Raw genomic sequence first — 72,089 nt, forward strand, 5'->3', positions numbered from 1 at the left:
TGTTTGTGCTAGGTTTTTGCTATGTTTCAGCGTGCTACGGGGCTGGGAGGAAGTTACCCTGCGTAAAACGCACGGACAAGAGGACAGCTAATTTGGCTTCAAATAGCCATTCTATTCCACGAAAAGGAAATATTGCACAAACAAGAACTGGCATTTCAAGTGCAAACATTACAGTACTGTGTGCTGACATGCACATATCAGCCCGTTTAGGGCCATCTTAAAACCTTGTTTATGTGCAAATACACTCTATTGTGGTGAGTGTATTTAGGCATATGTTCGTCTATGGAAGCATTAAATGTAGAATCCTTTTAAAGGGCAAATCCCCAGTCCATATTACATATTGGGGAATATTGACCCCATATATAGCTCCTTCCAGTACCCAGGGTAGAGAGCCCCGAACGTACTGTAAAGAGTAGCTCTCATCTGGAAGACTTGGTGAAACTGGCACAGGAGTAGCTAAGCACCAACGGTTTTACCAAGTGTTAGTAGCTGATCATTGCGGTTTCAAGCAACCTAACCTTAAGTGGTCCTGTCCACGGGCATATGTGTAAAACCCTCCTGGTCTCCCCGCAGTGTTTTACCCATTTTGTAAACATTGAGTCTACTGGCAGAGACCACGTATGACAGAATTACTTTTTTTCCCCATTTCACTCGACTTAGAAAATTTTTAGACGTTTCTAGTACATTACATGGTATATTAAATCATACCATTGAAAAATCTATTTCCTCTGAAAAAAACACAAACTCTCAAACAGCTACGTCAACAGAAAAATAAAAAAGAGTTATGATTTTTTTGAAAGTGGGAGGAGTAATCAAAAACTAAAAAAAGGAAAGGGGCACGTCATTAAGAGGTTAATATAATAGTGTCTGCATTGGGCTCTGTTTATATGACAATATGGGTATATATGGGGACGTTTTCTCCGATGTATAACATAGATTGGCCATTTGCTACAGTGTTAGAAAAAAAAATCAGTGTTCTGTGTTGTATATATCTGTTTTTGCAGCGACCCACTGCACAGGAAAGCGCAACCTCCTAAACTTTCCTATACAGTGAAAAAAAGGTATGATGTTGAATATCGCCTGATAGAGGCCAAAAGTAAACAGTGACGTACATACATGTTTTGTCCATTCAATTGAAATCTAACTAAATCCTTTTTTGTAGGTGATCAGTAACTATTGTATGACATCATGAACAAAACACAAGTTTTAGCCATTTCCCTCATTCTGCTGCTCATCAGTACAGGTAAGTATCACCAAACTGACATACTGTGTAATGACTTCTCTTTAATACTAAACTACTGGATGTGAGAAGTTAGTTCATTCTGTTATGCCGTCACTTCAAGGGGTTCGCTTTACAAAACCCATTTCCAAATAACGTATTAACACATTTATAGAGGAGGTTTCTTGGTCAAGACCGTTAGACCTCCACCCACTTGCATCCTTTGGGCTGTGTGCTGTCCGTGTGAATCCATTGACAGCACATGTGCCCATTTTAGGCTTATGAGGACATTCACACTGATGTTTTTACTTACAGACTAAAAAAAACTCATGGCGCATCCTATTCCTGTCTATTTGATGGACAAAAATTGGACGTGCCAATGCATGCCAATGTGCTGCCTCAGTGTAAATTGGGCAGTACATGGTCTGCTGTGCTATCTGATGTGACTTGCGCTCGAGCCTCCCGATGTGCCCCCAACCTTAGGGCGGATTCAGATGAGCATGGCTTTCTTCACTTATACTGCCGTGATAATCACAGCCGTATACTGGACAAAAGGAAATCAATGATCTCTATGGGATTACAGTGGTTTCGTTTTCACCACCTCTTTTGCCGCCCGTGATTTGAACGGCCAGGAAAAGATAGGACCTGCCCTATCTTCCCTGCATGTAGTTAAACCATATGCAGGGAAAATAGGGCAGCCCCTGTCTTCCCGCTGACAAAAGGGGGAGTGATTGCCCTCATTCAGGTGCAACTATGCTCCGTGCCATGGAGTGTAGTTGCGCCGATTGCAGTCTGAACGAGCCGTTGGTCAGTGCAGAGAGTAGCTGCAAAGAATGTCTCTGACTCTGAATAACTTGGCACATTCGTGCACTGTATGGACAGACCAACAGGCCATTGAGCCATTGATTTCAAATTGGTAGTGTGTAATGCTTTTTTTTCTTCCACTGTGTTGTGGCGTTGCAGAAAAATTGAACACTAAAGGCTTATTCACACTGTCGTAGGTGCAACTATGCTCGCTAGTATGGAGTGTAGTTGCGTCTGAATGGGGGGAATCCATTTCCCTTTGCCCGCAGTTCAAACTCCGCACCAAAATGAAAAAAGGTCCGGGAAGACAGGGGCTGCCTGATCTTTCCCATATGTGGTATTCACTACATGCGGGGTAAATAGGGCAGGTCCTATCTTTTCCCGGCTGTACAAATCACGGGCGGGAAAAGAGGTGGTGAAAGCGAGAACACTGAAATCCCATAGAGATAAATTGTTTTGTTCTGTTACACTGTTAGGGCGCCCACCCACTGGCGCTTGCGTTTTCCGCTGGAAAAAAACGCGGCGTTTTTCGCGGCGTTTTCGCGGCTTTTCCGTGAATTTCCATTGACATTCATGGGTGCATTAGGAGAAAAATAAGGACACATATGCAACTGACAGTTCCTATGTTAAAAACGCAAACGCAACGCAAAAAAAAACGCCAGTGGACAGGAACACATGTTATCTCTATGCCTGTGCAGGAAAAACGTAAAACGCAGGTAAAAAAACGCCAGTGGGTGGGCGCCCTTATACTGCCATAATTATGACGGCAGTATAAGGGGGAAAAAACGTGCTCATCTGAACCCGCCCTTAGAATAACTTCACACGGGCAAGTGTGATATTGGGCTGAATAACGGGTGGGGAGAGAGAGTTTAGCTCTGCTAAACTCCCTCCCCATTTCCTTCCCCTCTTCGCCCCTTGCCGGCTGCCTGCAATGGGAGGGGGCGGGAGCTAGTGTGCTAAGCTTCCGCCCCCTCTTTGCCACTTGCCAGCTGCTTTTAGTGGGAGGGTGCTAAACTGCCTCCCACCTCTGTTTTTACAGCAGCTCCCATAGGCTTCCATAGAAGTCTATAGGACAGGCTATTGTATTCCGGCTGAAAAGATAGGTCCAGATCTGTCTTTTGCGGTCGGCCATTTTTACTCACTGGTAGATCGCCCCCATCTTAACTGATGCATTGGAAACCAATGCATCAGATGGTCACGATTTTCGGCCAGCGTTTTCAGCTGTGGCTATTATATGTGACTCATGAATTGCTGACCTGGGTCACATTATAACACTACTAGCTTAGATTGCTAATATCATTTATTAATAGAATTCTATCTACCACAGTTCTGATAGCATGCTCCATGGGACTACACAGTAGATACTGAACCCTCAGAGTCCCTGGGATTTTATATTCATGCCCTTTAGTTTATTTTATATATTTCTTCAAGGAAAGTCACATTTTAATCCTAGGATGATGTAATCTAGGGCAATTGTTACTTGTTAGGCAAGTTTGATGGGAATGCCTTAAAATAAGTTGGGTTTAAGAAGTTTAGAGAATTTTTTAGGAAGGATGCAGATGGACTAGAACGGGCTATCTAGAAGTGTAACAAAAAAAATCTATAAAGGGACCCTTGAGCTACCACCCATCCTTTACATTACTGGGTGCCTGGTATGTGCCCTTCTCTAAATAACACTTAATCCTCTGCATTCTCTATAGTTATTCCACTCTATGTGTTTAATGTTATAAGGATAATAAGGAGAATTCATTTATTATGTTAGAGATTGCAGTTGTAGCATGAACATCTTGTGGTCCAGTATACAAGCTATACCTAACCACTGATGACATCACATTCTGTCATGTACAGTACTATATACAGAAACTATATACAGTATACTGTATAGCTGAAAGACGCATTTGTCCTGTTAGATACTGAGGTGTCTATATGCAATAACTGCAAATATCCTTCACATCTTTCAATGCTGTATCTCCCTGCAGGAATTGAGAGTTACAGGATACAGAAGCGGGAAGCTACCACATATTTGTCTCAAGCACGGGACCTTCTGCATTCGTCATGGGACCAATTCAGTGGGAAAACTCAAGAACTTATTGACAAGGCAAGAAACACAGGAGTAGAGGATAAAGTGAAGTAAGTATATTAATAAAGAAGAAATAAGCCATCATTGTTATGTGGGCAGATGTGCAACTGATCAGTGAGACTTTATATGCTCGCTGTGGTAACCTGTGGGTTACTTGCTCACCGAGATTGCCATCTTGGCTGGCACCATTCTTATAGAGACTCAGGACCACCAAATCACTTCGAACTCTGGCTTCTGCCAGCTTTATTTTACACAGAGGAAAGGATTACAAGCATCAGCATATTGGAACATAACACATGCATCTTGGGTTCATATTCCACAGTGTTGTTTTTAGCTATACCCCACTCGGGCGACCAACGTAGTCTGTTACATGCCGGATCTCAGGCTTGCAGCTTCTGTTGCTGCCTCTGCAGTCTCTTTTCTTGGCGTTCAGCAGGGAACTCAATGTGTCTGAAAGTTTTAACGCCTCCAGACACACTGTACAGCTGTCCCACTGATTAGCACACAGAAGGCCTGCTTTCACACCCTCTGCAGGCCCTTCAGTGAACTACCGCCTTGCCACATCACATAAACAAGTCGATCATCCAATGAACACACATTTGTTCATTCATTGGCTGACTGTTTACTCTTTTACATGGGCAGATGATTGGGCAAATGATTACTCAGCTAAACATTTGGGCCCAATCATCAGCCAATATAAAAGGGCCTTATTGCTCCACAAATAGACACATTTACCATTGTTGAAAAGTTGGGTGACATTTCACAACGATTTGTAAATTACTTGAGCCACACAAACATATAATCAATTGGGTTAATGGAATGGTGGTATCCTAAGACAATGCCACATTAAAAGACATTGAGCTCTTATGTACAACTCACTCTACGGCTATTGATTGTCTTGACAGCTTAAAGGGGTTGTCGAGCAAGGATAATCCCTTTTCTAAATGTAGACCCCCTGGTAAGCAGTTGACCAACTATGATCTGTTGTAGTCTCAGGGAAAGCTGCTAGTAATTGAACATTTCTCCTGCAGTGACATTGAAGGGGAAATTTATGAGATAGCAAATTAATTTTGTGACAATGTTGAACTAACCCACATGAGTACCAGAACATCCTCCAGCGTATTCAGGGTGGGGCACAATAATAAATTCAAGGGTCTAGCAGAAGACAAGACTATTTTTATCTACTTTTGAGCCTGTCACTTGCTGCTGGGGTTTGTCATTCAATAGCTGAGAGTTGCCTCTGATTGGTCACAAGCAGAACTGAGCTGTCCTTTTGACCCCCGCTTGGCTGAGGGCTTTCCTACCAAATTTGTGTTTACTTCACCTCTTTCCCTGCTCTGGGTGGTTTTGGGAGCAAGCTTGTAACAGCAGCAGAGTGGTTCAGACCCCTGACCAATGGAACCTTGTTGCTCGGACAGATGTTCACTTCTACCCGGCAGCATCTGTCTCATATTACCTTCACTTAAGTTACATGGAATTATAAATCATATTTTAATAAGACATGTAGAGACCGATTTTAAGACATGCACTTTGTACGTTGTTTCCATATTTTTTCCCCCACTGTATATATAAAGTGTTGAAACCTTATATTGACCAAATGAATTGTTTTTCCTAGGGAAATTTATGAACAGGGTACACGTACAGTCTCAACCTACGTCAACATTATATCAGACCAGGTCTACCATTGGTGGAATAAGAAATGAGCTACTTACAGCTCGAGATATGGATGAAAGCTAAATGTTAACTTCAATGAATGGAATAATGAAGATGACTGTAATATTCCAACGTAACGTTTTTCAAAGTGTTTTATCACTTCTCTGGATATCAATTGACATTTGTTAGTTAATCATGATAAAATAAAGTCTGTTTTGCACATATCAATCTTGTTGCTGTTCTTAGGAATCTAGATGTGTATAAATATATAAATCAGTTGCAATAAAATACCTTCAATGACACATGTGATGGGGTATATGGTAATGAATTAAAGAGGTTGCCAAGCTGTAAACTATTGATAGCCTATCCTCAGGACTGGCCATCGATAGGAGATTGGCTAGGGTTTGCTATCTGGGATCTCTAGCGATCAGCAAGGCTAAAGGCCTGTGCGCTGCTGACCAGATGAGAAGCAAGAAGCAGACATCATCAATCCCATTGCAGTGGCCCTGCTTGGTATAACAGACAAAGCTCCCATACACTTTCATGGGCACTTTTATGTGTAATATCAAGTAGGGGCACTGCAATGGGATTGATGCTGTGTGCTTCTTGCAGAAATCATCTCTGGTCAGCAGCACACTGACCTGGCACACAGCTGATTGCCAAGGGTACTGAGCGCAAGACCCCCACCAATCTACCGTTGATGACCTGTACTGAGCCATTGTCAGGCTACGGAATTCCACATTAAAATCCGCAGATGTAACTGCGGATTTTAATGCAGAATTGCAGACAGGTTTTAAGCAATTTTCAGATCCACATAAAAATCCGCAGGGAGCTCTTAGACTTTGATGCAGAATTTTACGTGGATTGCCGTGCGTCATGCGGACAATTCCATTCCATGTAAAACGTCCACCTCACTAGCATACTCTTATACATGGACAGGTTACTGTCTCCTACAAAATCAGAATACTATATTTCTCTTCTGCTGCTTTCATAATTCTCTTGATCTTTTTGGGATACAAGATTTCCTTTTTTCGGCCCGTTTCATGGTCCACATGCTGCAGTTTTTATTTTCATAATATTATTTGCTACATATTGTGCTGGAGGTAAAAGGAAAAACTCTGAAGGAGAATAGCAATGAGGGGTAATGTACTAAACAAGAGGATTTTCCGGATCGCTATAATTTCTGAGTGGCACAAATACCAAATTCTGTCCTAATGGTGTGCTCTATGGCGATACTGTATTGGTGTATTGTTAGACATCCGTATTGAGTGCCTTATTGTGCACCATATGACAGATAGCTGTAAGCATGAGCCCAAAATAGAGTCCAAGTAAACTTTCAAAACCATCATTGGTCATATCTATTATATGCAGGAGATAAAACAATAGGAGATAAAGCAATATACCATACACCTATACACTCACATGCATCCCCGCCTTTTTTTCATTTTAGAATTTCCCTATTTGGGCTTGTTGTATATTGTACACGACTTAACTGATTAATTCTCGCAGCCAATATGACATAAATGAATTGTATTGTAATAAAAACGGTTTATAACTTCACAGAAAGACCACAGAAGGTTATGAGATCAGTGCATCAGAGAGTTTCTCAGTCAAAGTTAAAGGTGAACTATTGAAGAGGTTACCCAAGCAATTTTTATTGATGACCTATCCTCAGCGAAGCCAAATTAGTGAACCCCGATTTTTACTCCCGTTGACTTTAATGACAATCGGGATGGCCCAATCGGGAAAATTGGGAAGATTACTCCAATAATTGCTCATCACTACTAAGCACATCTGAACACTGCTCCTGCCTGTATACAACAGTTGCTAGACACATAGTGATTCATTGAAATTTTCTGTATATGCAATTAACACTGCATATGGACCTGAATTCACTCGTATGTTGCTAGGAGACCAGATAACAAATGCTATAAAGAAAGCAGGAATTTGTGTGCAAACAATGCAGGACAAAGTCTGGGGAGCAACACATCATCCAGACTGCTGTCTGCGACCTCTGTTTGTTCTTCTTGGCTCTTCCTCCAGAAGAAAGTGTTATTTTTTTTATGGTTTATACTACTCCCAAAATAAGTAGTATAAACCAGCCGAGCCAAGAGAGCAGAATCCTGTTGTGAAGACCTTCAGAACATCTCTCACCATGACAGCACAAGAGAATGTCGCCTGGGCGATAGAAGGGTGTTTTAGGGGGTTGGGCTACTTTCTGATGTCATTCCCTGCTTGTGACCTTTCTTCTCCACAGATGATACACTGTCCATACACGTACGTCAGTGCGGAAAACTACTAATTGGTTTTGAGGCACAGCGGATCCACTATCGTGATAAAAAATCTATATACATTTGGTTTCGCCATTATAGAAATGACCCGCACAATAAATTTGACATATTAAAAGTGACTACCATAAAAACGAAGCCTAAAAACAATGGTCAAATTACAGTTTTTGTTCCATGACCTCAGAAAAATGTATAAAAGTTGCTCAATGCAGTATATATCCATTAAAATGATGCCATTAAAAATTAAACATCCTACCTAAAAAAGAAGCCCTGATGTGACTATGTGGATGGAAAAATGGGAACAAGTTTTACCTTTTGGAATACAAAGATAAAACAGCAATAACCAAGTTGGCGAGTGCTTCAGAAGTTAAGACAAAAGCTGTGTTCAGGCATCGCAGGTTATTTTGCATGGTTAGATCACTCATAACACCTTCTATTTACGTTCTTTTCTATATCCTGTTTGATACCAAGTTTCAGAAGTTTTGGAAAATCAGACTTTATACTCTGCATATTTCATTCTCACTCATAGTGTGTGTCATATGATTCACTGTTTCCACACTGAAGACAATACATTTTTGGTGGCACAAGTATTATGTAAGCAGCTACAAGTACTTGTCAGGTTCCTTGATAATTTAGGTTTTTAAGAACATAAACCCTACTGAAACTTGCCTACTCAGCATATTGATCAACTTTCTAAATATAACTCCCTTGTTGTGGTAGAAGATGCCTTTTTGTCATGGCACACTTACGTCATGTCTCACCTGCTCCAGTAGCCATGGTTGGTCGCTGCCATGCTCTTGCCTTCTCCTCTGCTCGCTCCCTGACTTCTGCTTGTAGGGCTTACGCAGTATCTTGCCCATTCTTTTGAAAGGCCAGTGTGTGCTCCCATAACTCGTCTGCTTTCAATCCAGTTTCTGTAACGGGCTGGTGGTATGTGCTCATGCTACACGTTATGACAGAGGCTGTACTTAAAAAAAATGCTTTAGGGCCCATTCACACAGGCGTATTTTGTCGCATAAATATGCAGCATTTTCAGGGGCTGTTTCTAGCATTTTTCTTGCATATTTTATTGCGCATGCATTATTTTTTTGCGCACATGCAATGTGTACTTATCTGCCCAAAAAACGCAAACAGGCCCAACTATTCAAAAGTGTCCCGACCACAGAACACACCCATAAAAAGGTCAAAAGAGTGATTAGACACCATTTTGTGGTGCTTTGTGCGTTTTTATGTGGCAAAGTACCAAACACTTTGGAGAAGTCCAGATACACAAGATCCAATGACTCTCCCCAGTCCAGTCTAGAACTTTGCATTAGGCTGTCAATCATCCAGCCACAACTCAGGTATTGGCTAACCAGTTAGTAAGGTGTTAGCAGGCCTATGCTTAGTAGATCAGTCCTCTGCACTGATTTGCTGCCAATATGTGGTAAAAGCAGGAAGGAAGGGGGGGGGGGTGGCAGAGGGAGTGGCAGGTTAGTTAGAGTTAAACAGAGAGAAAGGAAAAGCTGGAGAGAGACAGTGCAGTGAGGAGCAGAAAGTGTGAGTACACCAAAAAGTGGTTATATCAGAGATAGACACAGAAAAGGAAAGAAGAATCAGTTTGTGTAATAATAGGAGAAGACAGAAAAGTAAAGGAAACAACTTGAGTATGGCCACTCTCACATGATGGTAAGCGCCATGTTCAAGCACAAGGCCCTATTGAAATGCCATGGTAATTGTGGAAAAAATGGATGAGTGAGAGTGACCTAACAGTAACAAAGAAGGAAGAAGATTTCTAATTAAAGTAATAGAGAAAGAGAGAAGCAGAAGGACAAAGCATAGTGTACACAAGATTCCTGTATTTTCAAATTGTCTTAGAGCCCAAGCGTACAGATGAGATTCCTGTACTTATTGCCTGCATGTGTACAGATATGTGTCTCTCTACTAACTTGAAAAGTTGACTTTAAGCAATGAAGTAATGGAAAATTGTATGAAGTTTATTGAAGATCCTTCTCTAAGTAATTGTTCCACTGTTTTAAAGTTTCATCCTGACTCCTGGAGTCCCTTCTCACCACTGAAACTTCTGCACTGATGTACCACACTGACCTCCAGGGAAAAGGACTACAATCCCCATTTTCTTTTATTTTTTTATTTTTATTTTTGCCTATATACGGGTAAGCGTTACAAACTTGACAACATTAATACCACCAAACCCTACCACACTAATAGAAAGCCATAAAACGCTACACTTAGTTTCTTTATTTTTACACTGTCAGCCTTTGCCGCCATTCATGAGGGGAGCCGTAGAGCCACCGTGATCACTGCCATTAGTGTCACCTACCCCTCCGTGGTCTAGCATGCTACACAAGTCTCACATAGTGTTGCAATGACAGTCTGCATTGAAAGGGCATATTTTTGGTCTAGCTTTCTATAAATATTTACAAGTGATTTGCAATATATATCAGCACATTCCTCTTATCTTTTCGCATCGAGGTATTCCAGAACCCCTTCGAATGATGAATTGTCCTTGAGTACATCATACCTGCCCTTTGTGTGTGGAGCTGCTTCAAGATCTTTACTGAGATATGTGCCGGGTACTTGTGCCCTCTTCAGGATCTTCTAGCTGCTGTGAAATTTCCACACTAACCAGTATTGCTGGGGATGCTGTGCCATGAGTTGCCACTGTCTTTCCACATCTTCCTCAGATTTGGGGAGGTGGTCAGCAATCCTAAAAAGAAGGCAAAAAATGTAAAAATATCCTAAAAAAGGATTGGTTTATGACAATTAAACAAAACAAAAAAAAAACAACACAATTACATTGCTACATCGACGACTTTGCACAGAAATGACAGCCATTTCATGAATTTGTAAGGCCTTTTAAGGTTCCCACCAGCTCCACTGCGAGGCTGGGACCCATACTTCCATCAGCAAGTGGCATACAGAATGGGAGGAATTGAGCTAAGCAGCAGCACATGTGAAAAAGACTTGGGTATACTAATAGATCATAGACTGAACATGAGTCAACAATGTGATGCAGCAGCCAAAAAGGCAAACACAATTCTGGGATGTATTAAGGCCAGCTTCACACGAGCGTGACGGGCTCCGCTGCGAAATATTCCGCAGTGAAGCCCGTCACGGTGCCCCCCAGAAACCCCATACTTACCAGCGGAAGATAGCGTGAAGACGCTTCCCCGCCCACTGCCGTCGCGTCATGTGACACGCCCACTGCGTCACATGACGTGGCCGGCCGTGACGCGCCGGCCGCTTCATATGACGCGCCGGCCGTGTCATATGACGCGCGGCGGTAGGCGGGGAAGCGTTTTTTCACGCTATCTTCCGCTGGTTGCAGCGGGAGATAGCGTGAACGGACGGCTTCCATTGACTGCAATGGAAGCCGTCAGCGCGTACACCCGCGGCAAATAGAGCATGCCGCGGGTGAGAACGGGAGATTTCACGGTGTGTAATTCCGCGGTGGAATTACGCATCGTGAGCATTGTGCTATTAGGTTCAATAGAACCTAATAGCAGGGGGCAACGCAGCGGATTTTTGCCGCGGATTTACGCGGCGTAAATCCGTTCGTGGGAAGGAGGCCTAAGAGAAGCATAGAGTCTAGATCACATGAGGTAATTATCCCCCTCTACTCTTCCTCAGTCAGACCTTATCTGGAATACTGTGTCCAGTTCTGGGCACCCCACTTTAAAAAAGACATAGACAAACTGGAGCAAGTTCAGAGAAGAGTTACCAAGATGGTAAGCGGTCTGCAAATCATGTCCTATGAAGAACGGTTAAAGGATCTGGGAATGTTTAGCTTGCAAAAAGGAAGGCTGAGAGGAGACTTAATAGCTGTCTACAAATATCAGAAGGGTTGTCACACTGCAGAGGGATTAGCCCTATTCTCATTTGCACAGGGAAAGACTAGAAGCAATGGGATGAAACTGAAAGGGAGGAGACACAAATTAGATATTAGAAAAAACTTTCTGACAGTGAGGGTGATCAATGAGTGGAACAGGTTACCACGGGAGGTGGTGAGTTCTCCTGCAATGGAAGTGTTCAAACAAAGGCTGGACAAATATCTGTCTGGGATAATTTAGTGAATCCTGCACTGAGCAGGGGGTTGGACCCGATGACCATGGAGGTCCCTTCCAACTCTACCATTCTATGATTCTATGTATCCTAAGACTCCTGGGCCCAGTGTTGTTCAACACTTTTATAAATGATCTAGAGGAGGGAATTAAGGGGAAACTGATAACATTTGCCAATGACACAAAGCTAGGAGGGATGGCTAATACTGGAGAAGAGAGAGGATCTGGACAAGCTTGAAAAGTGGGCGGCGACTAACAGAATGGTATTTAACAAGGAGAAATGCAAAGAACTACATCTGGGCAAGAAAAATGAAAAAAGTATATACAGAATATGAGAGGAAGCATATGAGAGGAATTGAGCAGCACATGTTAAAAAGACTTGGGTATACTAATAGATCACAGACTAAACATGAGTCAACAATGTGATGCAGCAGCAAAAAAGGCAACCACTACATCCTTGTGTAGGGTATGATAGAGTTTCTTTGCAGTCTTTCTTAGTACCTCTAGCTGTGAATTATAAGTCACTACTAGAGGCACGCATCTGTTTTTTTTTTCTTTCTCCTTGTATTGGAGTAGTTGATTTCTGGGTATTTTGGTGGCTCTGCTGATTTGGTCATCAATTGAGGTGGGATGGTAGCCCTGATTTAAAAATGTCTTTTGGAGATTGTGTAAATGTTCCTCATCCATGGATGTGGAGTCCTTATACTGAACATCCCACACAAAGATGGACTAACTACCTGCCAGGCGCACTTTGAGGCCAATAGGGTTGCCTCTGAATCCATATTACAACTCACAAGGTTTATCCTCACACACAATTATTTCTCCTTTGGCAAAAAGATATTCCTGCAACTCACCAGAACCGCCATGGGAAGTAAAGTGGCACCGCAATATGCCAACCTTTTCATGGCAAAACTGGACAGTGACTCTCTGGCCTCCTACCCCAACAAACCATTGGCCTACTTCCGCTACATTGATGACATCATAATCATTTGGACCAACACTGAACAAGAACTAATAAAATTCCATGAGAGATTCAATGCATTCCACCCCACCATAAACCTGACATTAAGCTACTCGTATGCTGAAATCAACCTTCCCCCTCCCCTCCTCTCCCCTCCCCCTCCCCCCTCCTCTCCCCCCCCCCCCCCCCGGAGCATGTATTTTGATAATTGGTACATTTTTCAGTCAATATGATTTAAATAATTAATCAATAAAAAAAACACTTATTTGATCCTCATCGATAGTGATTACTGATTGTGGTATGCCTGATTGGTTTTATTAATGGGTCATTTTTACAAATGGAGTTACCAACAATGTAAACTGTGTATAATAGAGGTGCTAATTGTAATGATATACCTCTCCCTGAGGGGTATATGTATGCATATATACATGTATATGGATATATCCACCAAGCTATCAAGATAGCTAGATGCCATAGATAGTATTACAGTGTAATACGGTGGTACATTTTATGCGCAGGACATCACTTCAATATAGGCAGGCTCCCATTATTGGAGTAGGGAGACAGGGCAGATGATGCGATCGTGCCGACGGTGCCGCGTGACGTCATTACGTTTGTCACGTGATATTTCAGATGTCGCCATATCGGTCCCGACGTCTGACGTCAGCACGTCGATAGAGGGAAGTGTCAGAGGACTCCAGGCAACTAGTGACAGTTGCCAAGGGGAGGAACTAACAGAGGAGAGGACTGTGCCGACGACGCCACATGATAACATCACATGAGCGACGCGCTGATAATGACGTCATTACATCAAAGGGGAAGAGTAATGAATATCACCGAGCAACTGGTTATAGCTACTAAGGGGAGGTGCCATCTAGGCGCGCACTATGATGACACCTATACCGATGTACCAAACCTGATTGTTCACATTACATAGGAAAGTGGATTCAGCTGCTCGGTCCAGGAAGGCTCCAATCAGCTCACAGGTAACAAATTGTTAGGCTTGATTGTAAAGTTTTAGATACTTTTATTGGGTGTTGATGTTGGTGATGGGATATTTAATGGCTGTGGAGGTATCCATTTTTTATCCATTGGCTTGACAAAGGCTGTCAGGTGTACAGCCGAAACGTTGCTGTTATTTTATGCGGGACGAAATAAAGGTGAAGTTTTAAACTCAACAATTCATTCATCTTTCTGAAAACCCCCGATGCTGCTGATGCACTTTATGGTGATTTGGATACTATTTGGACGAAGGGTCTGCGTCCAACTTCAGCTCTGCATCAATAAGCCCATACTGAGGCTCTAGTGAGTATTTTTTCTACTATTTTTCTGGTGTGCTGCAACTATCTTTCTGTTTTGGACTGTGCTGAAATCAACTTTTTGTACACCACCATAAAAATTTCAAACAACTCAATATACAGATCCTTATACCGAAAACCAATTGATCGACCCACATACCTCAGATGGGACGGTTACCATCCTAAGCACATCAAAAAGTCAATTGTCTACAGCCAGGCCATCAGATACAACTGGATCTGTTCCAACCCAACAGACAGAGAGGAACATTTACACAATCTCAAAAAGGCATTTTTAAATCAGGGCTACCATCTAGAGATGAGCGAACGCGTTCGTCCGAGCTTGATATTCGTGCGAATATTAGGGTGTTCGGGATGTTCGTTATTCGTGACGAACACCATGCGGTGTTCTGGTTACTTTCACTTCCTTCCCTGAGATGTTAGCGCGCTTTTCTGGCCAATTGAAAGACAGGGAAGGCATTACAACTTCCCCCTGCAACGTTTAAGCCCTATACCACCCCCCTGCTGTGAGTGGCTGGCGAGATCAGGTGTTCGCCTAATATAAAAGTCGGCCCCTCCCGCGGCTCGCCTCAGATGCGGTGTGAGTTAGATGAGGGACAGTGCTGTTTATACCGGAGCTGCTGTAGGGAAAGAATTGGTAGTTAGTGTAGGCTTCAAGACCCCCCAAAGGTCCTTATTAGGGCCACTGATAGCTGTGTGTTGGCTGCTGTTAGCAGTGGGATTTTTTTTTTTCTCAAAATCGCCTCTGCAGACCGTTGCACCTGGCATTAGGGACAGAAGTGCTGCATAGGCAGGGAGAGTGTTAGGAGTGAGTGTAGCCTTCAAGAACCTCAACGGTCCTTTCTAGGGCCATATTTATCCGTGTGCAGTACTGTCCAGGCTGCTGTTGGCTGTGCTGCATTTTTTTTGGGCTTCTCAAAATCGCCTCTGCAGAGCATTCCACCCTCCATTGATACTGCAGGGAAAGAATTGTATAGGCAGGGCCACAACACAGTTATTATTCATAGAATATACGCAGTGCTGCCTGTTGGTGGGAAAAAACTGAAAACAAATCTATTTGTCCAGCCTGTGTCCGTCCTTACGCCTGTGGAGACGTGTGAGCTGCGTGAAAAACATTGCTAAATCATACGCAGCCAGCTACGCTTTACTGCTGGGTTCGCCATTTGCTTTCCTTAATTGGGAAAAAAAATACCTGCTCTCCAAGAGTTATAATAACTCTGCTACCCTCACGTTCTGTGACACATAAGCAGGGACACAGCACAGTTATTAAACTTCTCAGGTTCATTGAATATACGCAGTGCTGCCTGTTGGTGGGAAAAAACTGAAAACAAATCTATTTGTCCAGCCTGTGTCCGTCCTTACGCCTGTGGAGACGTGTGAGCTGCGTGAAAAACATTGCTAAATCATACGCAGCCAGCTACGCTTTACTGCTGGGTTCGCCATTTGCTTTCCTTAATTGGGAAAAAAAATACCTGCTCTCCAAGAGTTATAATAACTCTGCTACCCTCACGTTCTGTGACACATAAGCAGGGACACAGCACAGTTATTAAACTTCTCAGGTTCATTGAATATACGCAGTGCTGCCTGTTGGTGGGAAAAAACTGAAAACAAATCTATTTGTCCAGCCTGTGTCCGTCCTTACGCCTGTGGAGACGTGTGAGCTGCGTGAAAAACATTGCTAAATCATACGCAGCCAGCTACGCTTTACTGCTGGGTTCGCCATTTGCTTTCCTTAATTGGGAAAAAAAATACCTGCTCTCCAAGAGTTATAATAACTCTGCTACCCTCACGTTCTGTGACACATAAGCAGGGACACAGCACAGTTATTAAACTTCTCAGGTTCATTGAATATACGCAGTGCTGCCTGTTGGTGGGAAAAAACTGAAAACAAATCTATTTGTCCAGCCTGTGTCCGTCCTTACGCCTGTGGAGACGTGTGAGCTGCGTGAAAAACATTGCTAAATCATACGCAGCCAGCTACGCTTTACTGCTGGGTTCGCCATTTGCTTTCCTTAATTGGGAAAAAAAAAACCTGCTCTCCAAGAGTTATAATAACTCTGCTACCCTCACGTTCTGTGACACATAAGCAGGGACACAGCACAGTTATTAAACTTCTCAGGTTCATTGAATATACGCAGTGCTGCCTGTTGGTGGGAAAAAACTGAAAACAAATCTATTTGTCCAGCCTGTGTCCGTCCTTACGCCTGTGGAGACGTGTGAGCTGCGTGAAAAACATTGCTAAATCATACGCAGCCAGCTACGCTTTACTGCTGGGTTCGCCATTTGCTTTCCTTAATTGGGAAAAAAAATACCTGCTCTCCAAGAGTTATAATAACTCTGCTACCCTCACGTTCTGTGACACATAAGCAGGGACACAGCACAGTTATTAAACTTCTCAGGTTCATTGAATATACGCAGTGCTGCCTGTTGGTGGGAAAAAACTGAAAACAAATCTATTTGTCCAGCCTGTGTCCGTCCTTACGCCTGTGGAGACGTGTGAGCTGCGTGAAAAACATTGCTAAATCATACGCAGCCAGCTACGCTTTACTGCTGGGTTCGCCATTTGCTTTCCTTAATTGGGAAAAAAAATACCTGCTCTCCAAGAGTTATAATAACTCTGCTACCCTCACGTTCTGTGACACATAAGCAGGGACACAGCACAGTTATTAAACTTCTCAGGTTCATTGAATATACGCAGTGCTGCCTTTTGGTGGGAAAAAACTGAAAACAAATCTATTTGTCCAGCCTGTGTCCGTCCTTACGCCTGTGGAGACGTGTGAGCTGCGTGAAAAACATTGCTAAATCATACGCAGCCAGCTACGCTTTACTGCTGGGTTCGCCATTTGCTTTCCTTAATTGGGAAAAAAAATACCTGCTCTCCAAGAGTTATAATAACTCTGCTACCCTCACGTTCTGTGACACATAAGCAGGGACACAGCACAGTTATTAAACTTAGATAATTCATTCACTAGAGGCAGTGGGGCCTTTCGTTTTCCAAAAAGGGCAAAAATTATATTTGGCCTGCAGTCTTGCGCCAATTTATTTCCTGCCTGTGAAATCAAATCACTGGTAATACAGCATGCTGAGGGGTAGGGGTAGGCCTAGAGGACGTGGACGCGGCCGAGGACGCGGAGGGCCAAGTCAGGGTGTGGGCACAGGCCAAGCTCCTGATCCAGGTGTGTCGCAGCCGACTGCTGCGCGATTAGGAGAGAGGCACGTTTCTGGCGTCCCCACATTCATCGCCCAATTAATGGGTCCACGCGGGAGACGGTTATTAGAAAATGAGCAGTGTGAGCAGGTCCTGTCCTGGATGGCAGAAAGTGCTTCGAGCAACCTATCGTCTACCCGCAGTTCTGCGCCGTCCACTGCTGCCAATCCGAATCCTCTGTCTGCTGCTCCTCCTTCCTCCCAGCCTCCTCACTCCACTACAATGACACCTGCTCAGGAGCGGGAACACTCCCAGGAACTGTTCTCGGGCCCCTGCTTAGATTGGGCAGCAGCGGTTCCTCTCCCACCAGAGGAGTTTATCGTCACTGATGCCCAACCATTCGAAAGTTCCCGGGGTCCGGGGGAAGAGGCTGGGGACTTCCGCCAACTGTCTCAACAACTTTCTGTGGGTGAGGAGGACGATGACGATCAGACACAGTTGTCTTGCAGTGAGGTAGTAGTAAGGGCAGTAAGTCCCAGGGAGCAGCGCACAGAGGATTCGGAGGAAGAGCAGCAGGACGATGAGGTGACTGACCCCACCTGGTGTGCAACGCTTACTCAGGAGGACAGGTCTTCAGAGGGGGAGTCAAGGGCATCAGCAGGGCAGGTTGCAAGAGGCAGTGCAGTGGCCAGGGGTAGAGGCAGGGCCAGACCGAATAATCCACCAAGTGTTTCCCAAAGCGCCCCCTCGCGCCATGCCACCCTGCGGAGGCCGAGGTGCTCTAAGGTCTGGCAGTTTTTCACAGAGACGCCTGACGACCGACGAACAGTGGTGTGCAACCTTTGTCGCGCAAAGCTCAGCCGGGGAGCCAACACCAACAGCCTCACCACCACCACCATGCGCAGACATATGATGGCCAAGCACCCCGCAAGGTGGGACAAAGGCCGTTCACCGCCTCCGGTTTGCACCCCTGCCTCTCCCCCTGTGCCCCAACCTGCCACTGAGATGCAACCCCCCTCTCAGGACACAGGCACTACCGCCTCATGGCCTGCACCCACACCCTCATCTCCGCTGTCCTCGGCCCCATCCAGCAGTGTAGTTCAGCGCACCGTTCAGCCGTCGCTTGCGCAAGTGTTCGAGCGCAAGCGCAAGTACGCCGCCACGCACCCGCACGCTCAAACGTTAACCGTCCGCATCGCAAAATTCATCAGCCTTGAGATGCTGCCGTATAGGGTTGTGGAAACGGAGTCCTTCAAAAGTATCATGGAGGCGGCGGCCCCGCGCTACTCAGTTCCCAGTCGCCACTACTTTTCCCGATGTGCCGTCCCAGCCCTGCACGACCACGTCTCCCGCAACATTGTGCGCGCCCTCACCAACGCGGTTACTGCCACGGTCCACTTAACTACGGACACGTGGACAAGCACAGGCGGGCAGGGCCACTACATCTCCCTGACGGCACATTGGGTGAATTTAGTGGAGGCTGGGACAGAGTCAGAGCCTGGGACCGCTCACGTCCTACCCACCCCCAGAATTGCGGGCCCCAGCTCGGTGCTGGTATCTGCGGAGGTGTATGCTTCCTCCACTAAAGCACCCTCCTCCTCCTCCTCCTCTGTCTCACAATCAAGATGTGTTAGCAGCAGCATGTCGCCAGCAGTCGGTGTCGCGCGGTGTGGCAGCACAGCGGTGGGCAAGCGTCAGCAGGCCGTGCTGAAACTACTCAGCTTAGGCGATAAGAGGCACACGGCCCACGAACTGCTGCAGGGTCTGACACAGCAGACCGACCGCTGGCTTGCGCCGCTGAGCCTCCAACCGGGCATGGTCGTGTGTGACAACGGCCGTAACCTGGTGGCGGCTCTGCAGCTCGGCAGCCTCACGCACGTGCCATGCCTGGCCCACGTCTTTAATTTGGTGGTTCAGCGGTTTCTGAAAAGCTACCCACGCTTGTCAGACCTGCTCGTAAAGGCGCGCCGGCTCTGCGCACATTTCCGCAAGTCCCACACGGACGCTGCCACCCTGCGCACCCTGCAACATCACTTTAAGCTGCCAGTGCACCGACTGCTGTGCGACGTGCCCACACAGTGGAACTCTACGCTCCACATGTTGGCCAGGCTCTATGAACAGCGTAGAGCTATAGTCGAATACCAACTCCAACATGGGCGGCGCAGTGGGAGTCAGCCTCCTCAATTCCTTTCAGAAGAGTGGGCCTGGTTGGCAGACATCTGCCATGTCCTTGGTAATTTTGAGGAGTCTACCCAGGTGGTGAGCGGCGATGCTACAATCATTAGCGTCACCATTCCTCTGCTATGCATCTTGAGAAATTCCCTGCAAACCATAAAGGCAGCTGCTTTGCGCTCGGAAACGGGGGCGGGGGAAGACAGTATGCCGCTGGATAGTCAGGGCACCCTCCTGTCTATTTCTCAGCGCGTACAGGAGGAGGAGGAGGAGCATGAGGAGGATGAGGAGGAGGGGGAAGAGACAGCTTGGCCCGCTGCTGACGGTACACCGGCTGATTGCCTGTCATCCTTTCAGCGTGTATGGCCTGAGGAGGAGGAGGAGGAGGAGGAGGAGGATCCTGATAGTGATCTTCCTAGTGAAGACAGCCATGTGTTGCGTACAGGTACCCTGGCACACATGGCTGACTTCATGTTAGGATGCCTTTCTCGTGACCCTCGCGTTGCACGCATTCTGGCCACTACGGATTACTGGGTGTACACACTGCTCGATCCACGGTATAAGGAGAACCTGCCCACTCTGATTCCCGAAGAGGAAAGGGGTTCGAGAGTGTTGCTATACCACAGGACCCTTGCGGACAAGCTGATGGTAAAATTCCCAGCCGACAGCGCTAGTGGCAGAAGGCGCAGTACCGAGGGCAAGGTAGCAGGGGATGTGCGTAGATCGAGCAGCATGTACATCCCAGGCAGTGCAACAGTCTTTAAGGGCCTGGCCAGCTTTATGGCTCCCCACCAAGACTGTGTCACCGCTCCCCAGTCACGGCTGAGTCGGCGGGAGCACTGCAAAAGGATGGTGAGGGAGTACGTAGCGGATCGCACGACCATCCTTGGTGACGCCTCTGCCCCCTACAACTACTGGGTGTCGAAGCTGGACACGTGGCCTGAACTAGCCCTGTATGCCCTTGAGGTGCTTGCTTGTCCTGCGGCTAGCGTCTTGTCGGAGAGGGTGTTTAGTGCGGCTGGGGGAATCATCACAGATAAGCGTAGCCGCTTGTCAACCGACAGTGCCGACAGGCTAACACTCATCAAGATGAACAAAGGCTGGATTTCCCCAGACTTCTGTTCTCCACCAGCGGACAGCAGCGATACGTAAGCAATACGTAGGCTGCACCCGCGGATGGAAGCTACGTTCTCTCTCACCATCCAAAACGGGGACATTTCTGCTTCATCAATCTGTGTCTAATATTCCTCCTCCTCCTCCTCCTGCTCCACCTCCTGAAACCTCACGTAATCACGCTGAACGGGCAATTTTTCTTAGGGCCACAAGGCTCACTCAAATAATTTTTCAGAACAATTTTTATAAGTTTCAATGCGCTTAAAAGCATTGGAACTTTAACTTGAACCAATTTTTCGTTACACTGGGCTGCCTCCAGGCCTAGTTACCACTTAAGCCACATTAACCAAAGCGATTAATGGGTTTCACCTGCCCTCTTGGCTGGCCATGGCCAATTTTTGGGATGTACATTAGTACTGTTGATACAGCAATTTTTGTGGGCCCTCGCCTACAGTGTAATCAAATTAATTTTTAGCCCACCTGCATTACAGCTGACGTTACCTCAGCTGTGTTGGGCAATGCAATGGGATATTTCTATGTACCGCCGGTGGCTTCCTGGCACCCACCCAGGCAGTGGGTCCACAGGGAGTTAAACCTACATGTGTCCACTTGTAAAGAATCCCAGTCTGACTGGGGCATGCAGTGTGGGCCGAAGCCCACCTGTATTACGCACGACATTACTACCTCAGCTGTGTTGGGCAATGCAATGGGATATTTTTGTGTACCGCCGGTGGGTTCCAGGGAGCCACCCATGCTGTAGGTGCACACTGAGTTTTTAATACATCTGTACACTTCTAAAGAACCCGTCTGACTGGGGCATGCAGTGTGGGCCGAAGCCCACCTGTATTACGCACGACATTACTACCTCAGCTGTGTTGGGCAATGCAATGGGATATTTCTATGTACCGCCGGTGGCTTCCTGGCACCCACCCAGGCAGTGGGTCCACAGGGAGTTAAACCTACATGTGTCCACTTGTAAAGAACCCCAGTCTGACTGGGGCATGCAGTGTGGGCCGAAGCCCACCTGCATTAAGCACGACATTACTACCTCAGCTGTGTTGGGCAATGCAATGGGATATTTCTGTGTACCGCCGGTGGGTTCCAGGGAGCCACCCATGCTGTGGGTCGACAGGGACTTCACAATAGGGAGTTGTACCTGCCTGTGTCTATGAATTAAAAAGCCCGGTCTGACTGGGGCATGCAGACACCTTGACAGAATGAATAGTGTGTGGCACATAGGTTCCCCATTGCTATGCCCACGTGTGCAGCTCCTGATGGCGGTGGCACAGGATTCTATTTCTCATTGCTTCTGTACAGCATTGTGGGCTATCGCTCCGCCACTTTTAAAGAGGGTCGCTGCCTAGCCGTGCCAACCTCTGCAGTGTATGCCTGCGGTCCCTCGTCATGGCAGACGCAATTCTAAATAGACATGAGCGTGGTGTGGCATGAGGGCAGCTGAAGGCTGCGCAGGGACACTTTGGTGTGCGCTGTGGGGGGGAGGGGGTGCGGTTGGGCAGCATGTAACTCAGGAGAAGTGGCAGTGGAGTGTCATGCAGGCAGTGATTGTGCTTTGTTGGAGGTAGTGTGGTGCTTAGCAAAGGTATGCCATGCTAATGAGCGCTTTTCAGAAGTAAAAGTTGTTGGGAGGGGGGGGGGGGCCCACTCTTGCCGCTATTGTGGCTTAATAGTGGGACCTGTGAACTTAGGATGCAGCCCAACATGTAGCCCCTCGCCTGCCCTATCCGTCACTGTGTCATTCCCATCACTTTCCTGAATTGCCCAGATTTTCACACATGAAAACCTTAGCGAGCATCGGCGAAATACAAAAATGTTCTGGTCGCCCATTGACTTCAATGGGGTTCGTTGTTCGAAACGAACCCTCGAGCATCACGGGAAGTTCGTTACGAATAACGAACACCCGAACATTTTGGTGTTCGCTCATCTCTACTACCATCCCATCTCAATTGATGACCAAATCACCAGAGCCACCAGGATAGTCATTAAAAGGTATCATATCTACAAGATTACCTTGTTTCTCTTATTGAGAACAATCACACATATCACTCTCACTGAGCTCCTTTGTCACGCAGAGGAAAAATTCTTGATATCATCTCCTAGAAGGGTCTTGAATCTGCTGGAATTGGAACAATACCAGGGAGGGCTATTTCTATTCCTCCCTATGCAGAGAAGCAGTCTTGACTCCACTGATGTGCTAATCGCATCACTAGGGGGTGGTGTCTCCTACTTGACTCACATGAGACTTCAACAACATGGTACCCTGCACCTCTCTGCCTCCCCTCCCTGGCTGGGTCTCTCTGCGGATAACAGAGAGGAGCCTCATATAGTGCCTCACAGCTCCCCGCTCCCTGCTGATGCACTCTGGCAGGAGAACGGGGGTTACAGCACTTGTCAGCATTGTGAATCTGTGGCACTGGCTGTTGAACTCTTACCCCCAGCAGGAGTTTCTGCATGGGAGTTGCAGTTTATAGCCGCCATGGCAGCCACTGAGTACAGAGTAGCAGAGCAGCTGTAGGAGAGGAAGGGGCACTCCTTCTACACCTGCACTTCCTTTATTAGGCATTCACACCCTAGGGTGGATGCCTAAGCAGTTGGTCATCTACTGCCATTTGTGGCAAAGCCCCTGGTTGTGTTAGTTCTGGTTCTGATCCTTGCCTGACTTTGACAATTCCAAGTTCTGTGCTCACTGACCTTGGCTCTGTACTCTGGAGTTTGTTATTGCCTGCTTCCTGCTCTGACCTTTAGCTTGGACTTTTTTACTGCAGCAGTTATTGCCTGTTTTTCTACCACACTCCTGTTCAGACCCTCAGGTACCATACCTCAGTGTAGTACATGCTTTCCTGGTCCCTTCCATAATGTCATACATGTATGTCTTATGTAGATGCTCTGTGCAAAACTGTCTTGTCCTTCTGTTTTGTGTATTGCAGAGCTGCAGCAAGTGAGAGGTTAAAGGGGTTGTCCCGCGCCGAAACGGCTTTTTTTTTTTTCAATAGGCCCCCCGTTCGGCGCGAGACAAACACAGGGGATGGGTTAAAAAAAAATAAAGTTTAGTACTTACCCGAATCCCCGCTCTGCGGCGACTTCTTAGTTACCTTACCAAGATGGCCGCCGGGATCTTCACCCACGATGCACCGCGGGTCTTCTCCCATGGTGCACCGTGGGCTCTGTGCGGTCCATTGCCGATTCCAGCCTCCTGATTGGCTGGAATCGGCACACGTGATGGGGCGGAGCTACGTGATGACGCGTAGAAGGGGGCGGAGCCAGAACGCCGCTCGTGCCGAGACCCAAGAGAAGGGAGAAGACCCTTCTGCGCAAGCGTGTCTAATCGGGAGATTAGACGCTGAAATTAGACGGCACCATGGAGACGGGGACGCCAGCAACGGAGCAGGTAAGTGAATAACTTCTGTATGGCTCATATTTAATGCATGATGTATATTACAAAGTGCATTAATATGGCCATACAGAAGTGCTTACCCCCACTTGCTTTCTTGGGACAACCCCTTTAAATCTCTGCAAAGTGTGAGCTGACTGTCTGTAAATGTATCAATTTATGTCCTGTCACAAGGTTTGAGAGAGGTTATAAAAGTGAGTGTTTGAGAGAAGGAAAAGGGAGTCCATGTCTTCTGGACTCGTAGTTAGGAGGTCCAGCTGCATGGGGGCACCTTTAGCCCTCATGTGGTGAAGCATGGAGGAGGAAGAGAGGTTTTCCCAGCTTGGATGTGCATGTGAAGAGGAAGGAGTGAGCCCCACCTAAGCAGAGCAAGAGCAACCATGAGTGAGTGCTTATCAAGGCCCAGTGCAGAGGTGCTGTCCTTGTTATAATTTCCTACGCGGCCATCCAGAGCTAGTGGATTACCGCGTAGAGGTACACCCATTCTGTTTTTCAGACCTGGGTGTTCTGAAGTCTGGATCACCAGGTGAAGGTATTCTTAAGTCTCAAGTCTAGTAATTTCCTGCACTGTCATTGCTTTAAAGTGTGCCTTGTACTGCTGAAGTAAAGATTATTCCAGGCCCTGACCATTTCTGGGGTCCTGAGGTACTCTATAACTGTCTGTGGCTCAATTATTCCCCCGCCAATGTTCACACCGGTGGGTACTGGAACGGTGGCATCACCCGTGAGAACCTAATCGCCTGTTCAAATGTTTATTGGGCATCCACATACCGGGGTTGTCCGGAAGAGGCCTAGCACTGCCCTGTCCTTGGCTGCATGCATCCCTCCGGGAGGGAGCGTGGTGAGTGCGGCCGTGAAAAGCCAGCATCTAGCCCTCCCAGCTCCTCAGCATATGCCATGTGTCCATGGTCACCCTACGGGATGCTGCATCAGCCCCATGCAGTGTTAGCAACTACAGTACTAGGACTATTTGTGCATGTAATGGCTTTGGGGCCCTGTAGCAAAAGGCAAACCCCACTTGGAGGGGTCAAGGATGAAAGCTGAAGTACCCAGGTGCTGCCTCAACAAATAACCCCAAATCAAACTGGCTGTGGCAAGGTGGATCCATATCCGCCTACCTGACACTTTTATTAATGGTCCAAGAACATACAACTAGTGAGTGGATAACACTTCACCTAGGAGGTGAGCCAACTTGCCTGCAGGCTCCGTTGTGTAACCCAGCAAACTGATAAGCCAACTGTAATATCTATAAAATGTGAGTCCTAACTGGTCCTACTTATGCTCATTAGCTGGATTTAGGATTCCTTCAGGACTCATAGCTGTTGTCCCCTGCTGGTCTAGGCACACGTGTGCATTTTCTTGCAGAACCAGTGGACAGGATGTCCTGTTGGAAGGTCAAACTTGCCTATATGTTCTGACTAAGCACATGAAGTTGTTGCCTGAAGAACAGTTTCTAGCTTTCCATGACCTGTTTTGGTTTCTGCTTTCTTTGAGCTTCTGTTATGACCAGGCTTGTATGTCTATTTGTACTTTCACATGTGATAATACACTAACTGCTGTGACTTGTCTCCTACATATATTAGTGATTTTGTACCTCGAGATAGTTTAGGCAGCAGTTACTGTAGGTGACCAATCTTAAGTAACAAAGGTGTAGGAGCTGAGCATATTGATATATAGTTTTATGAGAAAAGAATCAATAAACCTTGTATTTAATTCACTGAAATCTCTGCTTTTTCGTTGTTTAGGAGTCCAATAGGTGGTCCTAGATAGTGATTGACAGTTATCTCTGTGTGCACATTGATTTTTGGAAGACTGTCAATCACTGATAGGACCACCCCATGGACTCCTAACCCCAGAACAAGCATATATTTAAGTGAATAAATTACAATGAATCTTTTTCCCATAAAAATATATGTCATTGCTACTCCAGCTCTACAACATGCTATATTTTCAATGTGATAGTTTCTCTTCAAGGGAAATACGCTGCTGTACCATCCATATCTCCATGAGATGGTTAAAGGGGTATTTCCATCTGAGACTTTCATAGCATATTCGCAGAATATGATGTGAACATTTGATAGGTGCAGGTCCCACTTCTGGGACCCACACCTATCTTTAGTTCTGTGCCCTACTGCCCCCAGCCTGGATGAATGTGGTGGTTAGGAGTTACAGAACTGCCAAGTGGGCAGTCTTACACTCACTCTGCAACTTCAATAGGAGTGAATGGGAATTACGGAAACAGCATAGCGCACTGTGCTATGCTGTTTCTGTACTCCTGGGTGCCGCAAACCACAAAGCTCGCTATAATTTACACATAGAATATGCAGAGAATAGAACTCATTGATGTCAATAGATTTGGTCTCATATCCCAATTTTTTCATGTGCACAAAAAAATAGAATCCGCTCTATCTTTCTGCACATTTGCGCACCAAAGATCACCATGGAAGTCTATGTTAGATGCGAAAATGCACACGCAATACACAAGGGGATGCGTAAAACACTACGCAATTCTGTGAAAAAGAACATATCTGGAGCTCATTAGGAAAAATAATTTTAAATTGGGGAGTGTTCGGCTGCCATGTTCAAATTAACATGCCCTGCTTGTGCAAAAAGTACTGTAAAATATGCCAATATGTGTGCAAAAAAAGGCTCGTATATGCCATGGAAAAAGGTGTGAATTTGCGAATGCAAAATTTGTGTGCGCAATACATAGAGAATAGAACCCATTGACTGTTTTATGCAGTCATAAAAATCATCGTTGGCTCATAAACTAATTGTTCGGTTTAAGTACCAATCGTCCAGTCATTCTTATTTACTGTTTACAAGTCTATTGGAGAGCGCGCACAATCTGAAAAGAGGCAGATTTTAATGCCATGCTCTGACTTCAGGGGAGAACAACGCTGGATCGTGGGGGCAGGTAAGTATAAAAAATTCCTCATCTGGCTTCTTGTCCCATTCCCTATCAGCACCATAACTTAGTTCATGGTCCTGTGGGGACGTGACAGATTCCCTTTAAATCTAGCAATCACTATTTAATGAGCAAAATGAGCAGAGGACAAATAGTTATTGTGCTTAGAGATATGAGTCCTAGTTATTGCATCCTATATGCTATTTTTGTTTAATATGGGAACTTGCAGGTGTCTGAAGATAAGCCATGTGAAGTAGCAAGATGTTGATAGTTAATGGTCCTATATATGGATCACCCAGCCACCCATAGACCTCTCAAACATTCAACATACCAAAGTAGAGTTAACATCAGCTCAACATGCATTCTCTCTGGGTGTTGCTCTTCCTGGGAGTTGCAGGTAACAACCCTTTACATATCTGAATGTCTTTCGTTCTCCCTATAAATCTTTAGCATATTCTTGTATTGCCAGGAGAATCTTTAAAACAAATGATCGGGATCTCTGCTTTAACGAATGGTCATGATCTGTTGAGAAGTCTTCCTATTAAATTTCAGGAGCCTGTTCTAATGAGTCATAGTTCTTAAAAGAGAACTTATCTTTAAAGTAAACACTTATCTTTAAAGTAAAGTAAAGTAAAGTAATTTGGGACTCCAGGTGACCTTATGAATACTGTTTCTACAGAATGTTCAGTTTTATGTTGAGGTCTTCATGTGTTTTAGAGGTGTGATCATGGTTTCTGAGTATTGTCTGTATCAATATAGTTCCTTTTTTCTTTTTACGCACTAATGCACAATGTCAGAGCCCTTAACGACAGTGCTGTATAGGCTCTGCGCACTACCGCATGGATTCTGTATGTTCCAATTTCATTTCTATCCGGTCAGTCGTGTCACTTTTGGATACTCTGTAGGCCAGTCCTCTCCACGCTTCTCTATTCTCCACAGCTGCTTTCAATTGCCGATGTCCTTCTTGATGGTGTCCAGCCAACTTGTCTTTTGTCTTCACTGTTTCCTCTTACCACTGACCATTCCAAGTAGCATCCCTTTTTCCAGCAAATTTGCACTCATCATGTGTCCAATGTAAGTCAGTCTCTGTCTCGTGATCTAGCCTTCCAGCGACACCTCTGGATTGATACGGTCCTGTATAGCTTTGTTGGTGACCAGGGGATTCATAGAAGTTTTCTCTAACACAGCAGCTTAAAAACAGCAACATTTCTTCTGTCTGCTATCCTCAATGTCCTCGTCTCATAGCCAAATGTTACAATCAGGAAGACGATGGCTGTGGTTTGATGGTGACTAAGACATCCTTGCAATTCCATATTGGGTCCATGCTCCCCATGGCTGTACGCCCCAGTGATAATCAACACTTTATCTTATCTATTGAGCTGTCACTATGATCGATGAGGGACCCAAGGAATATGAAACTATTAACCACTTCTATTTCCTCATTATTGACCTTTATGTGGACTTCCTTGTTGGCAGTGGTCATGATTTTTGTCTTCTTGATGTTCAGGTGAAGTCCAATCTTCTTACTTCTTTAGCTTCAGGATCATCATCTTCAGATGCTTTGCTGTCTCTGCTACCAGGGTCATATTGTATGTGCATCTTAGTTTAGTGATGCTTCTTCCACTTATTTCCAACCCAATACTCTAATCGTTTAAGTCCAGTCGCCTCATGATCACTTCTGCATAGAAGTTGAAAAGAAAAGGAGAGAGGATGCATCCTTGTCTTGTGCCCTTTCTGATCTTGAACCATTCTATATCCCCATATCTGGTTTTCACGTCTTGATTACTGTAGAGGGACTTGATCAATGTGGTCTGGTGTACTGGTACTCCTACCTCCCTCGGTGCTTCCCAAAGCTTATCATGCTCAATGCATTTGAAAGCCTTGGTGTAATCAATAAAATACAGGTAGAGCTTCTTCTGATGCTCTCTTGACTTTTCCATGATCCACCTCAGATTTGTGATGTGGTCATGAGATATTGTTCACTACAAACAATGCTTCTAGGGGAGAATACCTCCAAACTGTCTGATGCATGCCACGACCTTCTTTTTCCAAATTGATTTACACAGAATTCAACAGACAAACCTTCGCATGCCTCAATATAAAATTGGAAGCATACAATAGAGACCTCATACACTGCTATAGATACTCTAATATAACTCTGCACACAATGGAGCCATAATGCAGTTGTGTCCTTAAGCCTTTACTATGTATTTAACATGATATTAATTCCTTTTAGTGGCAGCTCCTCTGGATGATGACGATAAGATCATTAATGGCTATGAGTGTGCTTCACATTCCCAGCCGTGGCAAGTTTATTTCACCTACAATGGAAACCGCTGGTGTGGTGGATCCCTAATAACTGCAAGATGGATCATATCAGCAGCTCATTGCTACAAGCAGTAAGTTCTGTAGGTCTAGATTATAGTTAAACATTTATCCTGGTCTTCATCATTTAGTAAAACTAAGAAAGTTGCTTAGCCACTATTTACATTGTTAACTGAAATACAGCTATGATAGATAAGCATTCCAATGGATCCTACTGAATCCTGACAGATCTAATTGATGAATAATAGGGTCCATCAGGTTTTAGTCATTGTTCCTGTGTTTTTAAAGTCTAGAATACTGATGCAGGCTACAGAAGAGTATGAATACAGCCTTACATCTGAAGATCAGGAGATGTGATTTGTAAACATATCATTCTCCTATGGCTAGCCAATAAACCCTTAAAAACATGTAAAATCTTGTTCTGGTTTGATTTTTGTTTTACTACTTTTGTAGACCCAAGACCTTAATTGCTCATCTTGGAGAACATGATACAACTACAGAGGAGGGCACTGAGCAGCACATCCAGGTGGAGAAGGCTTATCAGTACTTCCACTACAACCAGTATAATGTGGATCATGATTTTATGATGGTCAAACTAGCTGAGCCGGCACAGTTTAACCAATATGTCCAACCTATCCCCATTGCCACTAGCTGCCCAACTGCAGGAAGTCAGTGCCTGGTGTCAGGCTGGGGAAATCTGAAGACATCTGGTGGTGAGTTTTTTTATAACTGTCAACTCCTATATGGATTGTATTTCACTGTGGAAAATTGATAACAGTCACCATTGAATCAAGTCAAGTATCTATATGTTGCAAGGTTACAATCAATGCTAACTGGGCAACCCTTGTACATATGGCCTAATAGGTCTTCTAAATGGACTCTTATTCAAGATTCTTCTCTACTAGTCAGAACATACCCTGGCCAAGCAGACTCAGCATGGCTGTGTATTAAGGTACCTTTACACAGGACGAATGTTGGGTGCATAAGTGCCCAACAGCCATCCCACAGAGTATTGCACCTGTTCTTTCACACCGGAGCAATGGTCATTCAGAGACTGGAGGTGGAGCAGGCCGGAGATCACTCTGGTCACCCGCCTCTATTCACTTTAAACAGGCAGTTATTCATAGATAAACAACTGCCTGTTTACATTGGTCGATAGTCAGCTCATTTTTAGGTGAGCTAAAAAGCAAGTAACTCTTACAAGTGAGCAATTTCTCAGTCAGTGCCCTGTCGGTGCCCATGTGTACACGGGAAAACTATGGCCCAACTTAGTTTCTAGTGAGGAGTCGGTCGATAATCTCCATGTTTAAAGGTACCTTTGTATAGCTACCAATCCATTTGAATGGATGCCATGTAGTGCCTGAGGCAGAAGAAATGTACAAATCTTCTTTAGTGATATCACCTAATCACTAGGGGTTTCAGTAGCCAGTTCTGTGATAATCATTTGATTGCCAGGGTGGCTTGCTCTAGAGAAGGTGTTGTCTATCTGTGGACAATCACTTTAAAGGGGTTATCCAGGGAAAGCATTTTTTTCTTTAGGTCAGAGTAGTTGAAAAAAAACCAAAAAAAGCCTAATTCACCTCACCTGCCAGTGCCCGGTCCCTTGATGGTCTTCACTTTTGGCTGCAGCAAATCAGTGATAATGTTACCAACACCAAGGACATAGGATGGCTAAAGGCAATCACTGACTTACTTTGATCAGTAATTAACTGCAGTGGTAACATGGTTGAAACATCATCACTTGTCTTGTTGTGCTGCTGGGATTTGCTGTTTTATGGGTTTCCAGCAGCACAGCTTTACAGGTGTGGCATGTTTGTGATGGCTGGGCGTGGTGTTCTCCAATCAGCCAAGCACCACAGATTTGTTGCATATATATACCAGCCCCTCTGCTAGAGGAAGCTGGTTTTCCCAAAGCTCTGGTGTTTGCTCCGTGCTTGGTGTCTGTGTGTATTTGTGTGAACAGTGTCGTGTTCTGTATGTCTGTGCAGGTGGCCGGACATGAGGTGTAGATAGTCCTGCTCTATTTTCTGTGAGTGTGAACAGTGATGTGTTCATTGGTTCTGTGCAGGTGGCCAGATAAGGTGTATGAACAGTCCTGTTCTGTCTTGCATGAAAATTCCTGGTGTGTTGGTGTGAACTATATAATGTCCTGCTTTGGATCATTTTCTATCCTGCGCGAGTTAGGTCCGTAGGTTCCAGCATGGGACTGTCCCGATTAGGATGATTGCCCTGCATGCATGCAGGCAGGTTTTATGTGGAAATTGTCTTGTTAGAGTAAGGACCCACAAGACAATGAAGACCCTTGAAGTGGGGTCGCAGGCTTAAGTGTCTTGGACAATTCACAAACTAATTCCATCTGTTACGTGTGCAGGTATATATGGTGAATGTCTTGAGCATTTGTCAGTAATTGGTTTATGTCTGTCCATGAGTATTGTTAGCGGTTCTGCAGTTCACGTATGAAATAGACGTGACATCACTGTTGAGGCAGAAAGTGAAGAACAGCAGGGGACTGGGCATTGGTGTAATCGGGTGAGGTGAGTATGTTTTTTTTTAATGTTTTTCTACTGCTCTAATCTGGTTGGAATTTTTTCTCTCCCCAGATGAATCTTTAACATTCTTGTAGTATAAGGGCGCCCATCCACTGGCGATTTTTTTTCCTTTGCGTTTTGCGTTTTTTCTCAAGAGCAATTAGAATTGAATGTGTTCCTGTCCACTTGCGGTTTTTTTTTCAGTCCGGTGCAATTTTTAACATAGGAACTGTCAGTTGCATATGTGTCCTTATTTTTCTCTTAATGCACCCATAAATGTCAATGGAAATGAACGGAAAAGGCGCGAAAAAGCCGAGAAAATGCAGCGAAAAACGCACCAAAAACGCGCGGAAAACGCTGCTTTTTCCACGCGTTTTTGGCGGCGTTTTTTGCTGCATTTTCGCGGCTTTTTCGCGCCTTTTCCGTTCATTTCCATTGACATTCATGGGTGCATTAAGAGAAAAATAAGGACACATATGCAACTGACAGTTCCTATGTTAAAAATTGCAACGGACTGAAAAAAAAACCGCAAGTGGACAGGAACACATTCAATTCTAATTGCTCTTGAGAAAAAACGCAAAACGCAAAGGAAAAAAAATCGCCAGTGGGTGGGCGCCCTTATACTCAATCTCCAGGTTATGGATATTTCTAACTGTATTTTGAGTAGCTTTTGTCCATCATACAAGACCTATAACCAGTAGTAGGAAGAGCAGGGTCATAGCTGAGGCAGTATTGTTCAACAGGGGCATTAGAAGTAATGGGCACAGTGTTCGGATTTCCATTACTGTGGTACTCAAACGACTCTAAGAGCAATTACTATGCACGTTCAGTATGTTTTCCAAGGTCTGTAGGGTTTGTTAACCAAAAGAAAAACACATACATAACACAAGCTGACACGTCATGTCTTCAGTTGTTGGTTTTATTTCTCATAAAAAACAAGATCAATATATAAGACGTTCAAGTAGAAGATGGTTTAGGGTTTATGGTTTGTCACTTGTTGTTGAATAATAGTAAATACTGGTTTGTAAGATATGACCACAGGATATGGTGCACCCATAAACTATGAAAAAACAAGTGCAGATGACCTGAATTCCTAAAATTCGTCATGGTTTTAGCCTATTGGTTGTCTTATTAAATGCATATTTTACTTACCTGAAATAGGTTCCTAATAAGGATGAGCGAGTATACTCGCTAAGGCACTACTCGTCCGAGTAATGTGCTTTAGCCGAGTATCTCCCTGCTCGTCCTTAAAGGAGATGTCCCGCGCCGAAACGGGTTTTTTTTTTTTTAAACCCCCCCCCCGTTCGGCGCGAGACAACCCCGATGCAGGGGTTAAAAAAACCACCCGCACAGCGCTTACCTGAATCCCGGCGGTCCGGCGTCTTCATACTCACCTGCTGAAGATGGCCGCCGGGATCCTCTGTCTTCATGGACCGCAGGGCTTCTGTGCGGTCCATTGCCGATTCCAGCCTCCTGATTGGCTGGAATCGGCACGTGACGGGGCGGAGCTACACGGAGCTACACGGAGCCCCATAGAGAAGAGGAGAAGACCCGGACTGCGCAAGCGCGGCTAATTTGGCCATCGGAGGGCGAAAATTAGTCGGCACCATGGAGACGAGGACGCCAGCAACGGAGCAGGTAAGTATAAAACTTTTTATAACTTCTGTATGGCTCATAATTAATGCACAATGTACATTACAAAGTGCATTATTATGGCCATGCAGAAGTGTATAGACCCACTTGCTGCCTCGGGACAACCCCTTTAAAGATTTGGGGCCGCCACGGAGCGGGGAGCTGCGGGGGAGAGCGGGGAGGAACGGAGGGGAGATCTCTCTCTCCCTCTCTCCCGCCCGCTCTCCCCTGCTCCTCGCCGCGACTCACCTGTCAGCCGCAGCGGTTCCCGAATGTTTATGGACGAGCGGGGAGATACTCGTGTAAAGCACATTACTCGGACGAGTAGTGCTTTAGCGAGTATACTCGCTCATCCTTAGTTCCTAACCATTGACTATCTACTGCTGCAAAATTCTTTGCATCTATACTGTGAGGAGGTTTAGATACGGCTGTCCACTTTAGTTAAAGAGGTTGTCTGAATTCCTATTAGGAAATTCTGAATCAATGGCAGAGCATCCCTTGTTTAGGTCTCTCATCAATAAGACAGAGTGGAGAGACACTACAAAGGGCATTTTTGCTCGAAGACCAGATTTGTCTATAGTCTGTCTCATGAAGAGAATGCAGCCAATAGCGGCAGCATTGAATATATCACTCTACCCAGGTGCGTAACTAAAGGCTCAGGGGCCCTGATGCAAAACGTGAGCTGGGGCCCCCCCTCTATCTTTATCTGTACCCGTACCCATACCTAAACCATGCTGCACAGAGACATAACTTGAACCTTCTGGGCCCCAATGCAAAACCTGTAACAGGGCCCCCAACTATAATGTTTTATTCATAGTACTGGGCTCCCTATATGAAGAAGAGAGGCCTTAGGGGCCCTCTAAGGCTCCAGGGCCCGGGGGCAACCGCATCCCCTGCACCCTCTATAGTTACGCCCCTGACTCTACCATTTGTCGTTGTTTATTGGAATGAGTAGATAGCCAACGCCTCTCCTCCACTCAACAGAGATGGTCACATAATCAGCACTAGTGACATTTCTCACAGGTGTCCACTCTTCCAACCATAAACGATAGAGTGATACACTCAATGTAGCTGCTATCGGCTGCATTCTCTTTGTGAGATAGACATTATACTGATATATACTGTATATGGACAAACAATTTCAGTAACAATTGTTCAATACTTCTTTTCTCCTGTGGTGGCGTTGCAGAGGAACAGAACACCCTGCTATAAGCTACTTTTTGGAGGACAGAAATCCTTTCAATTAGTTCACCCCATAATTGAGGATAGGCAAAATATTATTATACTAAGGATTTCTCTAAATGGGTAAACCTCATAAATGACTTTACATTCTATTTATTGCTATAAACTCAAGGGGAGATGTTGTTCAGGCATTCAATAACTATGGTTTTGCTGTAAAAATTGTTATTTATCAGATTTTGCTAGCTTTTCATTGCCATAGATTGTGCACAGATTTTAAGGAGGAGCCTCGGAGATATAAGAGGTGTAGTGGGCGAGAGGGGCAGCCTAAATGACTTTATGACTCAGTAATAGATCTATGGTTGCTAAAATAGCTGTTGTCTTCTGTATTCCAAGTACAGATCCACAAGATGAAGAGAGGAAGAGCCCAATTTACTAAATTAGGGAGATAGTACAGAAAACAGCAACAAAAGGGTCTCAACACAAGTAAATGTTTTTCAAAGACTAATACATTGATCACTTATCCTCATAGTGGGTCAACTGGTAAGGGTTCCGACAGCTGACAACCCTACTAGTTTTCAGGAGTAGGAGTTTCTGCCGGTACTAGCACAGCTTTGTACATTGTACAGTGGCCTAGAATAGTACTGCAAGCTCAGCCCCATTCCGGTGACATAACAAGACACAACACAGTTGGCGTGTCCCTTTAAAGTACCTGAATAAAAAGGGTATAACTATGACAAATGTTTTATATTTTGCAGTTCAGTATCCAGAAAAGCTACAATGTTTGGATGTTCCTGTTCTTTCGGACTCAAGCTGTAAATCCTCTTATCCAAACAAAATCACCAATAATATGTTCTGTGCCGGCTACATAGAGGGAGGAAAGGACTCCTGTCAGGCAAGTACAGAATGTGTAGTCACACCCATTGTGAGAGTTCTTCAGAATCTTGCTAAGTCAACAATACTCTTTGTTCCGATTTTATGTAAAATGCATTTTGTTGTATGCGGAGGGGGAGTAAAGAGTTACTACTACTCATTGCATCTAACTTACCTACAAATAGAAAAGAAGTCGCAATCCCCCCATATGCAGTGGTAGATGTATATTGGTTGTAGAAGAGATAGAAATGTTGTATTTCCTTTCTTTTCCTTCTATCTAGTGGTTTTCATAATTGCACATTTTATCTCCCTACACTTACTGCGGGGGCGGGCTCTTCTAGGTGTGATGTCAGAGGTGTGCTGTGTGCTCTGAGCCAATCCCATGTTTGATTCTGCTGCTCCCTCAGGGGCAGACACGGACAGAAAGAGACCCTGTTCAGAAAATTTGCCTGGGACCCCATGCCTTTGGTGGCAACAAGGCAAACAGAGCTGCACACAAGTCGCACTATTGGGAGATCCTGTACACAAACCACTCAAACATTGCACACATTTGCACACGATACTTACACCTGGGACACGGGCTGTATGCATGTCGTTCACACATAGGGCACATTGTGCACATGTGACAATTGTAGATAGACCAGATGCCACTACAGCGTCACTAAGGATGGCTTCACATGGGCATATGTGCTTTTGCGGGTACTTCAGCATAACTTATTTATGCCTTGAACAAGGCTTTTTTACGTGCGTATCCGTGTATTTTACTGCACTTTTTCTGCACACAACGTGTCTTTTTTGGGTGCAAGACACAACTACACCTGATTTTAATGACTAATTCATTTAATATGTTATTTTCCAGCAGAATTACACAGTGTTTCATGCATCTCATTGCATATTGCACGTGCATTTGTGCACCCCCAATTGACTTCTATGGGGACCCTTGGTCAAAAATACAGCATGCTATGTTTTTTTTTGTGCATGTGAAATGAGGAATACGCAATTGTAAACAAGCACATTGACATCAATGGGTTCTATTCTCTTCATATTGCGTGCTCAAAAACGCATGCAAATACACGCTGGTGAAGTCATCTTAATACCGCAGACACCAATCATACATAAGACACATACAACATACATACACCACAAACAAATCCAATAAAACTTTGCATGTCTTACATGTGGATCTTGGTATGAAACACGGTATGGATTTGCTGGAAAGATGGTGCAGAAATACAATAGATTTTGTTCTTTACAATACAAAAGGCATAATCCTCACAAAATCAGCATGTAAGACAAATTTGTTGTAGAGTACTGGATGTGCATTCAGCCTTAGGAATCAGTTCAGCAGCGCAGAGAAGTTCCTCCGCTGACCAGCAGCTTCTCCTGGTCATAAAGAGGGATGGAGTAATATTAAACAGTTCTCTTCCTGCGGACTGCGACTCCCATGGTGTTTCGGACCAGCAGGAGCTAGTGATGTTGCCCCATACTGGACACAATAGCTATATCTCCTCTAAAGCAAGAGCAGGCGTACTTCTTACAGCCTCCGCACTGCTGGCATGGTGGATCCCCTTCCTCCAGACCACTGCAGCTCAACCAACTGCACTGACCGTTAGTTCGCCCAGCTTCCACTTATGCTGTTTCACTGAGTAAGAAACTGCAGCTGCATTCCCCTCCTTATAATTCAAACTAGGTGGATTTTTTTCTAACCGAGGAAGTTTCCGAATATTTATAGAGAGCCTGAAGACAAAAGAAATGGGGAACTACAGGCTGCTGGAAGTCCCTAACAAGATTTATTACAGTTTCATATATTCACATGTACTACTGCTTTATGCAAAACAAATGATCCCAATAGCACACTTTAAAGTATAGAAGCCAAGGAATGGCAGTTCACATTCCTCCATGTGATTGGCTAGAAGCTAGCACTTGTCTTAGGGCGCCTACCCACTGGCGATTTTTTTTCCTGTGATGCTAAATTGCGTTTTGCGTTTTTTCTGAAGAGCAATTAGCATAGAATGTGTTCTTGTCCATTTGGGTTTTTTTTTTCGTTGCGTTGCAATTTTTCACATAGGAACTGTCAGTTGCATATGTCTCCTTATTTTTCTCTTAATGCACCCATGATTGTCAATGGAAATTAACGAAAAAGGCGCGAAAAACGCCACGAAAAAGGCACGGAAAACGCGCGTTTTTCACGCACGAAAATCGGCAACGCCAGTGGGTAGGCGCCCTTATAGAACTGACAATCATTTCTCTTCAGGATTGTTGAATGCATCATCTGCACAGGAGCCAGGAGAGCTGATCAGCCTATAACTGAATACAGTACATGTAGTAGCATATCCATCATTAGGCTGACTAATCAATATGTGTGTTTACATGTTCATATAATTATTCTATGGATGAGCGTAATACATTAAAGGATACATACATCTACCTTCATACATAATTTATATAGTGTTATAATCTATATAAGAATTGAGTCACTTTCTAAACATATTACATTACTTATCCTGTTCTGATCCTGAGTTCCATCCTGTATTATACTCCAGAGCTGCACTCACTATTCTGCTGGTGGAGTCACTGTGTACATACATTACTTATCCTGTACTGATCTTAAGTTACAGCCTGTATTATACTCTAAAGCTGCATTTACAATCCTCTTGGTTATTGGAAACAGTCTGCATGCATGTTGCCATACCTACCACCCACAGTGCAGGGGTCTCCAACCTATCGGTCTGCACCAAATGCAATACTTAGTTGTAGTTTCCCAACAGCTGGAGACTGCTGCCGTAGAGGGATGACTAATGTTAGCTGACGTGACAACTCTATCATATAGTGGCTGCTCTCCTAGTTCATATAAAGAACAATGATGACACAATCTGACACGTCCTCCACCAAACTGCAACTTGATATCAGTCATCAATTGGGTCAAACCGTGGGAATGTTCAATCCACATTTGTGAATTTGACACATTACTTTTTCTCATTGTATCAATATATGAAGTTCTGTGGTAAGGTTACTCTACTGTACAGAGTTCATGACCCTGCAAAGTCATAATGAAAGCCCACATATTCTCAACCTGCAGTAATATACTCTATACACTGAGCGCTTCCAATAACATATGGTTCTCCTTTCTGGTACTAACACAACCATATCCCTAACTACCTGACATTTTAGGACTTGGTACCTGTTTTCCCCCCATCTCCTTTCAATGATTCTTGGATTATTTGCTCACAATCTTGTCTGTGGAGGAAGGGGGTGTGTGGTGGTGGTGGTGGGGAGGGTACCTGCATCGGTTCTTAGCACCCAAAATGGCATAAGTCAACCTGAACAGGGCATCCTGTCTCTCCAGAGGCCCCAAGTAGACATTGGGATGCCTTTAAAATGACCCTCTGGTTTTGGGACAAAATTCTGTTCTGGAACTGGAGGGGGGTTGGGGTATATATTAGTAGATGATCTTCTCAGTGGTCTCTCCTGGCTGCCATGGTGGCTGCTGCTATTTTTATTATACCTAATCACACATAGCGCATTGGTATTGTTAGGACGACCAATGCACTGTACCTGCTTTATAATTTGCTGCACACGTAATCAATGCTGCCCAATCACAGTGCAGTCCATAGTGTAATTAGTAAATGGAGGTGGTCATCTTGGCCACCCAAAAATAGCACCCAAAACCAGCAGAACAGAAGAACAGCCAAGAAGATCATCTACAGGTACAATGTTGTAATATATGCCCTCCACCCTTTGGTCCTAGGACAGAATTTTGTCCTGAAACAGGAGCGTCACTTTAAGGTAACTACATACTTGATTAGCATTAAACCTGCTGTTATAACTTGATTCCCTCTGCTCCATCCTCTACTTTTAGATTAGTGAATTTCCACATTGTATCCTGTTCTGGCAAATTGAATGAATCTCCTTGTATTATATATCCATGTGTATTATATGGCATCTTACAATGATGTGCTACATGCTATTTGCAGGGAGACTCTGGTGGACCACTGATCTGCAATGGAGAACTATATGGAGTGGTATCTTGGGGGCAAGGTTGTGCACAAACGGGATATCCTGGCGTTTACACCAAAGTCTGCATCTATAACGACTGGATCCAGAACGTTGTTGATAACTATTAACCATGATTGCATGTCACTCTACATTAAAGCCTTTGACATTAGAATTTTCCGGAATGTGAGTCTTCTTGTGAACTGTATGTGGTTATTGACACTGCTGAACAAATACTGAAACACAAGCAGTCCTGAGCCACAAATGCTTTCAGCAAAGGATTTTGTTACATTTTTACCACAACCCATTGGGTTGTGACGCATCAAAAAACCAAGATACTATGAACACCTGTTGGAAGGACAGAAGGATCTTAGAGGTGGGAGTAAGATAAATGACAGAAAGATAACCATTTCACAATACAGATAAACTTAATGGGGTTTTCCAATATAAAAGTCATTTTTGGGGACAAAATATTCCTATAAAAATATATATACACTTATCTCTCCATTGCTGTGCTGCTTCCCGGCCACCGCTCTTATCCTCCAGCCACTTTATTTATAACCCCTGCAGTGGTCATGTGGTTAATTACCCATGTGACCGCTACTGCCAACAGGAGCCCCACAACAGGACGTCGTCAGTGATGTCCTATAAACCTCCTGGGGCTTTTACATTAGAAGCCCACAGGACATGTTTATGGAACGTCACGGGTTACATACTGCGGTGCCAGAGGCTAGCCTTCACTCCTCTTCTAACTTCTTATTGACTTTTATGGAAAACTATAATTATCACTTTTTAGCCTATACCACAACACACACACACACTCCAAATTTTTTTTTTTTAAAAGATGACAAAATAGCAAATTTTTTGCAAATGTCTCTTTATTATTTACATTTTTCCAGCTAAGCACATGCATTTACATGACAAATTATAAAAATGTCTTACATATAGTACATATATAGCAAAGTTGGGTTTGTCAAAAGCAACTGAGTTGATATCACAATGGGTTATGTAGTTTTACATAGGACTACAAATACATCTACTGCTATGTAGTATACTATCTTATCTTATACACTGATCACTGTTATGGCTCATGCAAACAGGCATATTACAACTTAAAACCTCTGAGCTGTACGGAGCTGAACTGCGCCACACCTGCAACAGTCGTGCAGAAGCATATGGTATGCAACAGAAAACAATTGTGGCGCGTTCCATCAGAAAGTGTACAGATTAGAGATGAGCGAGCGTACTCGGCCACGGCCCTTTTTCGCCCGAGTACCGCGATTTTCGAGTACTTCCGTACTCGGGCGAAAAGATTTGGGGGGCGCCGTAGGTGAGTGGGGGGTTGCAGCGGGGAGTGGGGGGGGAAGAGGGAGAGAGAGAGGGCTCCACCCTGTTCCCCGCTGCTACCCCCCGTGCCGCCACGCCGCCCCCCGGCGCCCCCTGAATCTTTTCACCCAAGTACTGAAGTACTCGAAAATAGCGGTACTCGATCGAGTAATTACTCAAAACGAGTACGTTCGCTCATCTCTAGTACAGATGTATTTTCCCCTACAAGCATTGCTTCTATCACCTCTATAATACCATTTTCTTTTTTATACAAGTAAATTTAACATCACATATCCTTCCAGGGGAAAATAAGTCTGTAAATTGTGCTCTGCAGAGTAACATGGAGTACATACAGTGTTGGCCAAAAATATGGAAACGTTTCTTTAAACACTGCTGATCATTAAAGGGTTGTTGTCTGCTAACTAAAATGATGGCATAATATTTTAGTGAGCATTATGCAATAGACAATAGACTTACCAACACTTTATTTTTCCTTCGGCCTCTGATCCTTATTGTACCTTACAATCATGTGACCCAAGAGTGCAGTTTTTTATCATTGTGGCAAGACATCCTGCAATCTGCTCTCCAGCTCTGCCCACCTCTTAGATGGATCATGATAATGTCAGAGTCATACAGTGTACATGTGCTGTAGAAGGGTGAAGGCAGTAGGTGTACATATCAGGCACCATCATGTTCCATCTAAGGGGCAGGGCGAGCTGGAGAGATTACACGATCAGTATGTGGGACATCTTGCTACAAAGATAAAGTGTATTTGATAAGTTAATTATATAATACCCTCAAAAACATAGCCCCATATTTTCAGTTGATCAGACAACCCCTTTAAGCTGTGCATGAACTACGTCAAGACTATTAGGCACGTAGCGAGCTGTAGAAAATGAACTCAAGATTCTACTTTGCTCGACTGACAGTAGAAGACAATAAGCACTATAAAATTAATTCAATTAATATACCTAGATTGGGTTATATGGCTTTTTATATTCTTTGATAGAAAAAGAGAATTAAAGTGGTTCTCTGGTTTAGAAAACTAATTTTCAAATGTCATTATAGGGAATTCTGAGATAATTTGGGGTTGAGGGGAATAGGATTCTCATCTACTAGCCAGAGCTCAGTGAAGATCCAGAGATTTTCTCTCATTGTGGAAGAACTGGCACATCTGAGCATTACATGGGCAGCTCACTTTTTTCAATTAGACTTATATAATAATGCTTTATTTCGACTGGAATGATACTGCATGGAAATTGAATACTTTCTCCCAGGTTCCCCCACAGATCACAACTCATGATGGGGAGATTGCATCAGCAGGATAGACTGTAATCAGTTTATGATCAGGGAGACACTAAAATTGATTATCCAAAGGGGATAACTTCTTTAAGAAATCTTTATAATTATAGCGGTTCTATTCAAGTGAAGGGGTCTGAGCTTCAATACTACATACTGTAGAGCCTTTAAGCAAGTCTAGAAAGATTAAACTCTCTTTTTTATAATCCCACAAAGCCCCTTGAAGGGTAAGTATTAGAGACGAGCTGGTATACTCGCTAAGGCACATTATTCAAGCTCGTCTCTAAAGATTCGGGGGCCGTCGGGGGGCGGGGAGCGGCGGGGGAGAGCGGGGAGGAACGGAGGGGAGATCTCTCTCTCCCTCTCCCCCCCCGCTCCCCCCTGCTTCCCGCCGCAACTCACCTGTCACCGGCGCCGGCCCCCGAATTTTTAGAGACGAGCGGGAAGATACTCGGCTAAGGCACTACTCGCTCGAGTAATGTGCCTTAGCGAGTATACTCGCTCATCTCTAGTAAGTATCATCCAAAAAGATCTATCACTAGGGATGAGCGAACGTGTCCGTTACGGACACATCCGCACCCGGACACCGGCTTTGCCGAACACTGCAGTGTTCGCGCGTAAGTGTCCGGGTGCCGCCGGGGGGCGGGGAGATGCGCGGCGGCGCGGGCGGCAGTAGCGGGGAACAGGGGGGAGCCCTCTCTCTCTCCCTCTCCCCCCCACTCCCCGCCGCACCCCCCCGCGCTGCCACGGCGGCCCCCGAACTTTTTCGCCCGAACACTGAAGTGTTCGCAAAGTTCGGTGTTCGGGCGAAAAAGGGGCGGAGCCGAACGTGTTCGCTCATCTCTATCTATCACCTATTGAATATACATGTTCAATCTAATAGACACCATAGAGATTTCAGACATTCTATTATTTCAGATTACATAATTTTGGAGTATGAACAATTAGAGTCAGTAAAGATTGCCCCTTCCTTAGATGAAACCACACTGGAGTTAACAACTTGACCAGACAACCTTTTGAAAAGCCTAAAAATTTCTTTCCTAAATTTAACCCCAACAAAAGCATATATTATTGGGTTTATGCAGACATGAAAAAGGCCTAGTGTCTCAGTAACCGCTAGGCCAATGTCCAGCATCTCTTCAAACCGGCAGTTGCGGGCAATGTATCCCATTCTTTGAAGAGTATCAATGAGCTGCAAGGATTTATATGGTGCCCAGCAGAAGAAGAAGACGAGCAGCAGAGCAACAATTACTAATTGAGATCTTCTGGAGTGGTTTAACCTGGAACCTTGAAGAGTACAAAATATTCGAGAGTAGAAGGACAACATAAAAATCAATGGGACAATGAAAGCAATAGTAAATTCTGTAAGTTGCAATGCAATCCTCAATGAGTTTGAATTTTCTGGGTCAAACTTATAGAAGCAGATTGTTTTATCGGATAGTAGGCTACCGACCTCCCGGAAATAAAGCTCATGCCAAGACAAAAAACAAGACAACCCCCAGACAAAAACACAGATCATGACCGCATGGATCGGACGTTGCTTTTTATTAAACTTCACGGCATGGACAATAGAGATATAGCGACTTAAACTAATACAAACTAGGAGTAAAATACTACTGTACATGTTTATTGTGAAAAGAGCTCCCACTACCTTACAAGAAACTTGACCAAACGACCAACCATATCCATACTGAACAGCCCAAAATGGTAGTGTGAGACCAAGAAGAAGGTCCGACAAGGCCAGCTGGAACAGATAGTGATCTGCTAGATGCCAGGTGGTTCGCCTGCTTATTAATATTGTCAGCACAAATCCATTTCCTATGAGATCCAACAGAAATACAATGGTCAAGGCTGCTGGAAGGAAATATCCCAAAAACGTCCCTGCTGGCTCACAAGGCACAGTGTCCAAAGTAGGTGTATAATCCTAGAAACAGAATTGATGAGTTATTAATACTTTACATATAACGTCTTCTTAATACCACATTAAACTTAGAATTTGCAAGGGATCAGTCATGCATTGTAAAGACAATTTCTACATTCTTATTTCTAGATGCTTTTAACATTTAACTGGTTGCCCAGATTAGTATTACTCTACTGTCACCTATACAGCTCTTACTATGTAACTGTCACCCGAGTGCCAATAATACATTGCACTGTGACAACAGGGATACAATAGCATTCTGAATCTAATGCTAGATGCTGGGTTCTCATTTTACCGACCTCAGAAGGATGGAAGGCTGAGTCAACCTTGAGCCGGCTACCTGAATCATGCAGGGATCGAACTTGCAACATTCAGGTTGTAGGTGAAAGCTTACACTCTGCGACACAAGGCATGCTATATGATTAAATGGAGTCTCCCATTCAGGGCCATCATCTATTAGCTATAATAGAGAGTGGCTACAAAGTGCACCTTTTGCTTTGGATGATCCAGTACATTCATGCATTACATAGGCAATCCATTGAGATTTCAATAGGTACTGTATAATATTCACTTTCCCACATGGGAGGATTGAACCTTTGCTCCCAAGTTCTACAGAATGCAATTGATTGTTGGGGGTCCAAGCACTCTGTGAACAACTTATATTGGTTCTAATAAAAAGGCACTGTCCACCGTGGATAACCCCATCCTTAAAATTTGGAACATTTTTGTAAATAAATTTGGGTCTGACAGTCTTACAGAAAAACTGCCTATAAATAAAGCTAAGCTCTAATTGATATTGGCAACAAGGCCCAATTTAAAATACATCTGTCCCTTTCACGATGCCTATTTTTTAATCATGTAGAGTGTGCTTTTAAATACCTATTTTCACTTTTACTTTAATCATAATGACCATAAATTACTTTTAATTGCCAACTATGCTCATTTTGGCTGGAGTGATTTGAAAAAGGCTGGGTGTTTTAGCCAAAACGTTGTTTTCTATGTGGACTTGATTAAAGGAGCATCCTCTGGACATGAGGATGTGAATATTGCACCTGCTTGCTGCTCATGTCTCATTTACGGACTTATCTGGCTTATTGATCCATGGTCAGGATATATACATTGAGCGATCATCTACACCCTGCTTCCCACAGGAATTATGGTATGTGTGTGTGCTGCAGTATATACCTGCTATTAGAACAACAATGGCAACATAGGTCCCGGTTCACTATATGGCTTGAGAAAGAACACCCTCTACCCGAAATGTTGCCTTTTATTTTTGTTGGAACCACCAGTAAAGATTATTGCATGATTTTCAGCAAATAAACCCTGTGTGTGGTCCTTAATCACAATTTGGTCTATCTTGAGTTCTCGGCAGTGGAACTAGTGGATCCAGCAGCACAACTCTCACTTTCTGAGTTCCCTGGGGGTGTACTGGCACACTTTTATTTCTTTTTAGCCATGCATGATCAAAGGCATTTTCCCATCATTTGATTACAGCTGGTTTGCCTTGGTGAAATCACAATCGCACCATGACTTCAAGTTGCCTTGCCACAATTGTAAAATTTCCAACATAGTCTGCTATTTTTTAAGTGCCATCTCACTGTTTTTTCTTTCTAATGGCATAAAATTTAAGTTGGCTTGTCCTGCAATATATGGGTAACTTCTCATCTCCATGTTGCATTAGCCTACAGGGTTGTTTTCCCAACTGGTGGAGGAACACTGAGGCCACTCTCACATGTGCGTTCAGTTAAACGCCGCTTGAAACCGCATAGTTTTACCGTGATTTTGAGCTGCATTTTTGAGCACATAGTACAGTGTTTGACAGCGCTTTTTTAAAACACCCCATCATTATGGGTGATGGGAAGCGTTAAAAAATGCAAAAAAAACACTGCAAAATAGAACAGACAGAGCTTGAAGATCGCGGTGTTACAAATGTCGCGTTCAAGCACTGCTCTGCGAAGCCCCATTGAAATCAATGGTGGCATTGTACCGTGATCAGTGCGGCACTCGAGGCGCATATTAATCACGTTAAAAAGCGGTAAGTGTAACAGCTGCCTAAACACCTTTGATTTTTTTTCTCTTTTGCATTTTTAGTTTGCATTAGCAATAATGTTCACTGCACATTTTTCACCTTTTGTCACTTTTATCTCTTTGCACAAAAAAGTTGGCAATAATTTGATTTCATTTAAAAATGTAAAACAAAATGTGCACAAAATTGATATAATATAAATGCACAAAAATGACAAAGGGCATGCAAAAACAAATTTACATAATGTAAATCTATAATTGTTTTAACTAATAAAGTTATTTAAATGACAAAAAATTATAAAAAATAGCTATAATATAAATAAGTAAAAAATCGGAAGTTGAAATGATAGTAGTAATAATAAAAGAAATGATAACAAATAATAAAAATACAAAACAATGCTGTATTATTCTCCTCTTTCCTAGATTATTGCTGGCAGCTAGGGGATTAGGTAGCCGTGGATGAAAATTGTTGCCGATTGTAGGTTTGACATAAAAAAAGAAATCTGTATCTTATTACAACTGGAGAAACATGCAGTTTTTGTAGTTTGGCAGCTGTCATAGAAACTGAAGGATCCATTGGGTGGTATTCAAGTTCCTACAGTTTTCATAATATTTTCATGTGGCTGTCAAGTATATCAATAATAAAGAAAAAGAAAAAGTTTCAGCGATATACAAAAACTTCTACTGAATTTGTCACATTACAAAAGCCCCTGTCAAATGTTTGTTTTGCAGCATTCTTCTAGTACTTTTCATACCTATATTATAGCTGCAACATTTGGAAATAATCTTGCGTGTAGAGTATGTAGACATACTTACAGAATAGTCATCTGTGCTGGTCGTAGTATCAAACTCCGGAATGTTCATGATAATTTCCTTTGAAAATCACTTCAGAGTAAGAAACCTTCACATGCAGATGCATCTGTTTCTTAAAGGATGACTGTGAGATACCTCAACATCAGGAATGCCTTGTCTAGAAAAAGGAAGTGGTCAGAAAACAAATTCATAGAATATAATTTAAATGAGATTCTAGTTACTGAACTGAAAATAATGAAAAAAAGTATTTCACTCGTAACCTGCGTTATATGGGGCTCCACATGTAAACAGAACATTTTACTAAAAAAATACATAAACAAATGCAAGACACATAAATGGGGTCAGATTGAATGAAATTATCGTCTGTTACCATATGGTGGTTGATGGTCCTCCCGGGGCGGCGGTGTATGGGGTCCCGTGTTCAGGGCACATCCCCCTGGCTTGCTGTTCGGCTACAGGGGGCGTGGGTGCCTGGCCGGCATGATGCTGGTGGCACACGCGCACCTGTGAGTGCAGCTGCCGTGCACGAGCTCCCTTTTATTATCTTCTGTTGGAAGTTGGCTAAGAGTAGCATTAGAGATGAGCAAAGTTTTGAAAATCTGACAACACGGTGGCTGGCTGGTTAGCACTGTTGCCTTACAGCACTAGGGTCCCAGGTTCAAATCTGACCAAGAACAACATCTGCATGGAGTTTGAATGTTCTCCAAAGTGATGTAAAGCAATAATATATGTGCTATATAAATAAATGTGATTGTTATGAAGCACATGGAGAAGCTCCAACCTCAATGCAGATGTTGTCAGAATTAAACCTAGGACCACAGGACTGGCGCCACCTTCTTTTTTCAGTATGTTCAAGTTCGCACATTTAGCACAATTCAATCCAAAACAGGGTTTAACTGGTTCAGCTCACTCAACACGAATTAGCATCCCATGTCTGGGTTTAATGCATTGCTCCAAGACATACTTTGAAAGATGTCCAAAGGCTGAATTTGCAGGACTCCGTCATAATGAATACTGCAATAGATTATATGATATTAGGCAAAAAAGATCAGTAAGAATGGTGACACTCTTGTCTTTGGGTTCTGTCGGGTATTCCAGAGTGAACTGAATGAGCAAACAAATCCAATCTGGTTAACAGACATTAGTGGCGCTGTTCTAAAAAAAATGCTGACTTTTTAAAATATCATAAACCACCTTTACTAATTAGCTATGTACCTTACTCTGTTAGAGATATCTGAGAGCCTATATTGGGTCTAACTTTAAAGGGTTTATCCAGAATTAGAAAAACATTCTTCCAAAAACAGCACCACATCTGCTCACAGGTTGTGTGTGGTATTGCAGATCAGCTCCATTCACTTCAGTGGAGCTGATGTAGAACACCAGTCACAACTAGTGGACATGTGTAGCACTGTTTCTGGAAGAAAGCAGACATGTTTTTCTAATCCTAGGCAACCCCTTTAAGGAGTATAGTCCCATTTCTGGGCTAATAATTATTGTACCTTGAAAATGTGTAATAATTTCAGTTATTAAAGCACCCATTGAAGCCATGTTGTTGTGATGGGTCTGTGGACTGAGGTTTTACATACTAGCTGTACAATCTTCATTCACATCTGTTAAAGCCACAGAAACCAACATACTCTACTAATCTTGTGTAGTTTTGTTTGTGTGGCTTCAAAACTGTAGTTAAAATGCTTGTGGTAGTGAAACGGCTATGAACTAGAAGCAGGTTATGTGACCTTCAACTCTTAAAGGTCATCTGTTGTATGATTGTAACCGCAATGTGTGTGTTTTATGGTATTGCAGAATTGTATCAGCAAGAAGTCACACACAGATGGATATGGGTAAAATTTCCACCATACTTCTCCTACTCCCTCCTGCTTAGGCTGCTTTTGAAAATCGCACGAGATTTGTGTGTTGCAAGACGCACGAATATGAACTCCATTCCTTTGATAGGGGTTATACACATCAGCATCACATAGCGTTGCAGGAAAAAGTCACAACATGTCTTACCTTTGGGCTTCCCTCAGAATGCCTTGCCTATTGTTGCAAGGTGCATGCGAGTTTTTCCATTTAAAACAATGGGAGACACTCCGCGACCCTCCGCCACAGCTGTCAGCCGCGCCAGAGGATCGCTACTTCCCTGAAGTGATGCGAGGCGTTTTCAACATAAAAACGCCTTGCATCCATGGAGAAATCGCATGTTGCTGAGTGCGATGTCGGGCTGAGTTTCACGGTCCAGTATCACACTCGCCCATGTGAAATTAGCCTTAGGGCTTGTTCACATGCGCATTTTTATTTTCCATTTAGCTGTGCCATCTGAGGAGCGGCCAAATGGAAAGCAACAGTTCCCTTTAAGTTCCCATTGATTTCCGAGGGAACTAAAGTGCTCGAATTCAGCTCAGTGTGCCTCCGCTCCATTTATGGGCTCCATGCAGACAACCATAGACGTAGATACGCTCGTGATAGCGTGACGTATATGCACTATGAAGGGAGCGGTATCGCACATTTTACTGTACTTTTCTACAGAGACCATTTACATCGGCGCGGGACACACCAGCGCTATGATTTAACAGGCTCTGCAGCCTAATTAGTCTCTGGTGTTACCGATTTCCCCGCAAAATCATGTAGTATTGTGAACGATTTCATGGAGATTGGGTGCGCACCCCCATAGATTCCTATGAGGCCTCTGCTGCACACAAAAATAGAGCATGTTGCGTATTATTTTCCATAATTTGCGTTTTGCGCATGCAGATTATGAGCACGCAAAAACACCAGTGTGAAGGAACCCTTCATTTCAGTTTTTTAAATGGAGAACCGCTGCTGCAAAACCCGCGGTGGCTTTGAAGCGGCTCGGCCGCTTGCTCTTCCGCTGCGGCCGGCGCTCCTATAGAGGAGACCGTGCCCGAGCAGAAAAAAAAATGGACATGCTGCAGTCGGCAAATCCGCGCCGCTGCGACGGCTTCTGCTGGCTGAGCCACAGCGGATTTGTCATCCCGTGTGGATGAGATTTCTGAGAAATCTTGTCCACATGGCTGGCTAATCCCGGGATTTCCACAGGGCAAATCCGCCTTGTGTGAACCCAGCCTTAGGGTTCTTCCTCAGGCTTAATGAAATAGATCCGAAGAAGCATGTATATATATATATATATATATATATATATATATACACATATATATATATATATTCACATACTTATGACAAAGCACAGACATGGAAGTGATTAATTTGCACTTAAAAGAATACCACAACAGGATGAGTAGAGAAATAAATAAATAGTCCACTTATAAAGAGGTTAAGGTTTTATGGTCCCTGAATTAGTGTTAGGGGGTCACCAGGCCTGTGTGTTAACTCTGCTACAGATTTCTAATCTGTGTATAGAGAAAACAGTGAAGTAACACCAACGGAATGACAAAGAGAACCTGGAAAGTATAGAATAACTGCTCTAGGAACTCTGTGGATCCCATGTACACTACCGTTCAAAAGTTTGGGGTCACATTGAAATGTCCTTATTTTTGAAGGAAAAGCACTGTACTTTTCAATGAAGATAACTTTAAACTAGTCCTAACTTTAAACAAATGCACTCTATACATTGCTAATGTGGTAAATGACTATTCTAGCTGCAAATGTCTGGTTTTTTGTGCAATATCTACAAAGGTGTATAGAGGCCCATTTCCAGCAACTATCACTCCAGTGTTCTAATGGTACAATGTGTTTGCTCATTGGCTCAGAAGGCTAATTGATGATTAGAAAACCCTTGTGCAATCATGTTCACACATCTGAAAACAGTCTAGCTCGTTACAGAAGCTACAAAACTGACCTTCCTGTGAGCAGATTGAGTTTCTGGAGCATCACATTTGTGGGGTCAATTAAACGCTCAAAATGGCCAGAAAAAGAGAACTTTCATCTGAAACTCGACAGTCTATTCTTGTTCTTAGAAATGAAGGCTATTCCATGCGAGAAATTGCTAAGAAATTGAAGATTTCCTACAACGGTGTGTACTACTCCCTTCAGAGGACAGCACAAACAGGCTCTAACCAGAGTAGAAAAAGAAGTGGGAGGCCGCGTTGCACAACTAAGCAAGAAGATAAGCACATTAGAGTCTCTAGTTTGAGAAACAGACGCCTCACAGGTACCCAACTGGCATCTTCATTAAATAGTACCCGCAAAACACCAGTGTCAACATCTACAGTGAAGAGGCGGCTGCGGGATTTTGGGCTTCAGGGCAGAGTGGCAAAGAAAAAGCCATATCTGAGACGGGCCAATAAAAGAAAAAGATTAAGATGGGCAAAAGAACACAGACATTGGACAGAGGAAGACTGGAAAAAAGTGTTGTGGACGGATGAATCCAAGTTTGAGGTGTTTGGATCACAAAGAAGAACGTTTGTGAGACGCAGAACAAATGAAAAGATGCTGGAAGAATGCCTGACGCCATCTGTTAAGCATGGTGGAGGTAATGTGATGGTCTGGGGTTGCTTTGGTGCTGGTAAGGTGGGAGATTTGTACAGGGTAAAAGGGATTCTGAATAAGGAAGGCTATCACTCCATTTTGCAACGCCATGCCATACCCAGTGGACAGCGCTTGATTGGAACCAATTTCATCCTACAACAGGACAATGACCCTAAACACACCTCCAAATTGTGCAAGAACTATTTACAGCAGAAGCAGGCAGCTGGTATTCTATCGGTAATGGAGTGGCCAGCGCAGTCACCAGATCTGAACCCCATTGAGCTGTTGTGGGAGCAGCTTGACCGTATGGTACGCCAGAAGTGCCCATCCAACCAATCCAACTTGTGGGAGATGCTTCTAGAAGCGTGGGGTGCAATTTCTCAAGCTTACCTCAACAAATTAACAGCTAGAATGTCAAAGGTGTGCAATGCTGGAATTGCTGCAAAAGGAGGATTCTTTGACGAAAGCAAAGTTTGATGTAAAAACAATGTTATTTCAAATACAAATCATTATTTCTAACCTTGTCAATGTCTTGACTCTATTTATTATTCATTTCACAACGCATGGTGGTGAATAAGTGTGACTTTTCATGGAAAACACAAAATTGTTTGGGTGACCCCAAACTTTTGAACGGTAGTGTATGTCCTAGTGTAAAAAGCTTAAAGGTAATCTGTCACCTCGGAAAACAGCACGGTGAACTTAAAATTATGGTGCTATTCCGGGAGGTGTTGGGGATGTAGTTTTTATACTTGTGTGCTCTCCCGTTCCCACAGTGTTTTCTGCTGAAGATTGCACCTTGCGCGCACCTCCCATAGACTTCTATGGGAGAGCGCAGATGGCTCTTTGAAAAGAGTCAGATATTCATGCGGAGCGCAATCTTCAGAGGGGGAAAGAGGGGTGTGAGTGAGTATAAGGTCTCCTTCACATGGGCGTATACGCAAATACGCTCGCCTCAGAGTAGTGTATTTGCGCAGTGAACAAGGTTGATTTGTACACATGTCTGCTCGTAGTACTGTACATTTTGCGCACGCTGGGCCAGTTTATATACGCGCGCCACACATTTCTCCCCTAACTTAAAAGGCTATTAAACATAATTAGGTCCCCATGCGTTCTCTTCTTCACCGAATCCTGCAGCACATTGCACATTCGCGCACCTCCCTTCCACTTCTTTGGTGTGTAAATATGCAGGAAAATAGAACAGGTCTTATTTTTTGTGCAGATGAGAAATGTGCGTGCAAAAAAAGGAAATGAGAAGAAACCCATTGAAATCAATGCAAGCAAATATGTCCATGTGAAACCACCCTACAGCCAACAGCTATTGAAGACGAACAATCACTTTTATCGAAATCAGTGGGCATCATATCACCCTCTATTGGCTTTCCATGCCCTGACAGGTAACATAAACACCCCTTTATAGTAGTCGCAGACCTTGTTGAAATTATTAGTGTAACTTCATAGTATAAGATACGATAAAATACTCCACCCTGCTGACCTTTCATCTACTGACAGCTCTTTAATATGCATTTGTTCACCACTTCCTCATCTCTTTAAAAAAAAAAATCTCCCCAAAATATTCACTATTTCCTGATCTGCATCTGTAGCAAATGACAAAGGCGAAGCGGGATTACGGACAGACCCCATCAAAAAGGGATTCAATGTGCATAAATAGCAACACATGCAGAGAGAATCTGGACTTAAAGAAGTAATAGCATCAGCTTTTGCCAAGTTTCCACGCTGTAGCACTGCCGAGTTTGTTGGTGTAGTAGAGTTGAGTTAGTCATTTTGAACAATTCACAGATAATCTAAATATATTCTAACTTATTTTACAATTTATATTTAGAAAGTTCTCGCTTATCTCTTTAAAAATAAATGTGCAACTACAATATAGACCATTGTAATTCTTTAAGCTGGTCACCATCTGATGAGGGAATAATATAAAGGAACTTTGTAACTGCTCATTAGAGCTTCGCAGTCCCTGATTGAAACATTTTTCCAATTATATGATTTCTATATAGCAAGTATTTATGGACAGCACACTGAGCCATTACTGGTCCAAATTACTGGGCAACTGTTACCCATTCAAGTCAATGGGTTCCTCCAAAAAATGGAGCGCACACGGAGGACATTTTTGTGGCCGCCTTTTTTAATGGATCATTACTAGAGATGAGTGAGCACCAAAATGCTCGGGTGCTCGTTACTCGGGACGAAATTTTCGCGATGCTTGAGGGTTCGTTTCGAGTAACGAACCCTATTGAAGTCAATGGGCGACCCGAGCATTTTTGTATATCGCCGATGCTCACTAAGGTTTCCATTTGTGAAAATCTGGGCAATTCAAGAAAGTGATGGGAACGACACAGAAACGGATAGGGCAGGCGAGGGGCTACATGTTGGGCTGCATCTCAAGTTCCCAGGTCTGACTATTAAGCCACAATAGCGGCAAGAGTGCCCCCCCCCTTCCCAACAATTTTTACTTCTGAAAAACCCTCATTAGCAATGCATACCTTAACTAAGCACCACACTAGCTTCAACAAAGCACAATCACTGCCTGCATGACACTCCGCTGCCACTTCTCCTGGGTTACATGCTGCCCAACCCCCCCTGCACGACTCAGTGTCCACAGCGCACACCAAAGTGTCCCTGCGCAGCCTTCAGCTGCCCCCATGCCACACCACCCTCATATCTATTTATAAGTGCGTCTGCCATGAGGAGGAACTGCAGAGGGTTGGCACGGCTAGGCAGCGACCCTCTTTAAAAGGGGCGGGGCGATAGCCCACAATGCTGTACAGAAGCAATGAGAAATCCAATCCTGTGCCACCTCCATCTGGAGCTGCACACGTGGGCATAGCAATGGGGAACCTATGTGCCACACACTATTCATTCTGTCAAGGTGTCTGCATGTCCCAGTCAGACCGCAGTTTTTTATAAATAGTCACAGGCAGGTACAACTCCGCAATGGGAATTCCGTGTGCACCCACAGCATGGGTGGCTCCCTGGAACCCACCGGCTGTACATAAATGTATCCCATTGCAGTGCCCTGGACAGCAGAGCTAACGTCAGATTAAATGCAGGTGGGCTTCGGCCCACACTGCATGCCCCAGTCAGACTGGGGTTCTTTATAAGTAGACACATGCAGTTACAACTCCGTGTGGACCGACAGCATGGGTGGGTGCCAGGAAGCCACCGGCGGTACATAAATATATCCCATTGCATTGCCCAGCACAGCTGAGGTAATGTCATGTTTAAGGCAGGTGGGCTTCAGCCCACACTGCATGCCCCAGTCAGACTGGGGTTCTTTAGAAGTGGACACATGCAGTTACAACTCCGTGTGGACCGACAGCATGGGTGGCTCCCTGGAACCCACCGGCGGTGCATAAATATATCCCATTGCATTGCCCATCACAGCTGAGGTAATGTCATGTTAAATGCAGGTGGGCTTCGGCCCACACTGCATGCCCCAGTCAGACTGGGGTTCTTTAGAAGTGGACACATGCAGTTACAACTCAGTGTGGACCGACAGCATGGGTGGGTGCCAGGAAGCCACCGGCGGTACATAAATATATCCCATTGCATTGCCCATCGCAGCTGAGGTAATGTCATGTTAAATGCAGGTGGGCTTCGGCCCACACTGCATGCCCCAGTCAGACTGGGGTTCTTTAGAAGTGGACACATGCAGTTACAACTCCGTGTGGACCGGCAGCATGGGTGGGTGCCAGGAAGCCACCGGCGGTACATAAATATATCCCATTGCATTGCCCATCACAGCTGAAGTAATGTCATGTTTAATGCAGGTGGGCTTCGGTCCACACTGCATGCCCCAGTCAGACTGGGGTTCTTTAGAAGTGGACACATGCAGTTACAACTCCGTGTGGACCGACAGCATGGGTGGCTCGCTCCCTGGAACCCACCGGCGGTACATAAATATATCCCATTGCAGTGCACAGCACAGCTGAGGTAATGTCAGCTTTAATGCAGGTGGGCAAAAAATTAATTGGATTACACTGTAGGCGATTGCCCCAAAAAATTGGTGTACCAACAGTACTAATGTGCCTCAGAAAAATTGCCCATGCCCAACCAAGAGGGCAGGTGAAACCCATTTATCGCTTTGGTTAATGTGGCTTAATTTGTAACTAGGCCTGGAGGCAGCCCAGTTAAAATAAAAATTGGTTCAGGTGCAAGTTTCAACGCTTTAATGAGCATTGAAACGTATAAAAATTGTTTACAAAAATTATATGACTGAGCCTTGTGGGCCTAAGAAAAATTGCCCATTCGGCGTGATTACGTGAGGTTTCAGGAGGAGGAGCAGCAGGAGGAGGATGAATATAATACACAGATTGATGAAGCTAAAAGGTCCCCGTTTTTGATGGTGATAGAGAACGATGCTTCCATCCGCGGGTGCAGCCTACGTATTGTTTAGGTATCGCTGCTGTCCGCTGGTGGAGAAGAAAAGTCTGGGGAAATCGAGGCTTTGTTCATCTTTATGAGTGTAAGCCTGTCGGCACTGTCGGTTGACAGGCGGGTACGCTTATCCGTGATGATTCCCCCAGCCGCACTAAACACCCTCTCTGACAAGACGCTAGCCGCAGGACAAGCAAGCACCTCCATGGCATAGAACGCGAGTTCAGGCCACGTGTCCAGCTTCGACACCCAGTAGTTGTAGGGGGCAGAGGCGTCACGGAGGATGGTCGTGCGATCGGCTACGTACTCCCTCACCATCCTTTTACAGTGCTCCCGCCGACTCAGCCTTGACTGGGGAGCGGTGACACAGTCTTGCTGGGGAGCCATAAAGCTGTCAAAGGCCTTAGAGAGTGTTCCCCTGCCTGTGCTGTACATGCTACCTGATCTCCGTGCCTCCCCTGCTACCTGGCGCTCGGAACTGCGCCTTCTGCCACTAGCGCTGTCAGATGGGAATTTTACCATCAGCTTGTCCGCCAGGGTCCTGTGGTATAGCATCACTCTCGAACCCCTTTCCTCTTCGGGTATGAGAGTGGAAAGGTTCTCCTTATACCGTGGGTCGAGCAGTGTGTACACCCAGTAATCCGTAGTGGCCAGAATGCGTGTAACGCGAGGGTCACGAGAAAGGCATCCTAACATGAAGTCAGCCATGTGTGCCAGGGTACCTGTATGCAACACATGGCTGTCCTCACTAGGAAGATCACTTTCAGGATCCTCCTCCTCCTCCTCAAGCCATACACGCTGAAAGGATGACAGGCAAGCAGCATGGGTACCCTCAGCAGTGGGCCAAGCTGTCTCTTCCCCCTCCTCCTCATGCTCCTCCACCTCCTCCTCCTCAATGCGCTGAGATATAGACAGGAGGGTGCTCTGACTATCCAGCAACATACTGTCTTCCCTCGCCTCCGTTTCCGAGCACAAAGCGTCTGCCTTTATGCTTTGCAGGGAACTTCTCAAGAGGCATAGCAGAGGAATGGTGACGCTAATGATTGCAGCATCGCCGGTCACCATCTGGGTAGACTCCTCAAAGTTTCCAAGGACCTGGCATATGTCTGCCAACCAGGCCCACTCTTCTGTAAAGAATTGAGGAGGCTGACTCCCACTGCGCCGCCCATGTTGGAGTTGGTATTCCACTATAGCTCTACGCTGCTCATAGAGCCTGGCCAACATGTGGAGGGTAGAGTTCCACCGTGTGGGCACGTCGCACAGCAGTCGGTGCACTGGCAGATTAAACCGATGTTGCAGGGTGCGCAGGGTGGCAGCATCCGTGTGGGACTTGCGGAAATGTGCGCAGAGCCGGCGCACCTTTCCGAGCAGGTCTGACAAGCGGGGGGAGCTTTTCAGAAAGCGCTGAACCACCAAATTGAAGACGTGGGCCAGTCATGGCACGTGCGTGAGGCTGCCGAGCTGCAGAGCCGCCACCAGGTTACGGCCGTTGTCACACACGACCATGCCCGGTTGGAGGCTCAGCGGCGCAAGCCAGCGGTCAGTCTGCTCTGTCAGACCCTGAAGCAGTTCGTGGGCCGTGTGCCTCTTCTCTCCTAAGCTGAGTAGTTTCAGCACGGCCTGCTGACGCTTGCCCACCGCTGTGCTGCCACACCGCGCGACACCGACTGCTGGCGACGTGCTGCTTCTGACACATCTTGATTGCGAGACAGAGGTTGCGTAGGAGGAGGAGGAGGGTGGTTTAGTGGAGGAAGCATACACCGCCGCAGATACCACCACCGAGTTGGGGCCCGCAATTCTGGGGGTGGGTAGGACGTGAGCGGTCCCAGGCTCTGACTCTGTCCCAGCCTCCACTAAATTCACCCAATGTGCTGTCAGGGAGATACAGTGGCCCTGCCCACCTGTGCTTGTCCACGTGTCCGTTGCTAAGTGGACCTTGGCAGTAACCGCGTTGGTGAGGGCGCGTACAATGTTGCGGGAGACGTGTTCGTGCAGGGCTGGGACGGCACATCGGGAAAAGTAGTGGCGACTGGGAACCGAGTAGCGCGGGGCCGCCGCCGCCATCATGCTTTTGAAAGCGTCCGTTTCCACAAGCCTATACGGCAGCATCTCCAGGCTGATCAATTTGGCTATGTGCACGTTTAACGCTTGAGCGTGCGGGTGCGTGGCGGCGTACTTGCGCTTGCGCTCAAACACTTGCGCTAGCGATGGCTGGACGGTGCACTGAGAGACATTGGTGGATGGGGCCGAGGACAGCGGAGGTGAGGGTGTGGGTGCAGGCCAGGAGACGGTAGTGCCTGTGTCCTGAGAGGGGGGTTGGATCTCAGTGGCAGGTTGGGGCACAGGGGGAGAGGCAGTGGTGCAAACCGGAGGCGGTGAACGGCCTTCGTCCCACCTTGTGGAGTGCTTGGCCATCATATGTCTGTGCATGCTGGTGGTGGTGAGGCTAGTGGTGGTGGCTCCCCGGCTGATCTTGGCACAACAAAGGTTGCACACCACTGTTCGTCGGTCGTCTGCAGTCTCAGTGAAAAACTGCCAGACCTTTGAGCACCTAGGCCTCTGCAGGGTGGCATGGCGCGAGGGGGCGCTTTGGGAAACAGTTGGTGGATTATTCGGTCTGGCCCTGCCTCTACCCCTGGCCACCGCCCTGGCTCTTCCAACCTGCCCTGCTGCTGCACTTGCCTCCCCCTCTGAAGACCTGTCCTCAGTAGGCTTAGCAAACCAGGTGGGGTCAGTCACCTCATCGTCCTGCTGCTCTTCCTCCGAGTCCTCTGTGCGCTCTTCCCTCGGACTTACTCCAATTACTACTACCTGAGTGATAGACAACTGTGTCTCATCGTCATCGTCCTCCTCACCCACTGAAAACTCTTGAGACAGTTGCCGGATGTCCCCAGCCTCAACCCCCGGACCCCGGGAACTTTCCAAAGGTTGGGCATCGGTCACGACAAACTCCTCCGGTGGGAGAGGAACCATTGCTGCCCATTCTGGGCAGGGGCCCGGGAACAGTTCTTGGGAGTCTGCCTGCTCCTCAGAATGTGTCATTGTAATGGAGTGAGGAGGCTGGGAGGAAGGAGGAGCAGCAGCCAGAGGATTCAGAGTTGCAGCAGTGGACGGCGCAGAACTCTGGGTGGTCGATAGATTGCTGGATGCACTTTCTGCCATCCACGACAGGACCTGCTCACGCTGCTCATTTTCTAATAAAGGTCTACCGCGTGGACCCATTAATTGTGAGATGAATATGGGGGCGCCAGAAACGTGCCTTTCTCCTAATCCCGCAGCAGTCGGCTGCGATACACCTGGATCAGGAGCTCGGCCTGTGCCCACACCCTGACTTGGGCCTCCGCGTCCTCGCCCGCGTCCACGTCCTACAGGCCTACCCCTACCCCTCAGCATGGTGTATTACCAGTAGTGCAGAAACAGAACGCTGTAATTAAATGTGCCGCTTATTGGCCTGTGGTTGGAGGCTGACTTCGCTTACGGAATGCACAGCAGAGCCAGGAAAGAATTTTGCGCAAGCCCGCTGTAACACTTAGCTGGCTGCGTATTAATTAGGACTACTACCCCCAGCAGAGATGCAGTACAGTCAGGACGGTCACAGGCAGCCCAAATATATCTTTTTTTCCCAAATTTTTTTGGAAAAGCCCACTGCCTATATAGACAGTATATGTCTTTCACGTTTTTCACTGTCCCTGCCTCAGCACTACTGGCCCTATACTAGGTAAAATTACTGCAGTGCAGACTGTTTCCCTCTGGACAGGATGACAGCAATGATGTAACGGGCAACGCAGAGCCAGGAAAGAATTTTGCGCAAGCCCGCTGTAACACTTAGCTGGCTGCGTATTAATTAGGACTACTACCCCCAGCAGAGACGCAGTACAGTCAGGACGGTCACAGGCAGCCCAAATATATTTTTTTGTCCCAAATTCTTTTGGAAAAGCCCACTGCCTATATAGACAGTATATGTCTTTCACGTTTTTCACTGTCCCTGCCTCAGCACTACTGACCCTATACTATGTAAAATTATTGCAGATTAAGGACGCAATGCTCTGCACGGCCGATATACAGAAGAAAAAAAAAAGGTGCAACACTGCAAAAAGCAGCCTAAACAGTACTGCACACGGTCAGATGTGGCCCTAAGAAGGACCGTTGGGGTTCTTGAAGCCTAAAATCACTCCAAACACTCTCCCTATAGCAGCTCCAGCATCAGCAGCACTTTCCCTGAGCTATGTCAGAATGCATCTGTGGCGAGCCGCGGGTGGGGACGATTTATATACTTGGGTGACACCTGATCTCGCCAGCCACTCACTGCAGGGGGGGTGGTATAGGGCTTGAACATCGCAGGGGGAAGTTGTAATGCCTTCCCTGTCTTTCTATTGGCCAGAAAAGCGCGCAAACGTCTCAGAGATGAAAGTGAAAGTAACTCGAACATCGCGTGGTACTCGTCTCGAGTAACGAGCATCTCGAACACGCTAATACTCGAACGAGTATCAAGCTCGGACGAGTACGTTCGCTCATCTCTAATCATTACAATATTAGAAAAAAATGGGCCTGTTGCTGTTTTTTTTGTGTGCCAGAAGAATAGTGGATGAAAGAAAGAAGTAAAAACAAAGTGAAAGAGAGTTCAAGAATTCTGATCCTGCGCCATCCAGCAGCGGGAGCCGGCTGCTACTGATAGCCCGCCTCCCGCTGCAACATCGGGGGTGCATGAGGACAGCTACCCGTGCTGTTAAGCCCCTGCGTGCCACAATCTATGTAGATCGCGGCATGTAAATTGTTCACAGAGGAAGGGCACTCCCTCTTTGATGTCATCGGACCCCTACGATGTAATCACGGATGGCCGACGGGTTGCCATGGCAAGAGGACACCAGATACAGGCATCCTGCTTTGCCATTGCCTATGATCGCTATTATAAGCGATAAGGCATTACAGTACATAAGTCCTGCGATGCCTTACCATAGTGATAATAGCAGCTATGGTTCAGGTCCCCTTCAGGGAGATACAGAGTGTAAAGGACTAAAAGAAATAGTGTTATAAAAAACATTTAAAAAAATAATTTGAAAAAATCCTATTTGTATGAAAAAAAATAAAAATGTAAGAAAAAACCCACATATGTGGTATCATCGTGTCCATAACGACCTGTATTATAATTTGAGCACACTAATTATCCTGCGCAGTGAAAAATGAAAAAAGAACGGAGGCAAAATGTTTATTTTATTCGTTTTACCTCCCAAAAAGCACAATAAAAGCAATTAAAATAGCCATATGTACCCCAAATGGTACAAATAAAAACTACAGCTCGTGATGCAAAAAAAAACAAGCCCCCACAGAGCTCCATCCATGAAAAAATAAAAGTTATGCGACCTTGAATGCAACAATGCAAAAATAATTATAAATTCCAAACAAAAATTGGTTTTAGGGCGCCTACCCACTGGCGATTTGCGTTTCTCTGCGTTTTGCGTTTTTTCTCAAGAGCAATTAGAATTGAATGTACTCCCACCCACTGACGTTTTGCGTTGTGTTGCGTGGCGTTTTTTAACATAGGAACTGTCAGTTGCATATGTGTCCTTATTTTTCTTCTAATGCACCCATGAAAGTCAATGGAAATTAATGGAAACGCCGCGAAAACGCCGCGAAAAACGCCGCGAAAACGCGGCGTTTTTCACTCACGGAAATCGCAAACGCCAGTGGGTGGGCGCCCTTATTGTGCAAAAGTGGAAAAATTTTAAAAAATTATAATGTTTTTGGTATTGTTTTAATCGTACCAACCCGCAGAAAAAATGTATTGTGTCTTTAAGGGCTTTTTCATACGTGTGTATATACACTGTCCCTCCCACTCACCAGCTCTCATCTTCTCTCCTCCCCTCCAAGCGGTTTGCAATTGGAGTGGGTGGGATTGCGCGTGGCTAAGCTTCCCCTGGGCCCTTCTCTTTAGCCAGCAATGGGAGTGGGCAGGACAGAACGGAGCTTAGCTCCGCCCCCATCCCCGCCCCTCCCATTGCAAACAAGGAGTGGAGGAGAGAGACAGAGAGCTGCTGAGTGGGAGGAAAGGGGGGGCTGTTTAGATGGAAGCGTATATCAGCCGGCCGTGAAAACACCGGCCGATATACGCTCATGGGAATAAGCCCTAATGCTGTATGATTGACGGTGTAAAAAAAAAAAAAACAATGGCAGAATTGATGTGTTTTCTCTCCCTGCTCTCAAAATAAAAATACTAAAAGTTTTATAATACATTATATGCACCCAAAAATGGTACCAATAAAAACAACAGTTTGCCACGCAATAAACAAGTCCTCATACAGCCGTGTCGACAGAAAAATAAAAAAGTTATGGCTCTTGAAAAGTGGAAATGAAAATCCCCCCAAAATCATTGCGTCCTTAAGCCCAAAATAGGCCATGTCCTTAAGGGGTTAAAAGGGTTGTTCAGGACTATGGGTGTTCTTTCATGGGCGTCCACTGCTCAAGATCCCCACCAATCAACTGATTCCCAATGCTGCTGTTAACACGGACAGCACAGGAAGCAGACTGCACTTTCTGTAGTGCCGCAAACCAGGTTGGCATTGCAGGCACAGCTTCCATTGACTTTAACCAAACTGGGCCACTGCAATGTTGTCAGCACTATCTTCTTCCAACGCTGACTACATTGACAGTGACACCAGGAATCTGCTGACTGGCAGGGATTCCGAGTGCCTAACCACCGCTAATCAGCTATTAATGGCCCATAGTCCCATACAATGCCTTTAAAGCTTTAGACTGGTGGGGAGCAAGCTTCATACAGGGTTCATGGTAGCCTTAATCTGCCTCTAGTCAGGACGCATGTGACGTGGACGTCATATTAGGGGTCTGAAAAGGACACTGTTCAGCAGTGTTAGAGTGGTGTAAAGGACTTGGGATTTGATAATTTTTTTTAAGATTAAGTCTGGTTTGGCCTTAGGTCGGAGAACTGGGGTAAAACATAATGATATTGTTTTATATGTACTCAGTTGAGTGAACGTGACTATGTTGGTAATTATTTCCGAATTTGGGGCCCCTCTTTTAATTTCACCCAGGATCACACTTTGTTTACAACTGGCCCTGGCGGTGAGAGCTGTAATGTATCATCAGACTGAGTGGTTAGCTCAGTGGAGTCTGTTGGGGCCGTGAGAATACCAAGTTTGGGAACTAGTGGTGGGGCAATTTGTACTGAGCTCAAACTCACAGAATGCTGTAGTTTGGTTCTGTTGGGGGTACTACCCCATCCCTGTGCCCAGTGAGATAGTTGCATTGAGGACTAATTGCCCTGCTTGCATGAGATATGGACTGGCAGTACAGTCCTGAACTAGACTAGATTGGGTCAAGTAGACAGTGTGAGGGGTAGCATAGAGAGAAGCCGTCAGAGTGAGGGCTGCCCTGCAGAGTGGTCTGAGCAGTGAGGTTGCATGCCAAACAGAGAAAGTGAGAGAGGCAGAACCCTGGGCACTGTGCAATGCTTTATCTTCCCTTTGGTGGGGTGATGCTGAAGACAAATTGTACATTTACAGCCAGAAGGCCAAACAAATTATAGCTGGTTGTAGGAGTCCAAGCAAATGGATACTTTGTGATCAGAATATTCCCAAGTAGTCCTTTTTACAAGTAGGAATTATCCATAGGGGAGAAAGTCGTTCCTTGGTGCATGAGGGGGTCAAAAGGCTTTTTGCCACATACTAAGACCGCAATACTATAAATGGCACATACAGTAGTACGTGGAGCCCTAGAATACATCCAGGAGCTTCAAAATATGTCTCTGGTGTGCAAAACCCACATGAAGCTTATACCCAGTTAAAAGACATGCCAAGAATAACTATCACCGAAGAAGACTACTTTTGCATTTGTTCAGTTCCTTGTGGCTGCCACTAACACATGGACTTCCCTATTCAAGCCGAGTGATGTTTATATGAGGAAGGAAAATGGTTAACAACTCTCTTTGTGGAATAGCACGCCATCCTCTTGTGGTTCATTCGCCCCATTTTCACACTACATACATGGCCTTTCACTTATCTATACTTCAACATCTGGTCAGGAACACCACTATGTCTCACAAGTCATTTGTCTTCAAGAAAAAAGTTCAGTACGGTGTTAGCCAGTAGAGCAAAATGTGATTGTTCTCAGGAAGAGAAACCAAGTAATCTTGTAGATATGATACCTTTTAATGGCCAACAAAAAGACATGATGTTGAAGCGAGCTTTCGAACATACTTATGGTTCATCCTCAGGCAAGGTGGAATAAATCCGAAGAGGCATATATACCCTGTTTCCCCCAAAATAAGCTCTAATTTAATTTTCAGGAGGCTCAAAATATAAGCTGTACCCCGAAAATAAGCCTTAATTATACTACATTAATAAAAAAGAATACATTACCTAACAGGCTCGGTACAGGTCCCTCCCGCTGCTCTCTAGAGGTTCAGCACGCTTCGGGGTGGTACCCGCAGTCATCAGCCGCTTGTACATCAGTTCATGGTTACAGAATTCATAAATCGCACCTTCAGGAATCGATGGCTGTATTTGGTTCTTTGACCGCTGCTCAGCCAATCGATACAGCGGTGGATGAACCAATCACATGGCTGTAATTGACTGAAGCTCAGCCAATTCATAAATCCTGCCTCTACAATGCAATGGCTGTTGATTGGTTATTCCACCGCTGCTCAGCCAATCAATGCAGCTCTGGATAAACCAATCACAGCCATCACATTGGTTCATCCAGTGCTGCATTGATTGACTGAGCAGCAGTCGAAGAAACAATCACAGCCATCACTTCCTGGAGTCGGAATTTATGAATCCAATAACCAAGAAGTGATGTTGTATGAGCAGCCGAGGACTACGGAAAGCACGTCGGAACTGTGGAGAGCATCGGGAGGGATCACCCCCGAAAATAAGACCTAGTGCCTCTTTCGGGCAAAAATTACCATAAGACAGGGTCTCATTTTCGGGGAAACACGGTATGTGTATATATATATATATATATATATATATATATATATGCATAAGTATGAAAAGGCACAGACATGTTGTGATTGATTTGCACTTGCAAATATGGAAGATGCACGTAAAAATACCTCTGCAGTGCTACCTATTGGATTGCAGCCTTCCTGCCCATCAATGTCCGATCCTTTGTATAGGTCTTTATAACAATGATTGGGAGTTGAGAATCAAGCCAAAAACCAAACACAGATAGCTGTTTCGGGATGTTTGCCCCTCATCACAATGCAGTAGGTTTCTGGCTTGACTACTGAGAGGCCTATGAGAGGCCTATGACGTGGGTCAGGAGGGGTATTATCTCTCCTTCAGGAGAGCACAAGGAAGGTGTGTGAAGAGCAGGGGCGTAACTATAGAGGATGCAGGGGATGCGGTTGCACTCGGGCCCAGGAGCCTCAGGGGGCCCATAAGGCCTCTCGTCTCCATATAGGGAGCCCAGTACTATGAATAAAGCATTATAGTTGGGGGCCCTGTTACAGGTTTTGCATTGGGGCCCGGGAGCTTCAAGTTACGCCTCTGGTGAGGAGATCATGTGAATGTCCCCCGGTTCTTATAGTCCTGCTGTGTGTTGGGGATCCGTATCCTGTCGGCGGTCCATACATGTGAGCAGGCCTTACAGCTCCTTCCTAAAAAGGAATAAGTTCCTTTTTGTGTGTCAGTGGGAGAATGTACTCCTGATTATAAAACAGCATAATCCGGTCCTGGAACCGCATCCAGGTACTCCAATTTGGGGACCGGAATCTCCTGGTCTCCTAACTCAGAAGTATCATGCAGCTGCTTCCGCGATTTCTGGGCATGTGCACCCGATCACGGGGCCGCCCCTTGCACCCCCGCATGGCACACCTTTCACGTTGGGGTTCATCACATGACGGTGTCACATATGACGTTTCTAAGATGGGTGTTAATCGCATCCTGTTGTTACCAGGGCTACATACACCATCCCCACAACAAGGTGTACACGCCTAATGGAAGATCTTACAAAATAGTCTTGGAAAAACATAAAGAAAATAATATGCTTGAATTGAAGGTGCGTTTTGGCATGGGAATTGTACCATTGCATATTTCAAATAGCAGTACCTCTGTGAATAATATACAATGTAAGATAGACCTGGAGGTAGGGTTTCTCAGACGAACCGCGCAATTGAAAAGCACTTCATAGTAATCAAAATAACCATAGCTGAGGATGTTTTAGAGGGACTGGGTAATGGGAACTAGGGAATTCGAACTAGAAAGACTTGAAAAAAGTTTTTCTGTGAAATTCACACCCGTAAATTGTGATGAAGCGTAGCTATTGATTTCAATGGGTTCATTCTCACAAGTGTGTTTCTCGCACGCAAATCCTGCGTGCGAGAACATTTAGGTCCTGTCCTATATTTCTGCATGTTAGGCAGAAAGCTGCCATAGAAGTCTATGGCAGGTTAAAAAAAGCAAGGGGACAGGTGACCCTGTGGACAATGCAGGATAGAAGACAGCCGACCCTTATTAGGCTTTAAATAGCTGTTCTATTCCACGGAAAGGGAGTATTATGCACGCGTGTGGACTGGTATTGGGAGCGCAAAAATTACAATACTATGTGCTGACACGCATGTATCAGTCTGAGTATTGCCATCTCCAAGCCTTGTTCATGTGCCAATATGTTGCGGTGAGCATATTTACGCATTCGTTCGTCTGTGAAAGCGGCCTAAGGATCCTGTTATATGGAACAATTTGCTCCCATAGATGAGCGCCGATCAATGAGCTAAGCACTCGTCTACCCGTCCTTTTCCTAGAGGGATTCAGACTATTTGGATCACTCATGGAAGTTTTCATCCCACATAGAGAATCATCGCTGTTGGCAGCACTGCCCTCATTCACAAGGGGAGACGTGCAGCTGACAGTGATGATTTGATTCAATTGCACAAAATATAAGATCAGTCGACAATGGAGCGCATGCAGAAGGGGCAGGTTTACATGGGCTTACATTGGAGGAAACGAGCATTTACATAAATGTTCATCAGTTTAAAGGGGTTGTCCCGCGGCAGCAAGTGGGTCTATACACTTCTGTATGGCCATATTAATGCACTTTGTAATGTACATTGTGCATTAATTATGAGCCATACAGAAGTTATAAAAAGTTATTCACTTACCTGCTCCGTTGCTAGCGTCCTCGTCTCCATGGTTGCCGTCTAATTTTCGCCGTCTAATGGCCAAATTAGACGCACTTGCGCAGTCCGGGTCTTCTTCTCTTCTCAATGGGGCTCCGTGTAGCTCCGTGTAGCTCCGCCCCGTCACGTGCCGATTCCAGCCAATCAGGAGGCTGGAATCGGCAATGGACCGCACAGAAGAGCTGCGGTCCACGGAGGAAGAAGATCCCGGCGGCCATCTTCAACCGGTAAGTAAGAAGTCACCGGAGCGCGGGGATTCAGGTAAGCGCTGTGCTGTTTTTTTTTTAAGTCCCTGCATCGGGGTTGTCTCGCGCCGAACGGGGGGTGGGGGGGGGGGGGTTGAAAAAAAAAAAACCCGTTTCGGCGCGGGACAACCCCTTTAATCCTTTGCAATCCAATTTTGGATTCAGGGTTTCCTAGGGGGTTTTCTCTTTCTACCATTATGCAATGGCGCCATCAGCTGGCTAGAGCCAGTATTATGGTATAGAACATGCTGGAGAGGCCCCCGACAACAGAGCGGCAAGTAATGTATAGTAAGAATACCCTGCCGGACCTCTTCCAACATCGGAGCTGTACAGCCTTCAATCAGAATGTCTGAAGATGTCAGACAGTGGATTGGAAAGGGTTAAGAAGGCCAGACGTAGAAAAAACTTCTCCCCTGTCTTATAAAGTAATGGCATGTTGCTAGGCAAGGTGACCAGATGTCCTGATTTAGGCAGGACAGTCCTGCTTTGGGACCCTGTGCCCCACTTTCCACCGGGACCCCAGAGGGGCAGCCATTTATCCTACTATTATCTGGTTACAAGTCAAGTGATCGCAGCTGCGGTGCCGCAGCTCCCCGAGTGGGAATCTCTTTGCACTGTCATGGCCGGATGCACACACTGGCTGCAGTGCGTGCATCCTGGAGAAGAGGTCAGGGGAGGAGAAGAGGTCAGGGGAGAAGGCGCTGCTGCAGGTGCACACACTCCCGCCTGCAGCAGTGCTGTGAAGAGGACCGGTGGCGCTCTGAAGACCAGGAGGAGAGTAAGTATGGGGGTTTCAGGGGGGTTCTATTAGTACTGGAGCTACTCTGGGAGTAATTGTTACTATTTGGGTCGATATAGGGGACACTATTAGTACTAGGGGACACTATTAGTCTGACCGGAAATCATCCGCGTATCCACAGCTGATTTTATACTATGAGGCCCTCCCCTCCCCTCCTGTAAAGGCTTCCCGCTGTCAGTGCTCCCCAGCTTCCAATTCCCAGCGGCCTGGTGAGGTGCGGTGCCACTGGTCAGATGATGCTGGTCAGGTGAGGTTACTACAGGCCGCTGGGAACCGTTAGCTGGGGAGTGCTGACAGTGGGAAGCCTGCAGAGAGGGTGAGGGGGAGCGCTGCATAGTATTAAATCAGTTGCGGATACGTGGCTGATTTCCAGTCAAAATCTGTATCAATGGTACAGATTTTGAATTTGCTCACCGTCTTTTTTTAAACAGCCCTGTACATTTTATAATGACAGAGGTAAAATCATATGCCCTCATAAGCCCCGCCCCTGGCCCCACCCCTCTGTCCCGCTTTGACTCTGGGAAAATCAGTCCACCTTATGCTGGGATATGCTATCATGTTATATTTGGTGGGGGTTCTGTCCTTTGGGACCCCCAAAAAAAGAGAATGCAGAATGACAGCACTATGGCACTGCTTTAGCCCTGCTTGCCCTTCTAAGTTTTCCATGCCACCTGGCTGCAACGAGAGCTGCAGCGCAACCCCATTTATATCAGTGGGACCGCACTGTAGTTCCCTGCCGAGCCGGTAGCCTGGGAACCACTGTGTAAGGGAAAACCATGGAGAAGAGAGCAGCTCTGCAATGCTTTCATTCTCAGGATCACTTGAGGTTGCAGAATACTGATCCCTACCAAACATAAAGTGATGGTATGTCCTAGCGATATGCCATTATTTTACAAGATTTGAAATCACCTTTAACTCCTGCATCAACCTCCATCCTGCACCAAACACCTCTCTCAACTACTTCCTGTGTCTTCTTCCTTTTCAGCTCTGTTCCTCCTTTCCTGCTCCTTCTTAGGCTGGGCTCATACAGACGGATTCCAATTGCGTAATCTGCGATCGGCTTCCACATGGAGGATCTGCAGCAAAACACAGCCATTTAAAGGCATGTAGTTTCGCTTTTTAGCTCACACTCGCGGATACAAATTGCGTATTCTATGAGCAGAGAAAAATCCCAGCATGCTCTATTTTGCTGTGGACTCTGCACGGATAGCCTCCTTTGAAGTTAATAGAGGCCCTCTGATCCACAGCCCATACGCAATTAATATTGCGTATGGGCTGTGGGTACGCGCGTCATCGCTACACAACGGCACAGAAAGTACATACATTAAAAAAAAATGTACTGCATATGACCAACGGAAAGCCACCGTGGTCATCCGCAATACAGCTTATTTAGGTACGCAGGGTTGATGGCCGGGCTCACAGCCGGAATCCACTGCGGGTCTCCCGCATGTGAAATCTGGTTTGCCTATGTGAGCCCAGCCTTAATAAGACAGTACCATTACAAAGCAACACCATACTATCATTAAACAACGACAAACAGTATCACCATTCCTATAGCAGCTGTGAGTTCCTGCTCCTATGGCTCGTGTGACAATAGTAAGTGGGAAATCTAAAGAAAATGATCTGATGCTCTTGTGGGTGAGTCCGACCCTGTCTGTAGGATCGCTGCTTTATAATATGCTGTATGTACAATATTTTTGTTTTGTGCGTTATAGATGCAGCATGCAGAGCAGTTTGATAACATCAATAACAAAACATAAAAGCAATGACTTAATTAAACAGCTTTTGTTCTATATTGGCTATATCAATAGGCAGGGCCGGCCTTAGGTTAGATTGGCACCCTGTGTGGAGTTCTTGTCATAAGTAAAAAATTATATATGCATATATAATATTGCACCAATGAGCAGTCTATACTCTGCTTGTGGAGAAAACAGCAAGATAGTAGCATACCAATACCATAACAGCTCAGTGAATAAATACTGTACCAGTACCAGAACCAAGCTCATAATATAACATAAATAAAGCACCAAAACCAGTCTTTCTATGGACTAGCATAGGGTACTGGTATATCTTGTCTCCACCAGAAGTATGGGTGGAAACATAGTGAATGAGTGTATTCGCCCTGTTAATGCCTCCAAACATCTGATTGGTTATGATGGCAATTTGCCGTGGCTGCAGGACTGAGGTTTGACGTAGCTGGAGGGTTAGGGTTATTGTTAGCTTCAGGGGCTGGCCAAGGAGCAGCATGAGCAGCTGCAGCGGGACAGAGGGAGGTGGATGCTGGAGTTGCCCCACCTGTAGCCAATTCTCACAGTGCAGTATCCGGAAGAGGACAATGGAGAGCGTCGCAAAAGGGAGAGCGGTGCAGGAGGAGGACTGGAGCAAACACAGTCCAGTGCTGATGGGACGGCAGTGAGGAGACTGAGAGCGCAGTAGCCAGGAGGGGACAAGGGTCAGCGGCGGGATGAGTCACAAAAGGAGGGAGGGGAGCACACACAGAGCACAGGAAGCGGGATGGGACAAGACTGAGTTCTGTGGTGAGTCACATGAGATGGGAGGGAAAATTATGGAATTATGCAAGGGGACATTGTGGCAGAGTGGTGTGCAAAGTCACAGTGGCTTCGGGAGTAGACATTGCAGGTCGCCATAAGGGGACTCACAGCAGTGGCCAGAAGCACAGATCCATGGAGATGCCAGGGCAGTAGCGAGCACAATTGCCAGAAAGCCGAGTATCTGTCAATCCCCCATTGCGGGTGTTACCTGGCCCTCCCCTATAACTCAACCAGGGCAACCCATGTCTCCACCCATTCTTCTGGAGGAGACAAGGTGCACCAGTACCCTAGCACAGTTTACTATGCTATTCCATACAGTATATTCCAAGGTATGCTGGCCAGATGGGGGCCAAGAGGCTTTGTTTCCTTTCTTCAGATAATCCAAGGCATCAGAGAGGAGGAGACAAAGCCAAGAGGAGGATGATTCATGTAGTTTCACAAACTACTGCTGGATGCTCGTCAGAGGGAGATAATCATCTGGCCGGCTGAAATGCCATCACCCCCACCTAAAATCCACTAGTGCCCCCAACAAGCTGGCTCCCAGGGCAACTGCATGGGTTGCACATAGGCCGGCCATGTCAATAGGAATGTGGTAACCCAATTTAGAAATGATACCTGCCCTATTCAGCCTTGACCAAATGCCTGATTAGTGCCTGTATGGAAAGAAAAAAAAGAGAATTGACACACAAACATTGAAAGCCAAGAAGTCACATAAACAGCAGCTATGTAGTACAGACCAAGGGTTCTCATATTCGGTCCTCAAATAGCATCAACAGTTCATGTTTTCAGGATGTCCTCATTGGTGATAGAATTATATGAGGACATCAGGAATTGCTGCAAGTTCTCTATGAGATATCACTGGTGTAGATAAATGGGGTTAATGAATAACTTCTATGATTTAAGCAGAACAAAGGGCATCTGAAGGACCCAGCATATTGATGGATTACACCGAGAGCAAATTGATATCATTGCATAATTCTTCCAGGCTCCGTATAGCTGATCACTAAGGGTCTCAGCCAGAGGTGTTACTTGAAGCTCCTGGGCCCCAATGCAAAACCTGGAATGGGGCCCCAAACTATAATGCTTTATTCATAGTACTGGGCTCCCTATATGGAGAAGAGAGGCCCTCTGGGCCCCACAAGGCTCCTGGGCCCAGGTGCAACCGCATTCCCTGTATCCTCTATAGTTACGCCCCTGGTCTCAGCAGTAGAAGACTCTAAGATCACGTATTATTAGGTGATGACCCTTCTAAAATAAAGGGATGGTCCAAAATGGACAGCATATCCTTAGTACCATTCTGCATATGAGCCCAGAGGCTAAAGCTACTAAAGGTAGCACCGCGACATGTGATTACAGGCATCACAAAACCTTACTGTTTCTCTATGGGAATAAAAACCAGTGTGGGTTTTTCCGATTTTTCATTTCCTAGTGTTAATTACAGTCATGGCGATTTCACACCATGCTGTGCCTAC

At 45.2% G+C, this 72,089-nt stretch overlaps 3 protein-coding genes across 3 annotated transcripts in view; 2 read left to right on the forward strand and 1 right to left on the reverse strand.

The window, feature by feature from the left end:
• The window catches only part of APOC2 (apolipoprotein C2), an 8,308-nt gene extending 2,328 nt beyond the window's left edge, over nt 1-5,980 (forward strand). Inside the window, exons 2-4 of the mRNA XM_066605682.1 lie at nt 1,163-1,243; nt 4,003-4,153; nt 5,719-5,980. Coding sequence (XP_066461779.1) covers nt 1,189-1,243; nt 4,003-4,153; nt 5,719-5,806 — 294 coding nt within the window. The 5' untranslated portion in view covers nt 1,163-1,188 and the 3' untranslated portion in view covers nt 5,807-5,980. The remainder of the gene's footprint in view (nt 1-1,162; nt 1,244-4,002; nt 4,154-5,718) is intronic.
• A 21,476-nt stretch (nt 5,981-27,456) lies between these two features.
• Nucleotides 27,457-39,837, forward strand: LOC136631402 (trypsin-like). The gene is made up of 5 exons (XM_066605683.1): nt 27,457-27,529; nt 29,369-29,531; nt 29,911-30,170; nt 35,555-35,691; nt 39,644-39,837. The coding sequence occupies exons 1-5, from the start codon at nt 27,490-27,492 to the stop codon at nt 39,791-39,793; spliced, it is 750 nt and encodes a 249-aa protein (XP_066461780.1). The 5' UTR covers nt 27,457-27,489; the 3' UTR covers nt 39,794-39,837.
• A 3,369-nt stretch (nt 39,838-43,206) lies between these two features.
• LOC136633653 (C-X-C chemokine receptor type 3-2-like) lies at nt 43,207-47,137 on the reverse strand. The gene is made up of 2 exons (XM_066572362.1): nt 47,053-47,137; nt 43,207-44,211 (listed from the first exon to the last, which is right to left on the reverse strand). The coding sequence occupies exons 1-2, from the start codon at nt 47,098-47,100 to the stop codon at nt 43,207-43,209; spliced, it is 1,053 nt and encodes a 350-aa protein (XP_066428459.1). The 5' UTR covers nt 47,101-47,137.
• Between the last annotated feature and the right edge of the window lie 24,952 nt (nt 47,138-72,089).

The sequence above is a fragment of the Eleutherodactylus coqui genome, chromosome 6 (genome assembly GCF_035609145.1).
Source record: "Eleutherodactylus coqui strain aEleCoq1 chromosome 6, aEleCoq1.hap1, whole genome shotgun sequence".
Taxonomy (NCBI): Eukaryota; Metazoa; Chordata; class Amphibia; order Anura; family Eleutherodactylidae; genus Eleutherodactylus; species Eleutherodactylus coqui.

Bases quoted from the DNA above. Each gene is read 5' to 3' on its own strand.
- LOC136631402 (XM_066605683.1), top strand. From the start codon at position 27,490: ATGCATTCTCTCTGGGTGTTGCTCTTCCTGGGAGTTGCAG. The intron at 30,171-35,554 runs GTGAGTTTTTTT...TATATTTTGCAG, and splicing joins AAATCTGAAGACATCTGGTG to TTCAGTATCCAGAAAAGCTA. The intron at 35,692-39,643 runs GCAAGTACAGAA...TGCTATTTGCAG, and splicing joins GAGGAAAGGACTCCTGTCAG to GGAGACTCTGGTGGACCACT.
- LOC136633653 (XM_066572362.1), bottom strand. From the start codon at position 47,100: ATGAACATTCCGGAGTTTGATACTACGACCAGCACAGATGACTATTCT. The intron at 44,212-47,052 runs GTAAGTATGTCT...TTCTGTTTCTAG, and splicing joins CCAGCACAGATGACTATTCT to GATTATACACCTACTTTGGA.